This window comes from Pseudophryne corroboree, chromosome 2 (assembly GCF_028390025.1).
Source record: "Pseudophryne corroboree isolate aPseCor3 chromosome 2, aPseCor3.hap2, whole genome shotgun sequence".
Lineage (NCBI taxonomy): Eukaryota > Metazoa > Chordata > Amphibia > Anura > Myobatrachidae > Pseudophryne > Pseudophryne corroboree.
Window position 1 is genome coordinate 319,406,966 of NC_086445.1, and position 72,089 is coordinate 319,479,054.

Here is a 72,089-nt window from a genome sequence, read left to right on the forward strand (position 1 = left end):
CATCAAGACAATATGATTGCGGAGAAACACTTACGCACAAGGGGAAACGATCGCATGCGCCTCGATATCCAGCTCCCGATTATCAGCAATGAGAACCGTTGAAGAGAGTGAACTGGATATGGTCGGCCTGCCTATTTATGCCCCACACACAATGCAATTCAATGGTCCCTACAATCTTATTGTTCATTGGACACAGGAATTCGACTTCGTACTATAACAAAAGGTCATAGGTTGATTCATACAGGTGGGCTGTGACTATTTCCAACAGCTCAGGTGGGAGGGAAACTGGGTTTCCCGCCGCATGGGTAATAAAGTGCAAATAAAGTAAATGTTCATAAACTTCTTATGTCCATAACTATTCGCACGAGCGATTGATCTGCTTCAAACCAACACCGGAATATTTCTAATTAAATATTCTTCCGATGGATACTAAACACCACTGTATTACTCCTGTCTGACCCTTCGTATCAAACAAAGAGGGATTTCTCTGTTCATGAACATTCTATATTAACCAAACTTGCAGAATCTATCAAAGGGACCATGATCTACAAAATACATTATATAGTGAAAATATGTAATGATTGAGTCGCACGCTACGATCGCATAAACTCTACCGTAAATACGCATACCATGCGCCTGCGGGTGCCCGCGACTGTGAGTATGCGCACGTACGGGAGAGCGTACGCATGCGCAGCACGGACCTGTGTGAGGTGCAAATATGGTAGTGTGCATAGAGATATTTTTCTGACTTTGACACACTGTAAGGCAGGGGGCGGGGCCATGATGACGCGATTCACCGCAAATCATGTCAACAGCCCCGTTCGGCTGTGGAAGTATTTGAGTGGCAGCAGAGGTTTGTGGGTAGGTGGCGGTGGGTCAGGAGACTTGCCCACTGTTCCAGGGGGCCGGGAGCCATCCGATTTTCTGGAGCATCCCGGCCATTCCGAGAGACTAGGCAAGTATGAGAATACTTATGTAAAATTTCAGCTTCCTGACATATCGGGAGTGAGTGAGTGAGGGCTTTCGCATTTATATAAATAGATAATGTAGCCAAAATATCTACATCTTATTAAATATATGGGGGTACAATTATTAGATACTCATGTACAAGTCAAGGGGAGCACAAGTCAATACAGGGGTGCACAACATATATTTATCGCTGTGGTACCAGAAGGAGGCTTATTGCTACTTAGCACTGAATCAAGCATCTCTAATGAATATATTAATCATAATGTTAATAGGTGCTACCTTTTCCTTTGGACATTAGCTTTAGTTTAATGTATTGTACATGTTAAGTGGGGAATACTAGAAGCAGAACATTAGCACAATGTGTAAATGTGTCATGTTGGATGGAAAAGATGCTGCTAATAGTACACTGGCTTATGTCAGAGATGGGCAGTAAATAAGAAAGAACCACCTTATAGCAGATGCTAAGGGCACTGGCATGGAGGAAGAACACATCAGGTCCTTATTATGCTGTTTTGTGCTACACATAGTCACATACCAAGAACACACTATATGCACATGCTTTGCATTTTGGTTTTAAAGGTTCATAGTTGTATTGCAATACATTTTAAGCATATTTTAAATTAAACAGGTTAGCAGGGCAAAGAGTATTCACCCCATTAATTTTCATGAGTAGGCTATTCAAAATATTTAGAGAGTTTACAATGTTGTATAGTTATACTAATTTTATATATTGAACAGTGCATTTTATAGGATATCAATGATATAAGGGGGTAATTCAGATCTGATCGCTGGGCCCTGTGATCAGATAGTCGCCACCTACAGGGGGAGGGTGATTTTGCTGTGCAAGTGTGCGTTCGCATGTGTAGCAGAGCAGCACAGCAGTCTCTGCTCAGCCCAGGACTTACTCAGCCAATGTGATTGCTTCTTGCTGTTCGGGACTGGATTTGACGTCAGACACCCTCCCTTCAAACGCTTTGACTCGCATGCGTTTGTCCGGACACTAACTGAAAACACTCAGTTGCCGCCCACAAACGGCCTCTTCCTGTTCGAAGGATCCTTCGCTGACCGGTGATCCACTTTGCAGCCGTCCGTTGCGCTTGCGCATTGCGGTGCATATGCAAGCGCAGTTCGGATCTGATTGCCCACTGTGTGAAAACGCACAGCAGCGATCTGATCTGAATTACTCCCATAATCTTAATTACTTTACATTGGTATAATTTACTCAGAATATTGCTACATCTAGGGGATACTTCTGCAATGATAGTAAAAGGATACTATCCAGTGAGAATTTCATCTTGCACCTTCCTCGGGGATAACAAAAATAGCGTATAGAGTTGGTATTGTTAATGGAAGTGAGGGTAGGGACGGAGCCTGATTAAGAGCTGACGAGACCTGGGTAAAATACTAGATCAGGTAAGGGCCACTCAGTGCTCACTAGGCTATAGGACGACAGCCAAGCTTAGGCTGCCTAATGGCTGGTCCGGCTCTGGGTAACAGGATACGATAAAGAGGATAATCTGCTTCTCGGGCAGTATGATTAAATGAGTGCAAAGAGAAACTAATCTGACAATCTGGTAATTCTAGCAGTATCCTGGTGCCAGTGCTATACTAGATAATCAATGGATTTATTTTGGGTACAAAATGAAATAAATTATTTAAGATACAGTAGCTGAGTGAAATATGTCTGACTGAGTACTTACGCCCCATGAATTGTTATAGATTGAGAAAGTATCCAAGTGATTGTTCCATGTGGACACTATAACCAAGGCACTGCATCAGCGGCGTAACTAGAAATTTTGCTCTTAAGACAAAAAAGTTTCTGACGCCCCCCCATTTCCATTTGAAAAGGAAAGAATATGCGGGTGTGGGGTGGCCTCACTGCAAGGGGCATGACATTGCAGGAAAAGACTACCTTATACACCAGTTTTGCAACCTGCATGCCCAGACATTGGCCACCACAGGAAAAAAAATATTGATTAATAATTAATAATAATAATTTTATTTATATAGCGCTCTTTCTCCAATAGGACTCAAGGCGCTTAACAGATACATAGCATAATATAGTACAGAAAATAATGAAGTACAGAACAGATTTTCATAAAATACAGAAGCATGGAGATACTAAAGGGACAATTATGGGAATGCTTGAGTAAAAAGGAAAGTCTTGAGTCTACTTTTGACGGATTCTATAGTTGGGGCCTCTCACACTGTGCGGGGAAGTGAGTTCCATAGAGTCTGAGCCGCATGACTAAAAGCTCGACCCCCAGATGAATTACGGGAGATTCTAGGTACTGCTAAAAGTCCTTCATCTATAGATCGCAGTAATCGAGTGGGGCAGTATGGAGTCAGTAGCTGCTTCAGGAACCTTGGGCCCTGGTCATGTAATGCTTTGAAACTCAGTAAGCCAATCTTGAAGATGATTCGCCATCTTACAGGCAGCCAGTGAAGGGAGTAGAGGATGGGTGTTATGTGGCTAGAACGGGGCTGGTTGGTTAACAGCCTGGCAGCTGTGTTTTGCACCAGCTGTAAGCGTTGCAATTCTTTTGCTGGGAGACCAAGGTAGAGGGTATTACAGTAGTCTAATCGAGATGATACAAATGCATGGATGACCTTTGGCAGATCATCTGAGGGAATTAAGTGCTTGATTCTGGCTATGTTCCTGAGGTGAAAGAATGAGGATTTGATTGTGGCTGATATCTGATGTTTAAGTGTCAAGCCACCATCCTGGACAATGCCAAGATTCCACACACGATCAGTGGTTTGTAATTCCGAATCCCCGAGTGTAAGTCCAGTTGGTTGGATATGCTGCAGTCTTGTCCTTTGATGTTGCGGTCGTATCATAAGGACCTCTGTTTTATCCGGGTTCAGTCGCAGCCAACTAGCACTTATCCACTCCTGGAGTTCAGCTAGACAGCCATTTAGCAGGGACGTGCAGTCAGGGGAGGCAGGGGAGGCAGTGCCTCCCCTGTGATTAATTATTAAAATAATGCAAAGAAGATACTTATGACACATATCCTGTATCATAAGTATTTTCTTTATTTTATTCTAATAATTTTAACCCTTCAAATTAGTTTGGGAAGCACTGATAGCAGTGCCTCCCATAGACAATGGGAACGGGATAGAGCGGGGGCAGGGCCAAGCACTGGGCCTTAAAAGCCCATTTAAAAAAATGCTGAGTGTGGCACTTAAACAAGTGCCTCGCTGACAGGGACAGCACCCCCATGTCAGCGAGGCAGCTGTGATTGGACAGCGGATCCAGTGCTGGATCCGCTGTCCAATCACCCATACACAGTGTGACGGGCGGTAGTAGTGGCGGGTCCCGGCGGCAACTGGCATTGAGGCTGTCCCGGGCTCGTGGCAACAGCAGCGGGGAAGCGGTGGCCGTGAAGGTGGTAGCGGTGGGAAACGGCGGAGGCCGGCGCTCTACCCTCTCCTTCCTCTGCCCTCCCAGCCAGCAGCAGCGCCTTAACTCAGCTGTCCGGACAAACAGGTGAGAGAGGGGGGGCCGCCGGGCTGGATATTGCGCTGATTGAGACTGTGTTTGAGCAAAGTAAAGGTTACCTTTATGAATGTGAATATAACTTCTTCATTAGCGCGCCCATTGTCATTGTTTCTTTGGTTACTGCATGCATTTTTATTCTTCAGTAATATATATTTTTAATCTCTGCATGAGGTATTTGTTTGATGTGAGTTATGGGAACAGTCATTATTTATTTATTTATTTAATGTATTTATTTATATATTACAGTTTTTCATATACTCCTAGTCACTATAACTCTGTCAGACCTTAAACATACTGTATTAGCGGGTATCCCTATAATCCGGAATAAACTCTTGAGAACTACCTGGCCACATTTTCTTTCTTTCTTTCTTTCTTTCTTTCTTTCTTTCTTTCTTTCTTTCTTTCTTTCTTTCTTTCTTTCTTTCTTTCTATTAAATCTGCCTTAACGTGTAAAAAGGGGGATGCTGTCTGCCGTAATGTGTAAACAGGGGACGCTGTCTGCCCTAATGTGCAAAAAGGGGACGCTGTCTGCCTTAATGTGTAAAAAGGGGACGCTGTCTGCCGTAATGTGTAAAAAGGGGACGCTGTCTGCCGTAATGTGTAAAAAGGGGACGCTGTCTGCCGTAATGTGTAAAAAGGGGACGCTGTCTGCTGTAATGTCTAAAAAGGGGATGCTGTCTGCCGTAATGTGTAAAAAGGGGACGCTGTCTGCCGTAATGTGTAAAAAGGGGACGCTGTCTGCCGTAATGTGTAAAAAGGGGACGCTGTCTGCCGTAATGTGTAAAAAGGGGACGCTGTCTGCTGTAATGTCTAAAAAGGGGACGCTGTCTGCCGTAATGTGTAAAAAGGGGAATCTGTCAGCCGTAAGGTGTATAAAGGGCTCTACCTGGTGTAGTGGTGCTACTGTGCGGCGTAATTTGAATAAGGGAGAATACTGTGCACCGTTATAGGAATTGGTATTTTTTGTGGCCACACCCCTTCCCACGAAGCCATGTACGGCGCGCACTGCCCCTGTTTTGCATGGAGGGGGGGGGGGGCTCCGATGCCATTTCTTGCACACAGTGCTAAAATGTCGGGTTACAGCACTGTTGCTAGGTATCCATTTCTCTGGCCCTGAGCAGGTCCCCTTCACCAGATCCTCTCCAAGGATGAGGGGGCCCAAAGCATTTTGTCGCACCTGGGACCACCGCTCGCTAGTTCCGCCACTGTATCTGTGTGTGTGTGTGTATATATATATATATATATATATATATATATCTCTATCTCAATCAGTGCCTCTCCAGCCTATGATCTCACCGCACGTCACTGCCATTTAGGGTTGCTATTGGGTTATCAGTGCCCGGAGCAAAGGACAAGTACAGTTGTGTATCATCTGCATAGCAGTGGTAGACTCGCCCATAGCGCCTGATTATTTCACCCAGCGGGAGCATGTATACTGCAAAAAGCATGGGGGATAGTATAGAACCTTGTGGGACACCACATGGCACTGGTGGTGATGAGTATAATCCAGACGATACTCTCTGTGACCTGCCTGTGAGAAATGATTTGAACCAATTTAGGACTGTGCCATCCAGTCCACAAAAATGTATCAGACGCTCAATCAGAAGCCCATGGTCCACGGTATCAAATGCTGCAGAGAGATCCAGAAGGATTAATATTGAACAGTCGCCTCTGTCTCTTGCCGTCGGAAGATCATTTAACACACACACCAGGGCTGTTTCAGTGCTATGTCTTCTCCTGAATCCTGATTGGAATGTATCATAGATATCATGGGTTGTCAGGCAGGTTTCCAGTTGATTTGCAACCACTTTCTCAATAACCTTTCCTAGAAAAGGAAGGTTTGATACCGGTCTATAGTTGGTCATGCAGTCGGGATCTAAATTAGATTTTTTTAAGAAGAGGTCTAACAATTGCTTCCTTTAGGGGTCCAGGAAATATGCCTGTCTGCAAAGAGCATTGAACAATTTTTGCAAAGACAGGACCAATTATATCCATACAACCTATTAGAAGCTTGGTTGAGGCAGGGTCCAAATCACAGGTGGTGGGACGCAAAATCCGAGCAATTTCAGCAATGTCCTTTACATCCACTGGGCGAAAGCTGGTCCATGAAGGCAGGTGGCTTATATTGGCAGGTTTTGTAGTTTGACACTCCTTTGATGGCACTGTGGAGATTCCAGCCCAAATGGTGGATATTTTATCTGCAAAGAAGTTTGCAAACTCGTTGCATCTTGCCTGAGAGAGGGTTTCATCAGTCTGCAGGCATGATGGCTTGCAAAGCATCTCCACTGTGCGGAAAGTCGAGCTGGCCTATTGTTTGCTGCCGTGATCTCATTTGACAGAAACTGTGATTTCTTACGGGGGATTGTCGATTGATATTCTTCATTATGCTTTATTAGTTTTATTTTGTCATCCACAAGGTTAGTGATTAATGCCCGTTACATTATTTGTCATTTTTCACACACCGTAATGCCCTTGACACATTACATCACCATTACATTATTTGTCATTTTTCACACACCGTAATGCCCTTGACACATTGTACCACACACCGTAATGGCCATTATATATTATGCACACACCATAATGCCTGTGATACATTATACCACACACCGTAATGCCCCTTACACATTATGCCACACACTGTAATGCCCCTTACACATTATGCCACACACCGTACTACCCGTGACACATTATACCACACACCTTAGTGCCTCTTACACATTATGCCACACACCGTAATGCCTGTGACACATTATACTACACAACACAATGCCTCTGACACAATATGCCACACACCACAATGACCCTGACACAATATGCCACACACCGTAATGCGTGGGACACATTATGCCACATGTCACAATGCCTCTGACACATAATATCGCACACCGCAATGCCTGTCATACATCACACACCGTAATGCCTCTTATGCATTATGCCCCACACTGTAATGCCAGTTACACATTATTACCCACTGTAAGCCTTCTTATTACTTTGAAAATATATGCGCCTTGCCAGGGGTTTCATGCTCTGGGTTCCATGCCTTGGGTGTCATGCTCATTGCCAGGGGTGTAATGCTCGACCTAAAGGGAGTGTTAGCAGGTGAGTACATGGAATGGTGGGGACAAGTGAGTACCCAGTAGCAGGGACGGGGGAAAGTAAGTACCCAGTAGCAGGGGGGGATGTTAGCAGGTGAGTACAGGGGAAGGAGGGGACAGGTGAGCATCCAGTAGCTGACAGGGAGGGTGAACAGGGGTGAAAGGGGTAGGGCAGCAACTCAGAGGTAGTGGGGAAATCTGACCACTCAGGCAGGAAGTGCGTGTGTGTGTGTGTGTGTGTGTGTGTGTGTGTGTGTGTGTGTGGGGGGGGGGCCGCGAGGTGAGTACAGGGCAAGGTGAGGGCATATGAGTTGCAAAGAGGGGTGGGGACAGGTGTATACCAAACATCAGGGAGTGACTGTAGGGAAACTTCTACATACATACACATAAACACACTGCTCTACACAGAGAACTTCTACCCACACAACTCTACACTATGCAGAGGAGAGATGCCCAACAGTGCAGGTGGTATGCTCAGTGTCGCACCCATCAGTTACTCATGTCCCTGCTTGTTCTGACTACCCCGTAACGGGCTGGGCTCCATGCTGCTATGCTACACCTGCGGCACTCCCAGGGTTTGGGAGACATAATGTAGTTGACCTCCTCCTCCGTCCTCCTAGTGAAATGCTTCTGGTGGAATAGGGCTCCTGCCGGCGGTCTCCTCTTCCTACAGTACCGCGGGTGGTAGGAGGATGAAGGTGGCGTTAGAGCTGGGGTAGGACTTCTGGGTTAGGCTCCTTGCTCTGTTACACACAACTCCGCTGGTGACTGCCCAACTTCTTTAGCGTCTCACTCATCCAGCGCTGGGCACTGTGGTATCTGCATCCTCTGGTTAACGTCCGCTGTCATTGCGGTAGGGTAGGCAAGTATGATTTACATGCTGATGGCTAATCCACATGGGAATCATTGCGCACCCCCCAAGCCTCCGCAGTAGCTGCGTGGGCTGAAGTTACGCCAGTGCACTGCATAATATCTGGGAATAACTAATTACGCTGTGTAATACTATCCAATGTACATGTCTCTAGATGTGGTTAACAGTATGTGTACACCTCTTTACTACTACTAATCATTATAATCATCATCATCATCAATAAACACTTCCACCTGCCCTATACTAGATGCTTGTATTATGCCTGCAAAAGGCATTTCTTCATATCCTACTCTCCATTGCCCGCAGTGCATTGACATGGGACTTGGCTTATAGTACAATATCCTGTTCCAACCAAGTTCCACCTCTATGGATGTAAGCACAGATGCAATTGAAATGCATGTGACTCATCATCGCCTGCTCTTGTATGCCACATTTCTACAGCATGGGCAGTGGGAACTATTGTGAAGTATGCTCTGCAAATAGGCATATGTTCAACTCTGCTTCAGCCCTCTAGTGAATGAGCCCAAAATATACAGATGTGTCCTTCTCCGTTGTTGTTCAGTATGCTCCTGCGATGCCATATGACCTGCTATGCTGCGACTGCTGCAGAGCCGGATTAAGGCTATGGGGGGCCCTGGGCACTTCAAACAGCATGGCCCCTAACAAGAAGCAGGGGAATTATTTATGTGTATATATATATATATATATATATATATGGTATATCTGTTCCGGTGCCATCAGGTGGAATTTGTAGTCAAAACATCAAACAAGTTGTGGCACTTGGAAATGTAGTCAAATAATCAACAGTGTGTTTAATACATCACCTTGACAAAGGGCCTGCTGGGTCCCGAAATGTTGTATTGATTGAAGTGATGTATTATACACACTGTTGATTTTTGACTACATTTCCGAGTGCCGCTGCTTGTGTGATGTTTTGACTGCAGGGGTGGTCTTCAGGTTGAGGACTGTCTGGATCCCGGCGCACAGTATACCGGCGCCGGAATCCCAACAGCCGGCATACCGACAGATATTCTCCCTCGTGGGGGTCCACGACCCCCCTGGAGGGAGAATAAATAGCGTGGCGCGTGTAGCGCGCCACCGTGCCTGCAGCGTGGCGAACGCAGTGAGCCCGCAAGGGGCTCATTTGCGCTCGCCACGCAGTCAGTATGCCGGCGGTCGGCCTCCCGCCTCCGGTATGCTGGTCGCCGGGAGCCCGGCCGCCGGCATACCATATAATACCCATGGACGGCGGCACTTCGGTAATAAATCCACAAACTTCAGAACACTGCAACGTTTCGATGTATTAAGTACATCGTCAGGCACATGTGCCTGACGACATCGAAACGTTGCAGTATTCTGCAGTTTGTGGATTTTTTACCCAAGTGCCGCTGTCCATGGGTGTTGTATATGGGCTTATCAGTGTGAGCACCTCCAGAGGACACCGGGGCTTTACTTCTAGTTAACGGATGTGCTGCCCGAATCCAGTATATATATATATATATATTGCATACACATGCATGTACAGTATATGTTTACATCTACACACACACGCACACACACACTGTATGTATATATGCACACACATATATGTATATATGCACACACACACACACACACACACATATATATATATATATATATACAGTATATATACACACATATATAAGTACATACTGTGTGCGTGTGTGTGTGTGTGTGTGTGTGTGTGTGTGTGTGTGTGTGTGTGTGTGTGTGTGTGTGTGTGTGTGTATATAAGTCACTGGTCACTTTATAATATTAAGAGCATTTTTGCTGACACATATCTTCCCTTTCTGCCTACGTGACTGTACCTAAACCCCTCGCTGAGGGTGTCCGTACAAGGAGTAAAAGGACAAGGGAAGACGACCATTTAAAGATACCACTACAGGCATATCTTGATCATATTTCTGGTACGCATATATATTATTAGCTGCACACTGAAGGAATATTCCACACCAGAGCACTGAAGGCGCAGTGACTTATATCCCTATTGAACATATATATATATATATATATATATATATATATACACACATACAGTATATGTATAAACATGCACACAAACACACATTACACATACACACAAAGCCATCACAAAACAGAACCATACATTCCAATTTAACAAAAAAAAAAACTGAAAAAAAATCCAATACAGCCAGCTTACGTTTTTCTCTGCTGCTGGCAGGCTGAAAGTGACAGGAGAGTGAGAGCTCCTTCTTTCACTCACGCACCCTCCGCTGGCAGCTCCACACAGTCCACACTTCTTCCCTGCACTGCAGCCTGCGCGGCCAGCCAATGACTGAGTCGCAGGCTGCACCTTTAGTTTACACTCCATTGGACAGCTGAGCCGTCGCTCAGCTATCCTGCACTTCTATCCGCGGCTGTTAGGTTGCCAAAGGACAGCCGTCGGAAGCGCAGCGCCGCAGATCGGAGGTCCGATCTGTGTGCGGGCGTAGAGGGGCCCTTTTAGAATGGGGGGGGCACGGAGTACTTACCCCCATGGCCTCCCCCCCCCCTTAATCCAGCTCTGGACTGCTGGCAGCCTCGGTTCTACAATGCAGAGTAAATGGCAGCGAAGTTTTGCATTCTGCTGTGCCAGGATTTACATTCTGCATTCCCACGCAACACAGCAACAACGGAGGGGGAAGTAGATCAACATTGAAATTACTATTATAATTTCACTACAATAATGACAACAACAAAAAATGTATCTAAAAATAAAATATTAATGTGTAGTTTTAAAGTTCTTTTTTTTTAAACAATTGAATAAATTAGGTTTCAGCTATTTTCAACTATTAGTTTTGTGAATACCCTATTTTAAATCCATTCTTAATTTATAATTGGGGGTTCCCTTATGCGAAAGAGATATTGAGGTATTGTGGAAGGCATGATACTGTTATGTTGGTACAGTATGTGGCTGTGGATGGGATTAAACTTTGCTTGGCACAGGAGTCGGACCAGGGCCGTCTTTTCATATGGGCTCAATGGGCAGTTGGCCAAGGGCCCCAGGAGTATATTGCCCCTAGGCTGATAGCTGATGGTCCCCTTTCTCCCGGGGTACCAGCTTTTTGAAAATCAGCCCTGGGAAACCGGAGATACCTGAATTCAAAGCAGTGGTCCCCATCCGAGCCTGTTAATTGCTTTTTCCAGCCAGATATCTCAGGTACTGTCTGATTTAGAGTTTTTCTGAGTTTATACCCCAAAAGCTGTGACTCTCCCCTTTTTGTGGACACTGGCAGCTTGTCTCTACTATGCCCAGAACCCGAGATATCAGCCTTCCAGCAGCTGGTCCCTGCTCCAGCTCCACATGCCTGGTATGCAGTTTTAGATTTACATCTATGGATTGCTCTAACTGCTGAACCCCAAGTCCCAGTACCTCCTGGAAGGTGAGACACTCAAGTTTTTTTATCCCATTGAAAGCTAAGAAATGTATTTCCAGGAACTAGAGATATCGGCAGTCAAGCAAGCTGCCCTTCCATCATAAAATGAGGAATATTAAGCCCACTCCTCCATCCACCCCTTCTCTGAGTATTACACACCCCCTTCCACCCTGGACATTATGTACCTGGTCCCCTTCATTCAGCCCAATGCCCCCTTCCCCTTTCTACAGTTAAGTGTTTTCCCCCTTCTGCCCCATCCCCCACCATCTGTGCAGCAAAGGAGTAATTAGCATAAATTACTGCTCCAGTTCCTACATACTGAAAATAGAACAACCCCTACTGCCCACGGGACATCAAAGCTGCTGCTGATAACACCCCACACACCTGCCGCTGGAGGATGGGTAGGAGCCCCAGTGCAATGCTTTGCTCAGGGGCCCACACTGCTGTTAAGACGGGCCTGCACAGGACATGACGTGGTTGATGTACAGTATGTCTTTGATGAGCATTGGCTTGTATGGGTGCCGGACTAGCAGAGGACATATGACTACAGGAATAAGGTTGGGACACACTTCAATGTTTTGCACACGGGGCCTAATTCAGACCTGATCGTAGATGTGCTTCAGACATGCGGGGGGACGCCCGGCACAGGTCTAGTCCGCCCCGCATGTCAGGTCCGACCCCTGCCGCACAAGTACAAAAGCATAGCACAGCGGCGATGCTTTTGTATTGGAAGTGTAGCTCCCAGCCAGCGCAGCTCCTGCGCACTGGCAGGAGCTACTCATCGCTGCCCGGGTCGCAGTGGCTGCGTGTGATGTGACGCAGCTGCCGCGGCCCGCCCCTTCAACAGTCCGGGCACAGCTGCATTGCCCAGACTGCGCCCCCTAAACGGCGGCCAAATGCCGCCGGCCCGCACCCTCCTGCCCAGCGACCGCCTCTGCCTGTCAATCGGCAGAGGCGATCGCAGGGCTAAGACAGCCATTGAAAACACACAACAGCGATCAGGTCTGAATTAGCCCCCTGGAGAGATGGCAGCTACAGTGTGCAGGATATAGGACTGAGTAGTGGTCATAGATCTGCTATGCATAATATTTAATTTCCTGTAAACCCTTGTACATGAAATATTTATTTGATAGTAATCTGGTTTATTTTGCTACAGTATATAAATATTCATTCATTTGCCATAATCTGTTCTGTAGGAAGTAAGTGCTATTCCAAGTAACTTGTATAGTGAGACACTTATGAAAACACAGAAAAATCTTCAACCTCAGAATATGCGTAACAGAGAGTCTTAAAGGTTTTATTTACACATTGTTAAATACTTTTTTAACCTTGTTGCATGAAGTACCAGATTGAATTGAATCCAGTTTAATAAAACAATTAATGATTTATTTGAAAGACCACGCCCATGTACAGGCTGAGAGGCAGCATCCTGTCAGCCTGGATTAGATGACAATAACAATTTAAACATGGCGGTACACTTATTTTTATAATACTTGGTTACACCCAATTCTCTTAACACACCCATTGATCTCATACGTTCTCGAAGAATCTCTCTAAACTTTTATGTTCATATTAGGAACTAGTTATCAAGTTAGAAGCTGGTTAGCCTTATTTAGGGCTAATTCCAATTCTATTACACGCACACTGAGCCTGCTGATGTGTTGTACAAAATCTGTTAAAGGAACCTGCATCTTATTATTGAACTATTGTGTGTATAAAAGTCACATATCTGGGGGGGTGGCTTGGTAGCAGACCCAGGCAGACGTGCTAAGCTGGAGCTCCTGCCTTGGGCCCCTTTATCCCTCTCTCCTGGGAGCTTTGGGGTCCCCTTCCTACCTGCTGCGGAGTCGGCAGACACCTCCTGTGTCTGTGCTGTCTGCAGCCTACCCACCCAGGAAAAGCCAGGGCCTCAATTACCTGCTGCACCCGAAGGGACCATCGATCGCGACTGAGTCTGGTAATCGGGGACGTCCTTCCTCCTGCCCCATGAACATCGCCTGCTGTGTCTCTTGCCCGAACTGCCCACCATTCACTCCTCTTGTGCTGTCTAGTAGTTCTCCAGGTGCCCAATGGCTGGACTCCCGGTGAGGTGCAGCGGCTACCATCTTGTCTCCCACAGACTCCGTGTGGGAGAGGGAGACCACGTGGGGGTACCCGGTAGATGGCTGCTGCTGTGCCTCTGTGGACCTGGATCTCCTGACTGTTAGCGTCCCTTACCTCTCCCAGCCTCTACACTGCAGCCCTGAGGAGGGACCAGCTCCCAGCACATATCCTGGCTCTGCTGTCTGGGATACCAGACTTCATCCCTGCACGGCCGGGCGGTTTCAGAGGTGCAGTGGTCATTGGCTGGACTGTGACCTGTGCCCCCCGCCCCCTGCAGCCCACCTTTCCCTGATGCAATCTGGACGCTGGGTTGTGAGTTGGGAAGTGCACAATCCCACTTCTCTTTTTCTCCTAACCTCTCCTATTCATAATTGCTTGTCTGGCTGCCCACCAACCTGCATTACCGAAAAGCGGACAATATCAGAAAAAAAGTGGTCAGAAGTGTGGTAGAAGCACCAAAAAATCTTAGAACCATCCGGTCAAAGGGTTTCTTCAGATGTGGCATGTGTCAAATGTGCAGAAACTGCAAGAGCAAAACTTCAACTATTACACAGTATACTTCCACAGCGAATAAGAAAAATTTTGAGATTAAGGACTTCATTACCTGCGACAGCAAAAATGTTGTCTATTTAGTCCAATGTACTTGCAATAAACAATACGTGGGAAGGACCACGCGGAAATTAAAAGATTGGATGAGCGAACATCTTAGAAATATCAAAAAAGGAGTAGAAACCCACGGAATATCATCACATTTTAAAAATGAACACATGTGCAAACCTTCGGAGATCGCTTTATTTTGTGGGATACAACTAGCCCCAAATAATTGGAGATGCACAGACATTGAGGAGCGATTGGCAAGAACGGAGATGAGGACCATCTTTAATTTAGGAACCTTACAACCTAGAGGTATGAACTTCGATTTCGAAATTAAGTGGTTCTTGTAAAACCAAAAAAGGTATAATGTAGACACCCCTTATACCAATAATATGTTTCGGTTCTCCCTCCATCACTTAATTATATACGATACTCTCCCTTTTTCATCCACACACATTGTATATCCATTAATTGAATAATAAGTAGATATTATTGTTTTGATGTAAATGGGTTTACCATTTGATTGATTAATCATGTTCATATAGGTACCTCTAATATTCATGCATATTGCTAAATAAGAATGGAGTTTATTTTTAGCTATGCTATTATCAATTTTTATGTCCATGTTTATGTTCATTGGTAAGTCCAACAAAGACATTTTTAATTGTTTAGAATGGGTACTTTTTATGTAAGCAAAAAATCGTGCCCACCTTCCTACTCCTAAATAATCCAATACTTAAAAGCACGTTTCAATGTTATTTATTTTTATTACTGTGATATTTTCATGCATTATGCCCTATGTGCGCTCCACTGTGTCAGTGGAACGCACAACCAGTGCTTTTACATGTAATTCTGACGGATTGGATGCACGTCACTTCCGGGTGACGTCACTTCCGGTTACCGTGCGTTCCACGAGCCAAGTGGAACACAACCACACGCCATCCATCTAAAGGCCCCACGTCACTATCTGGCGACGCGGCCTCCAAAGGCGGTGTGGTCCGCGAACATCCGGTTGAACACACTCCGGATGTCTTTCTATTCCCCAGCACATTCCATTCCCCACTCATTTCCGGGAACATTCTCTTCGGCGGAAGTGCGTTCCACGAATGAACCAGTGGAACGCACGCCGCCTAGGGTTCCCGGCCATACACTTCCGGCGGAAGCTGTGCGTTCCAAAACCGGCAGGTGGAACGCACAGCGCATTTTAGGTTGATTTTAACTTGATTTTAACTAGTTTTAGGAATTAAAACTGTCCCATAAATATATAAAGGACGCTTTGTATATGAATCTTATATGCTTAAGATATTTTTACTTTTATTTCATTTGTGAGTTCATGTATTATGTAATGACCCCTCCCACGTCATTAAGACTTCCTGTTTAGGGGTTTAAATAGAGGTACAGTTGCCCTCTGTGCACACCTTGACAAAGACCTCCTGGTCGAAACTCGTTGGTGTGAGGGCTGTATACCACCTAAGGACCTTCCAGACTACCATGTTTTGAGGTGAGATAATCCGGATCTATCTCATCCTTTAGACTGTGTTAACATCTGCTGGATTATTGTCCATTAGGATTGTGCCCAATTGATATTTATTGTAATAAATTCTTTTACTCGCTTCCCACTCGTGATATATGTTTCATTTCACCGAGATTGGAAGTTTCTGACGGTCGAAGTCCACTTCCTGGGCAGGGAGTGGAAAAAGAAACCGCTACGGGCTTTACATCTCCTTTGAAGACTGTAAGTGGGGTACGCTTGCCCATTTATACTCTGACATTTAAGTTGATCTATTTGAACGTCTTAACCATGGTTAAAAGATACCATTACGTGATTATTGAATATATTCTGAGTGTGAGTACGGTACGCTGATTTAATTTTCAGCTAGCAGTGGGGTGAAAAAATCAAAGCTACTGTGATTTATTGATTGGGTCGTTCTTCTCCCTGTCTTTTACATTTTGGGATCATTTTGGGAGGATTTGAAAGGAGACCGAATCCCAATCCATCCAGCTAGGAGAAGTTTGGACCCATAAAGAAACCTTTATGAGTGGAAACTCTTCCTTTGTAGACGTGAGTACGGTACGAACCATCGTGACTAATCACAGAATCTAGAAATACTGATCGTCCCTGAATCTAGGACATACTACACGATATTGTTCTTCTATTCTTTTTTTGAGGGACTTTGGACTATCCCAGTGGGAATTTCACTATCCTATGGACTAGGTGTATATATACAAAAAAGATTGGAAGACGATCTCCTCTCTTTTTTTTGTTTGGAACTGACAGACTTCTGAACGGTCAATACATTCAAGTGGACTTCATTAAGCTGAGCGCGGTTGAGGTAGTTCTCATTTTTTTCTATTGTTCATGTTGTAAGGTGTTGGGTGACACCAGGGTTCTACACAACTGCAGCCGCCCAGAGCGCAGTGGTTGACTATTTTTGTATTTTTGTGTAAACCTGCATTACCAGCCCGTAGCCTCCCTGCTTCCCTATATCTATCCGTACCCCAGTCAGTTTTATATATTTATATATATTCTGCCCTCCTGCTGTGATTGGTGCACAAATACCCAGGGACCTACTACATTCACATTTCTGTACATTACTGCAGCCTGTGATTCTCTCTACCTGGGCCGTAGTCCCTCCCTTACACCATGCTGATGCCGCCTAGTGCCTGATTGTGATTATCCTGCTCTCCAGGGCCCGTCTGCCTATGTATGATGCCCTGCTAGCCATGATTCGCCCTGGGGGAATGTGATGACATTGGTCCTGCCTGCATGCTTCTCTAATCACGTACCTCATACAGGTGTTCTCTTGGTGGTACCCATTTGCCTCATAGTGTGGGGTGATAAAAAGAAAGGTCCACCAGGGGTGAGGATTTCTGCACACAATGAAACCCCCGCACATCTCATTGGAACCCCCTCCTCGGCTGATATGCTGCAGTTTCTCCTCCCTCAGGGCTCTGCCCCCGTTGTTGCTTATGATACTTCTACACCCTCTACCCCACAATATTCACCTGGCTCGGATTCACCCTCTTGAGTTGGAGATCTAGAGATTGCCTCAAATATGGCACCAGAGATGGCGGGTGTTTCTCAGATCCTGCACCTACTCCACTCCATGCCGACGAAGCAAGATTTTGAATGCCTTAAAAGCAGCCTCAGAGAAAAGATTAGCTCGGAGATTGCCGCTGTTCGTACCAAGGTGTCCACCATTGGATCTCGGCTCACTTCTCTGGAAGGCTTCTCCTCTGACTCAGCTGTGGCCCACAGTGCTCTCAGAATTACAGTCATTCAGCAGGCGACTGACATTCACCAACTGCAAGAGCGCCTTGATGACTTGGACAATCGTGGAAGATGTAACAATCTAAGGATCAGGGGGATCTTGGAAGACATCCCACCCCAGTGACTTATCGATTTCCTGACACGAACCTTCAATGAGCACCTGGACCAAGATCCTTCTTCCACGATTGAGTTTAACAGGGCATACCGGGCCTTAAGGCCTAGTGGGGCTCCCTCTGACCAGCCAAGAGACATTATTTTCTGCTTGAATTTTTTCTCACAGAAAGAGGATATTCTTCGTAAGGTCCACAGTCTGGACGTCATAGAGATCGACGATCAACGCATTAAGATCTTTTACGACCTATCCTTGTCGATCCTTCAAAAATGCAGAGCTCTTCAACCGCTCACCTCGGAACTTTGTAAGGCGGGAACTAAATATAGATTGGGTTTTCCATTCAGTCTGCAAGTCTCGCATAATGGGAAGTTCCTCACATTTAAGAATTCAGTTGACCTGCCCCCTTTTTGCCAAGCACTTGGTATTTAGGGTGTCTCCCTTCCGGATTGGCAGGAAGTCCTGGTCCGCTCTGTCCCACCGGAACTTTCTCATCCCGGCAATAATTGGCATCTTGTCCAGCGTAATCCGACCGAAACCACCCAGAGAACAACTAATCCCTTCCACACCGGTCACTAAGTGAAGTCCTCCTGATCAGATTATGGCATTTTAACTTTTCTCATGTGACGTTTGTGACTCTTGTCTTACCTTAAATGGTTGGTCTTTATCTGGCCTGCTTGGTCTCTAAGGGTCTAATTCACATTACTTGACCTTCTGTCCCCCGACTGTTACGTACTTGAGAAGTTACCTCATTTTATTATAATTCTATAAATTTTGTTAATAGGGCTGGTGTCGTCACCAACTCCCAGTTACGCCCTCACCGCCTCAGTTTTTCTCGATCTCCGACATGTTCCGCACGTCCGAGCTCCCGAGAGGCGGTTGTGTGCTGTACTTGGTTTCTTTTTTACAGGTTGTTCAGCATTGTGTATATGACGCTTCGCCTTTTGTCTTCTTTTTCTACACTGTGTTTTTCTGCTATTTGTTTTCTTTTCTTTCTTCTCCTCTCCCCTCCCACCCTGTGCGGTCCCTAGCTCTATTGGAGTTGATGTCCTCCTCGACGACTGTCCTTTTGTTCTCTACATCTTAGATGATGGCAGTTGATCCCAAGGCAATGGTCATTACATTTGTTTCCCTCAATGCAAAGGGCCTGCATGTCCCTGAGAAATGCTCTAGAGTACTCAAAGATCTTTTTGCTTTCAGGGCTGATGTGGCATTTCTTCAGGAGACACACTTCAAGGCCAGAGGTGCCCCTACTCTTAAGGACCGCAACTGCTGGTTTTCTTTTTATAATAACAAAAGCAAAAGTAAATCCCTGGGAGTTGCAATCCTGCTGTCCAAACGCTTACCATTTTCTGACATGACATCCATAGTCCTGGAGGAGGGCAGAATCCTTCTAGTTAAATGCAAACTGTTTGATCAGTTGTACACATTTATTAACCTGTATGTTCCCAATCAATCCCAACCTCAATTTCTGTTGAAAGTTTTGAACCGGCTTGCCCTCGTTTGAGGGTATTCCGATTTTGGGTGGGGATCTAAATTGGTCTCTCCAGCCAGAGGTGGACATCTCCGGCACACCGGTCAGGTCATTACTAGGTTTGCATCGCAAAGTCCTTTGCGCGCTCCATGAACACCAGTTGGTCGACACGTGGCGACTTCAGCATTCGGGTGATAGAGACTATACGTTCTATTCCTGGCCAAATGATATCTATTCCAGACTAGATTACTTTTTGTTGCCCCATCGGTTTTTGCATTTCATTCGGGATATCGAAATAGGGCTGATCACCTGGTCAAACCACGCTCCCGTCTCCCTGACTTTGGAGACAACCTGCCCTCATTTCAAACACTGTACTTGGCGACTGAAGGAGCAACTTTTAATGGACTCATGGGGGTATATTTACTAACATTCGTAATTCTCTCGATTTGGTGGGAGAATAATCACGAATGACATCGAAAGTGTAAAACTGCAACTTTTTGAATTTATTACGACTAATTTACTAAGCTGTCGTATTCTGCATTTTCTTTTGTTCCGATGTCGATGTCATTCGTGTTTTTTTTTGTTTTTTTACGGCAGTGATTATCAAAACACTGCCGACTTTTTCTAAATGAATCTCGGCCGGATCTGTGTGAACCGTGCTGGGGTTCTTTTTTTTTTTTTTTTTTCTTTAAATAAGCACTGTAAAACTGTAAAAAAAATGGCGTGGGGTCCCCCCTCCTAAGCAAAACCAGCCTCGGGCTCTTTGAGCCGATCCTGGTTGCAGAAATATGGGGGGGAAAATGACAGGGGTTCCCCCATATTTAAGCAAACAGTATCGGGCTCTGCGCCTGGTCCTGGTTCCAAAAATACGGGGGACAAAAAGCGTAGGGGTCCCCCGTATTTTTAAAACCAGCACCGGGCTCCACTAGCTGGACAGATAATGCCACAGCCGGGGGTCACTTTTATACAGTGCCCTGCGGCCGTGGCATCAAATATCCAACTAGTCACCCCTGGCCGGGGTACCCTTGGGGAGTGGGGACCCCTTCAATCAAGGGGCCCCCCCCCCAGCCACCCAAGGGCCAGGGGTGAAGCCCGAGGCTGTCCCCCCCATCCAATAGGCTGCGGATGGGGGGCTGATAGCCTTTTTGTAAAAGTGTAAGATATTGTTTTTAGTAGCAGTACTACAAGGCCCAGCAAGCCTCCCCCGCATGCTGGTACTTGGAGAACCACAAGTACCAGCATGCGGCGGAAAAACGGGCCCGCTGGTACCTGTAGTACTACTACTAAAAAAATACCCAAAAAAAGACAATACACACACACCTTGAAAGTAAAGTTTTATTACATCCATCCACACAAACATACATACATACTTACCTTATGTTCACACGCAGGTCGGTCCTCTTGTCCAGTAGAATCCATGGGGTACCTGTTGAATAAATTATACTCACCAGATCCAGGGTACCAGGCTCCTCGGATAATCCTTTTGTAATCCACGTACTTGATTAAAAAAATAAAACGGAGACCCGAGCGACGCACTGAAAGGGGACCCATGTTTTCACATGGGTCCCCTTTCCCCGAATGCCAGAAACCCACTCTGACTTCTGTCTAAGTGGGTTTCTTCAGCCAATCAGGGAGCGCCACGTTGTGGCACCCTCCTTATCGGCTGTGTGCTCCTGTACTGACTGACAGGCGGCACACGGCAGTGTTACAATGTAGCGCCTATGCGCTCCATTGTAACCAATGGTGGGAACTTTCTGCTCAGCGGTGAGGTCACTTTCGGTCAACCGCTGAGCAGAAAGTTCCCACCATTGGTTACAATGGAGCGCATAGGCGCTACATTGTAACACTGCCGTGTGCCGCCTGTCAGTCAGTACAGGAGGAGCACACAGCCAATCAGGAGGGTGCCACAACGTGGCGCTCCCTGATTGGCTGAAGAAACCCACTTAGACATCAGTCAGAGTGGGTTTCTGGCATTCGGGGAAAGGGGACCCATGTGAAAACATGGGTCCCCTTTCAGTGCGTGGCTCGGGTCTCCGTTTTATTTTTTTAATCAAGTACGTGGATTACAAAAGGATTATCCGAGGAGCCTGGTACCCTGGATCTGGTGAGTATAATTTATTCAACAGGTACCCCATGGATTCTACTGGACAAGAGGACCGACCTGCGTGTGAACATAAGGTGAGTATGTATGTATGTTTGTGTGGATGGATGTAATAAAACTTTACTTTCAAGGTGTGTGTGTATTGTCTTTTTTTGGGTATTTTTTTAGTAGTAGTACTACAGGTACCAGCGGGCCCGTTTTTCCGCCGCATGCTGGTACTTGTGGTTCTCCAAGTACCAGCATGCGGGGAGGCTTGCTGGGCCTTGTAGTACTGCTACTAAAAACAATATCTTACACTTTTACAAAAAGGCTATCAGCCCCCATCCGCAGCCTATTGGATGGGGGGGACAGCCTCGGGCTTCACCCCTGGCCCTTGGGTGGCTGGGGGGGGGACCCCTTGATTGAAGGGGTCCCCACTCCCCCAGGGTACCCCGGCCAGGGGTGACTAGTTGGATATTTGATGCCACGGCCGCAGGGCACTGTATAAAAGTGACCCCCGGCTGTGGCATTATCTGTCCAGCTAGTGGAGCCCGGTGCTGGTTTTAAAAATACGGGGGACCCCTACGCTTTTTGTCCCCCGTATTTTTGGAACCAGGACCAGGCGCAGAGCCCGATGCTGGTTGCTTAAATATGGGGGAACCCCTGTCATTTTCTTTCCCATATTTCTGCAACCAGGATCGGCTCAAAGAGCCCGAGGCTGGTTATGCTTAGGAGGGGGGACCCCACGCCATTTTTATTCAAAAAATTAACACTTTCCCACCCCTTCCCACTGATATACATGCACGGATCTCATGGATCCGTGCATGCCTATCCAATCACGGCTCAAAAAAGCAGGTCTGTTTTTTTTTAGCACTTTTTTACGAGTTGTATTTTTTCACGGCAGTGTTTTGTTTTTTTTTGCTTTGCACTTCTTAGTAAATGACCGAGATTCATACTTAAACAGCCGCGTTTTGACCGATGGAGTATTCATTCGTATTTTTTTTGTTGGACTTCAAAAAAAATACGAATGCCCTCATCACTGCCGAGATTTGAGTTTAGTAAATGACCGAGATGACACTTTGAAGAAAAAACGGCATCTCGGTCAAAATCGGGACCTTAGTAAATATACCCCTTGGTTTGCTTCTCAATTAACTGAGGCCATCAAAGATTATTTTGAGATCAACGAGGGTCCGGACGTCTCTGGAGTCACGGTGTGGGAGGCGCACAAATGCGTCTTGTGCGGGAAACTCATCCAAATAGGTTCCTTGTGGAAAAAGGAAAAACTGGAGAAAAAAATTGCCCTGCTTCAGCGATTGAGAGATCTGGAGACCGCACATAAAACCAGGCCGTCCTCCCAACTCTTCATTGAGTTGAGCGAGATGAGATCAGCCCTTAACGCCTTGCTTTTTGAGGATGTCAGAAGGGACTATCAAATATGCCGAAACCATTTTTTCAATGGGGTAACAAACTGGGGAAACTATTGGCAAGGGCACTGCATTCACAAAGAGCTACCCTATATATTCAAACAATAGAGGACACAAAAGGCACTCGCCATACCCTTACCAAAGATATAGCCAACACATTTCACTCCTACTACACCAGATTGTATAACCTCCATGACCCTCAGTCCCCGGAGGCCTTACTGGCTACTAAAAACCTGGTAGATAAATATCTTTGCAATTCGGGCATTCCACGACTGTCTGATGATGATAGTGCCTGGTTGGATTCCCTGTTTTCCCTACCGGAATTAGAACAGGCCCTTAAAGACATGCCTTCTGGTAAGAGTCCGGGTCCAGGCGGCTTCACCGTCTCATACTATAAGATGTTTAACGACTCTCTCTTACCCAAAATGCTGTTGGCCTTCACTGAAATTTCTGGTGATTGTGGGTTTTCCCCCCATGCTTTGGAGGCCTTTATTACGGTCATACCTAAGGAGGAAAAGTACCCGATGCAATGTGCTAGCTACTACCCTATCTCACTCCTTAATATGGACATCAAACTGTTTGCCAAACTTATGGCAAACAGGTTGAAGTTGTTGCTCCCCAATATCATTGATTCGGACTAGGTGGGGTTCATCCCTAGAAAAGAGGCACAAGACAATAACACTAAAATTATTGACCTGATACACCTAGCCTCCTCAGGTCGTGACCACACAGTGGGCTATCTACTGATGCAGAGAATGATAGAATTAGCTGGGTCTTCATGGAGGGGGTTTTGAGACATTTAGGAGTGGGTGCGATTAGCCTTAAGTGCATTTTGGTGCTTTATAGCTCCCCCACGGCAAGGATCAAAATTAATAGGGCCCTATCTGCCCCAGTTTTGATCAGAAACGGTACCAGACAGGGTTGTCCTCTCTCACCCCTCATTTTTATTCTATGCATGGAGGCTTTGGCTGGCTCTATTAGATGCAATCCTGATATCTCAGGCCTTGTCGTGGATGGTAGGGAATACAAACTAGCATTATTTGCAGACGATCTGTTGGTTGTCCTTTCGATCCATTGATCTCGATCCCCAACCTAATGCACGAATTTAATAATTTTGGCTCCCTGTCCAATTTCCAAATTAACTTTCTAAGTCAGTGGCTGTAAATGTGTTGGCTCCTTCTCAATCCCTGATGGGTTTTAAACAGTCCTTTCCATTCATTTGGAACCCCAATAGCTTTAAATATCTGGGAGTCACTGTACATACCCATCCTACATGCCTTTTTGACGAGAACCTCAAGCCCCTACTCGCCACACTTCGATCAAAGTTTAGGGACTAGGGCAACAGAAGACTCTCCTGGTTGGGGAGACTCAGTGTAATTAAGATGAATTTACTCCCTAGGGTCCTATATCTCCTCCAGACGCTACCAGTACACATCCCTGAGTCTTGGTTAAGAGAACTGCACAATGCGGTCCGAGACTTTGTGTTGGGGGCAAGAGACCACGTTTTCAGCATGCTATACTTTTTTGCTGTAAACTCATGGGAGGCCTTCAGTTGCCCTATTTTTCTTTATACCATGACGCTATTATTTTCGACAGGATCATGGAATGATCCCGCACAACTGACATTAAACAATGGGTACTTATAGAAAATGCCACCGTAGCCTCACCAATACACCATTGTCCTTGGCTTTCAAGATTCCTTGTTGTTCTCCATCCCACTTTTAGCCCTACCTTAACACGCTGGAGCAGATTGCGGGACTTTTCATATGTGTCTTCAACAGTATCTACCTTGACCCCACTATTTCATAATCCAGATTTTCCCCTGAGGGTCACCAGTCAGAGGCTTGAGGCATAGTCATTAAAGGGGATCTCACGTGTCGGCCAGCTGGTAGAAAATATGGGAAATTCACCCCTTCCCTACTTTACAGGTGAAATGGCATTTTCCATCCTCGGAAATTTGGAGGTTCCTTCAGTTGAAGCACTTTGTAGCGGGGAGCAAGAGTTGCCCTGACACCACTAGACCCGCAACTATATTTGAGAGTATATGTCTCGATTCATCCCGTCCAGCGCACTTTTTGTCCAAATGCTACAAACTCCTGATTGAACATAAGTTCCCGACCCTTCCTAAATACACTAGTGAGTGGGGTAGGGAACTGAAGGTTGAGCTGATGGAGGAGGACTGGACTCACTGTTTTCAGTCCACCTTTGCCAGCTCGAGTAGTTACTCTGTACTTAAGGCGCACTTCAAAGTTTTGACGCGTTGGTACAGATGCCCCCTGACGTATGCCAAAATGTTCCCTGGTGTACCGGACCTGTGCTGGCGCTGTAACACTGAAGCAGGATCCCTGCTACATATCTGGTGGGATTGTCAATCGCTTCGCCCCTTTTGGAAGGATGTGATCTCTATTTCTAAATTGATTGTGGGACCTGAGGTTTCCTCTGATCCTGCTTCCTGGCTCCTGAATCTAGTTACCGGCCCTTTGATGGCATATAAAAAATCCCTTTTGAAATTCCTCAATATTGCTGCTAAGGCAGTGATCCCTGTTCGTTGGCGTAACACCGCCCCTCCCACAGTGAAAGAGTAGTTTACTAGGATAGACATGTACATCTCAATGGATGAATTACGGGTAACGCCTGAACACCAACGGGTTTACAGCTACTTGGTTTCCCTTGCTGGACTTCAAGTCTACACAGACGTACTTACTGCATTCGGAATGTGTACAAGTCTCACACACTGAGTTTTCCTTTGGTAATTTATCGATTTTCCAATGTTATGAGGAGACTCTTCTTCCTGTTGGTTTCACTAGATAAATTGATCTTCCGCACAACGCCTCTCCCCCTTCCTACCTCCCGCTTGTCCTCCTTTCCTGCTCTTTTCTGCTCTATTCTTCTGTTCTCTCTTTGTTTTTTCTTTTGGTTTAATAATTTTTTGGGGATTTACTAATGATCAGGCAGGATTTGTGCTGTGTTTACTAGGATGATTGATTTATGGAGACCACTGTCTTGATGAGTACTGGGTACCAGAGTATGCTTGATATATCCTTACTTGATATTTGCTGTTGTTTCTTAAGAGTACTGAGTTCTCCTGACATGCCTGCTCATGTTTGTATGTCTCTGATGTTTTTTGTTAGAATATAATAAACATTTATTGTAAAAAAAAAATCACATATCTAACTCTATGGAATATGCTCATTTTTAATATAAGGTATATTATATGATAGGCAGTAGCGGATCTTGCTACGGGCACACAGGATTTTTGCCTGGGGCGCCTCCTTCCGGAGGACGTCGGCGCCATCCGGAGGGCTCCGCCTCGTGGCAAGATCCGCTACTGTTTGTCAGGGTCCCCCGGTGCTGTGCGGCGCTGTGAAGGAAACTAGGTGGGTTACGCTACCCGTCTAGTTTCCCTTCGTGGAGAGGACCTTTGCTGTGTGTTGCGCGATGCACAGCATTGTGGGACTGGCACATAAATGCTAGGAGTCATAATTGACCTCTAGTGTCTATGCTGTTGTATGGGAGAGACGTCATGACGTCTCTCCCATAGAGCCGAGGAGAGGCGCCGGCAGAGGTCAGCAGCGCTCGGGAATCAGGAGCGGGGATAGTAAGTATAAATTTTTATTTTTTTTATAAGCTGCGCTAATGGGGACACAACTCTCCATGGGGCACAAATGGGGGCACAACTCTACAGGGAGCATGACTGACCATGCCCCTGTATGAAGCCACGCCCCTATTTTCGTGCAGGGCGCCACAAGGGCTAGAACCAGCCCTGATGATAGGTATACTTGTATATCTACAAAATATGCAAGTATATAGAAGTAGTAAAATAAATTATATTCCTTATGCAGTTTGAGATTTAACAACATTGCCCCTAATTCCGAGTTGATCGCAGCAGCAAATTTGTTAACAGTTGGCCAAAACCACGGGGGTCATTCTGACCCGATCGCACACTGCAAATTATCGCAGTGGCGCGATCGGGTCAGAACTGCGCATGCGCCGGCGCCGCAGTGTGCCAGCGCATGCCCGTCAGCTGACGGCCGTCGCTGCGCTACGATTGCCTCTGCCTGATTGCAAGGCAGAGGCGGTCGCTGGGCGGGGGGACAGAATCTCGGCGTTTGGCCGCCGTTTCGTGGGAGCAGTCTGGCCAACGCAGGTGTTGCCGAACCTTGCGGGAGGGGGGGGGGCCGCAGTGGCTGCGTGACATCACACGCGCCGCTGCGGGCCGGGGAGTGACGAGTAGCTCCCGGCCTGCACGCTAAAGCTGCGCTGGACGGGAGCTACTCCTAAAGTGCAAAAGATCGCCGTGCGATGCTTTTGCACTACTGCGAGGGAGCCGGTACTGACGTGCGGGGCGGGATAGCCCTGTGCTGGGCGTCCCCCCGCATGTCTATGGACATGATCGTAGCCCTGCAAAATTTTGCAAGGCTGCGATCAACTCTGAATGACACCCTATGTGCACTGCAGCAGGGGCAGATATAACATTTGCAGAGAGAGTTAGATTTGGGTGGGGTGTGTACAAACTGAAATCTAAATTGCAGTGTAAAAATAAAGCAGCCAGTATTTACCCTGCACAGAAACATTATAACCCACCCAAATCTAACTCTCTCTGCACATGTTATATCTGCCCCCTCCCCTGCAGTGCACATGGTTTTGCTCAAATGCTAACAAATATGCTGCTGCAATCAACTCTGAAATACCCCCATTGCACTCACATTTCAAATAATCGAACAGGCATATCTACCACCACACACAGGTGGGGTACTCCTTGGGTATTGGGGGATGATGCAGTCTCCCTCCTTGACCAGATGGCAGGTAAATGAACAGGTCCCGGAAACTAGATGTCACTGCAGAAGATGAAGACTTTAATGTACTGAATATTTTTTTATAAGATGCTATTGTAATTCTGTACAGTACTGTAAATGGCGCTGTCCTCTGACGTTCTTCTGTCAGGCAGAGTTGGTATGTGTGGGGGCACCATTAGTTTTGGTGTGTTTTTATTACTACAATGCACTTCTTTATCTTCTGTTACCTGTCTGTCGAATTTAAGTAGATCTTGAGTTTGGTTCGGTATGGTTTACTGCCGCACAGGATGCCGAATGTCAGTATACCGACATCGGCATCCCGAGCGGTAGAATGCTGTCAGGGGGCGAGCGCAGTGAAGCCCCTTCTGGGCTCGCCGTACTGACCATGCTACGGGCTTGATGGCGAGCTATGCTCGCCACTGGTTCTATTCACCCTCTATAGGTGTCATGGACACCCATAGAGGGGAAATCACCTACCTCGCCGGTATACCAGTGGCGTTATGATGCCCCTATCGGAATTCCGGCATCGATATTGTGACAGCTGGGATCCCGAAAAGTGATTTGTCAACCACATACCCTTGAGACTGCTAAAAGGCGGTGGTGCTAATCTGTTCTGTGCTTGTCTACCATACTGTATTTGGGAATTTGGACAATGCTGCCACAACTATAGCTTGCTTTAGAAAGCTATAGTGCTTTTGTTTCTCGTGGTTCTCAGCAGTAATGTCACCTTCCATTGGTTTAATTCTTCATTCTTATGGCTGGATTCCTTGTCATTTTCTCTAAAAGGCAGAACAATGGGTATGATGATGTGGGATATGTATGTTGGGTGTTGAATTGATTGAAAATTGGTTTTCAAACTTGCAGATAACAGTTGTGCCCCCCCCCCCCACACACTGTTTTAATAACGTATATCTGCACACTTATAAATCACAATATATACATTTAAATTTACCCCAAAATACATATTTAAAAAAAAAAAAATCCTATGCACAAATGGGGCAACACCATATTACTGTATGGTCCTTGCACCATATTAAGTCCACACAGTAATGTCCCTGACACCATATTATGCCCCCACATTAATACCCTTGTCACCATAATATGCCCACACAATGGAGGAGCGTGTACTCCTGTGAGAGGAGCGTGTACTCCTGTGACCAGCGTGTACCTGTGATGAGCGGGCTGAACAGGCTGTGGGCGGAAGCGGCTGTGCAGGCTGTGGGCGGAAGCGGCTGTGTGGGCAGTGAAGAAGCAGAAAATGCACACGAGGGTGCGCGTGTGCACAAGGGAGCTGGGAGCCAGGGAGCAACCTGGGCACCAGGGGGGAGCCGAAAAAAGCGGTTCCATCAGCGGGGGAGACAGGGGCTAAGAGATGGTGGGCAGCGGCGGTGAGCAGCAGAGTAAGATGCCGGGAAAGTGAAAGCAGTGGGGGCTGACTGAGGATGAGGCTGTAGCAGAGCTGCTGGAAAGAGCCAACCCTCGGGAAGCAAGTAGCAGTGAGTAGGTGCTGCTGCAGGTGGTCGTGACTCCCCCGGACATGCAACTATTATATTTATTATTGTATTGACTGTTTTCCATTGATACATTTTTTTATACATTGCATTACCAATTACTTTACTGTGTTGAAAATTGATTCCCTCCACAGCTAGGCTATAGTATCGTATTGTGTAGCATAGTCTGTACTGTTTGTATTGTATTGTATTGCAGTCTGTATCATTTGTATTGTACTGTATTGATTTTCTAAATGTACAGGGAGTTAGAGTTTTTTAAACAAAATGGGGGTGGCCATGATTGAGAATCTCACTCAGTGCATGTTGTGCATGATATATGCGCACCTGGAGCAACCGGCCCAGTATGAATACATCTGCGCGAGGTGTATACGAACGGTTGCCCTGGAAGCCCAGGTAACTGATCTAGAGCAAACCATTACGCGACTGAGGGAGATTCACAATCTCGAGCAGAGCTTAGATAGAACGGTGGAGGAGTGGCCACCGGTAGATGAGGACGAGGATAATCAGGTAGCTAGCTGGGTCATGGTTAGATGGAAGAAGAAGAAGGAGAGACAGGACATCTCCGATCTGCCAAACCCCAATAAATTCACCCGATCAGATGAAGATTCTGGGGATGGCAGTGAGGAAATGATGGCACTGGAGCATACCGTTCCCTCTAGCAACCGGAGGAGTGGTCCCTCCAGGACAAAGGGAGCAAAAGAAAACGAGGTACCTAGCCAGATTTTGGTGGTAGGGGATTCTATTATCAGGAGAACAGAAAGGGCAATCTGCTACTGGGACCGTGTTCGCCGTACAGTCTGTTGTCTCCCAGGTGCTCGGGTACGGCACACTGCGGACCGGGTAGAAAGATTGTTGGGAGGGGCCGGGAACGACCTGGCGGTCTTTGTGCACTTTGGCACCAGCGACAAAGTTAGTGTAGGTGGGATGTCTTTAAGAAAGATTATAGGTACCGAGGACAAAAATTAAAGGCAAGGACATCTAAGGTAATATTCTCTGAAATATTACCTGTGCCACGCACTAGTCCAGGGAGGCAGAGGGAGATTAGGGAGGTAAATGTATAGTTCAGGGACTGGTGCAGTAAAGATGGGTTTGTGTTCTTAGAACACTGGGTGGACTTCTCAGTCAGGCGCCATCTTTTTTGTTGTGATGGATTGCACCTGAATGAGGAGGGGGCAGCGGTGCTGGGGGGAAGGATGGTTAGAAGGTTGGAAGAGATTTTAAATTAGGTGCCTGAGGGGATGGATTAGAAAGAATTAGTGGGACAACTAGAGAGCGAAGAAAAATGGGATGTATAAAGTATAATGAGGGGGGAAGGAGAAAAATAGTCAGCAAAGGTAATTTAAGGGAAACTCAGGTTCCTAAGGGAACGTTAGCCACAACAAAACTTACGGCTCAGGGAATTACCAAACTTAAGTGTATGATTACAAATGTAAGAAGCCTAACAAGTAAAATGGGGGAATTAGAAACAATTGCACTTAATGACCAATATGATATAAGAGACATTACAAAGACATGGTGGGATGATTCTCATGACTGGGCGGCAAACATGGAGGGGTACACCCTCTTCAGGAGAGATAGTACTAATAAGGGGGGGGGGGGGTATTTGTCTATATGTTAAACCTCTCTTAAAACCGTATTTAAAAGAGGTACTTTACAAGGGGACTGGCGATAACGTGAAGTCATTGTGGGTTGAGATTTTGAATGGGGGTAAAGATACAATAAAACTTTTAATAGGGAAATGCTATAAACCGCCAGATATTAGTGTGTCTGATGAATTACTACTCTTGCAGCAAGTCGAAAAAGCTACAGGTATGGGGGACGTCATTATTGTTGAGGACTTTAATTACCCAGACATAAACTGGAACAACGAAACAGTAAATACAACTAGGGGTAATAGGTTCTTAAACATGCTAAAGATCACTATTTGTCCCAGGCAATCGAGGAAACAACTAGGCATAGGGTTATACTGGACCTAGTACTAACTAATAATGAGGAAATAATATCAAATACTAGAGTAGGGGAGACCCCAGGAAATAGCGGTCACAATATGATCACATTCGATATCAGCTTCCAATAACAACAATATAAGGGTCAACTAAGACTTTTAACTTTAAGAAAGCTAATTTCATATTGCTGAACAAGCAATGAGGGACATCAATTGGGAAATTGTATTTCATGGTAAGAATACTGCTGAAATGTGGGATGTTTTTACAACTATGCTCAATAAGTACACTCGTTTGTATAATCTCAAAGTCAATAAAAACAGGAGTAATAAATACAAACCGATGTGGCTTAATAAGAGAGTCAAGGAACAAATGGATAAAAAAAGTGCGCTTTCAAAGCATTTAAGTCTGACGGAACGGTGGAATCATTCCAGTTCTACAAGGAATATAACAAAAAATGCAAAAAAGAAATCAGAGCAGCTAAAATAGAAAACAAAAAACAAATTGCAAAGGAGAGGATAACAAACCCCAAAAAGTTCTTTAAGTATATAAACGGTAAAAGGTTAAAAAGGGAGAATATTGGGCCTTTAAGGGGCGAGTTGGATGTCTTGATTAATGATGATAGGGAAATAAGAATAAATTATTTTCATCAGTATTCACGAATGAGGACAGGTTGACAAGAGTAGAGCATTACATTAGCTACGATAACGACCCGATGCTAGGTACTTGGTTAAACGAGGAAGTAGTCCGGGTGAGACTAAGTAAAATTAAGATAAATAAATCTCCTGGGCCATATAGACTCCACTCCAGGGTTCTTATGGAACTTAATGTAGAGATATCGAGACCCCTATATTTGATTTTCAGAGAGTCAATTAGATCAGGAACGATACCAGAGGACTGGTGTATAGCAGAGGTAGTCCCAATATTTAAAAAGGGTACTAAAACTCACTCCAGTAACTATAGACCGGTAAGTTTGACATCTATAGTGGGGAAATTACTAGAAGGTATATTAAGGGACAGCATACTTAAGTACTTGGTACCTCCAAGGTTATTACCAGGAATCAGCATAGTTTTGTGAAGTACAGGTCCTGTCAAACTAACTAAATAAGCTTCTACGAGAAAGTGACCGATAATATTGATCAGGGTCAAGCAGTGGATGTGATCTTTTTGTACTTCGCTAAGGCCTTTGACAAAGTTCCACATAAGAGACTAATTCTCAAATTCAGGGAGCTTGGGGTAGGTGACACTATTTGTACTTAGGTGAATAATTGGCTGTTCAATAGGGAACAGTCAATAGGGAACAGCGAGTGGGGATTAATGGGATGTACCCTGAATGGGCTTCAGTGCGCAGTGGAATACCGCAGGGTTTAGTACTCGGACCATTGTTGTTTAACATATTCTTTAATGACCTAGGAGAGGGACTGGAAAGCACAGTGTCAATTTTCGCAGATAATACTCAGCTATGTAGAGTAGTTAATTCATACAAGGATGTTGAGTCTCTACAGAATGACTTATCTAGACATGAGGTCTAGGCGGATAAATGGAGAATGAGGTTCAATACAGACAAATGTAAAGTTATGCACTTTGGGACTAAGAACATTCAGGCAGCCTATAAACTAAATGGGGAAAATGTAGGGATAACAGTAGTTGAAAAAGATTTGGGAGTGCTCATCGACAATGTATTTAGTAGCAATATGCAATGTCAAAATGCAGCAACAAAAGCAAGTAAGGTGTTAGCATGCATAAAACGGGGAATGGAGACAAGGGATGAGAGTGTAATCCTGCCACTGTATAAATCATTGGTGCGGCCACATCTGGAATATAGTGGACAGTTCTGGGCACCTCACTATAAAAAAGATATCTTGGAATTCGAAGAGGTTCAGAGGTGAGCCACTAAACTGGTTAAGGGATTAAAGGCACTGGATTATGAGGAAAGACTTAAAAGGTTAGATTTGTTTACACTGGAAAAGAGGCAACTGAGAGGAGACATTATTAATATTTTTAAATACATTATGGGACAATACAAGGATTTATCAAAAATGTATTTATCAAAAAAACACTACATAGGACACAAGGACATCCCCTGAGGCTAGAAGAAAAAAAATTCCATACACAACGTAGAAAAGGGTTCTTCACAGTAAGAACAGTAAGTATTTGAAATTCTCTGCCAGAGAAGGTAGTAATGGTGGACTCAATCAATAAGTTTAAAAATAGATTAGATAAATTCCTAGTTGAAAAAAATATCCAATAGAGGCTGAACTCGATGGACAATTGTCTTTATTCAACCTCAACAACTATGTAACTATGTAACTCAGGGCCGTAACTAGGTGTGTGCTAAAGGTGCCTTGCCCACAGCCCAAATACGCTGAGGGCGCACCATCTAGCAGCACACCCGCACGGCCAGTAGCTTATTTACCTCCCGCCCGCAGAGCTCTTTAACAGAACGCATTTTTAAATCCATTCCCCGGCAGACTGTCAGCACGTTGCTTTAAGTGTGACAGCTGCCGGGTGCCTGCTCTGCCTCTTGAACGAGCAGCTCTCTGGTCTGGCTCTATCGGCAGTTGTCTTTGCCTGTGTGCACTCACTGGATTGTGAAGTTGCGCTGTGTGTGAAAGTTCCTGGTTCCTGCATGTGACATCTCACGTCACATGCAGAGAGCAGGAGAGGAGCCTAGTTGAAATCATGAAGTGCACGGCCGTCCACTCCAGACAATATGCAACATCACAAAGTAAGTTACAAGGGAGGGGGAGCTGTGGGGGGATAGGGCAGGGGTTGCAGTTGACAGCCATTTATCAGCATTCACCGGACACTATTCACGTGCAGGGGACGAGGAGAAGGAGGGAGGGAGTCTGTGCTGGTGAAGAATGCAGTGTGTAGTGTACATAGTGCACATACGAATTAATTATGTTTTATTTTGTGGGCAGAGAGTTGTAGCATCTGTTATACTGTGCATGTGTATGTTAGCTACTCTGTGCTGTGTTGTGGATAGCTGTAAGACAGCTACGGTATACAAATATCCACCTGTCCTGACATGTAGGATACAGCTTTTACTCACCTAACCACTAAGAGGTTATTCACATCTTCCCCAGACTAGAAGAACAACCTCCATAACTCCTTGCAGCACACTGCCCCGTAACTATATGTGTGCAAAGTGTGCTTTCCACACAGCGCACTTGTACTGGGGGGTGTGCATTGTGTGACCGGCAGGCAGGAGCTACATGTCGTGGACACCGACGAGTGGGAATATTCCCTATTGGTCGGCATGCGGACAGTCGGGATAGTGAGGCTGCGGGATGTAGGGGGAAGTAATGTGACCGGTGGTCTCCTGACCACCGGTCACATAACTACATTCTGTACTGGGAGCGCAATGTGCACCGTGTCCCCAATTGGCCACCCTGGAGATGACAGCAGGCGGCGCTGTACTGTATGTGAGCTGAGATCCGCGCGTCCTGCTGGGGGAAAGGCTCACAGGTGGTGGTGTGTGTGTGTCCCGTGAAGTGCCGTTTAAAAATCGACGATGGTCGGGTCTTGCTGCCGAGTGCAATCGTAGATCGCCAGGGCAAAGGCGCACAAATGGAGGTTTGAGTGTCCAGCAGTGCCAGGTATGAAAGCTGCAGTGGCTGGGTCCTACTTCTGTGTGAGAACGGCGGTGGCCGGGGGAGAGGCGCAGGTGTGTTGCACCAACTAAGTCTATCTACCACTGTTACAGTACCTACGTAGCACATGTACAGTACTTGCAGCATCTGGATAAAAAGGTCACTCAGCTGCTGCAATGTGTAAAGAGGGACTATGCCTGCTGTAATGTGTAAAAAGAGGGACTCTGCCTGCCGTAATGTGTAAAGAGAGGGACTCTGCCTGCCATATTGTGTAAAAAGAGGGACTCCTCCTGCCATATTGTGTAAAAAGAGGGACTCTGCCTGCCATATTGTGTAAAAAGAGGGACTCTGCTGCTGTAATGTGTAAAAAGAGAGACTCCGCCTGCCATAATGTGTAAAAAGGGAGCTCTGCCTGCCATAATGTGTAAAAGGGGACTCTGCCTGCCGTAATGTGTGACAGGGGCTCTACCTGGTGTAATGTGTGTAAGTGGCGCTACTGTGCGGCGTCATTTGAATAATGGAGACTATTGTACAGTGTAATATGAATTGGTATTATTTTGTGGCCACACTCCTTCCCCATAAAGCCACTCACGTATATTTTTGTCGCGCGAATACGATGCGCACTGGCCCTACTTTCAATTATTATTATTATTATTATTTTTTTTGGGGGGGGGCGCCGATGCTGTTTCTTGCACACAGCGCTAAAATGTCTAGTTACGGCACTGATGTAACTATGTAACAATAATTATGCAGTACCTTCTCATTGTCAGGGGGTTCTGCTTGTCAAGGGGATTTGCTTGTTGTCAGGGGGTTATGATCACTGCAAGGGTTTTTTTTCATTGTCAGGGTGTCCCCCCAACCTCGCCCACCGCTGCCTCCTAATCGTGCCTGCCTGCTTCCTTTCAATAGTTAGAACTATTGAAAACATCCCTTCCAAAATGGTAGCCGTCTCAAAGGAAACAGTTATTAAAGATATTAGAGCCTCCTCTTTATTAACTGTCTCCTTTGTAGCGGTGGACATTTTGAGAGGGATTTTCATTAGGATGCTGCGGGCGGACTACGGGGACCAACAACGGCAGTCGGACGGTGGCATGAGCGGCCCAGGTCCTCTCCTCTCTGTTAGAGAGGCCGGGCTCGGGACAGCTGTGCTTGCATCATTCCCCTGATGGTGGGCCTGCTGGTTATAATTTTTATCCATTAATAAAAGTTGTTGACTGATAAAATTCTACCCTATGATACCTTATAACAGCCTCCGATACATGGATTATGGCCACTATAAGCCTTCTACACTGCTCTTATTTGAAACTTTTTTGGGGATCAGGGTGATTTCCTTACTTCCATGCACTTTACATAGTGCATTGCAGAATTAAAGCACAATACTAGTGCAATGTCAGCGACTTGACATATCTAATTGAATTTGGCGAGCTGTTCCAATTTTATTAGCAACATTTTAAGGTGACATGTAGTGATGAGCGCCTGAAATTTTTCGGGTTTTGTGTTTTGGTTTTGGGTTCGGTTCCGCGGCCGTGTTTTGGGTTCGACCGCGTTTTGGCAAAACCTCACCGAATTTTTTTTGTCGGATTCGGGTTTGTTTTGGATTCGGGTGTTTTTTTCAAAAAACCCTAAAAAACAGCTTAAATCATAGAATTTGGGGGTCATTTTGATCCCATATTATTATTAACCTCAAAAACCATAATTTCCACTCATTTTCAGTCTATTCTGAATACCTCACACCTCACAATATTATTTTTAGTCCTAAAATTTGCACCGAGGTCGCTGGATGACTAAGCTAAGCGACCCTAGTGGCCGACACAAACACCTGGCCCATCTAGGAGTGGCACTGCAGTGTCACGCAGGATGTCCCTTCCAAAAAACCCTCCCCAAACAGCACATGACGCAAAGAAAAAAAGAGGCGCAATGAGGTAGCTGTGTGAGTAAGATTAGCGACCCTAGTGGCCGACACAAACACCGGGCCCATTTAGGAGTGGCACTGCAGTGTCACGCAGGATGTCCCTTCCAAAAAACCCTCCCCAAACAGCACATGACGCAAAGAAAAAAAGAGGCGCAATGAGGTAGCTGACTGTGTGAGTAAGATAAGCGACCCTAGTGGCCGACACAAACACCGGGCCCATTTAGGAGTGGCACTGCAGTGTCACGCAGGATGGCCCTTCCAAAAAACACTCCCCAAACAGCACATGACGCAAAGAAAAAAAGAGGCGCAATGAGGTAGCTGTGTGAGTAAGATTAGCGACCGTAGTGGCCGACACAAACACCGGGCCCATCTAGGAGTGGCACTGCAGTGTCACGTAAGATGTCCCTTCCAAAAAACCCTCCCCAAACAGCACATGACGCAAAGAAAAAAAAGAGGCGCAATGAGGTAGCTGTGTGAGTAAGATTAGCGACCGTAGTGGCCGACACAAACACCGGGCCCATTTAGGAGTGGCACTGCAGTGTCACGCAGGATGTCCCTTCCAAAAAACCCTCCCCAAACAGCACATGACGCAAAGAAAAAAAGAGGCGCAATGAGGTAGCTGTGTGAGTAAGATTAGCGACCCTAGTGGCCGACACAAACACCGGGCCCATCTAGGAGTGGCACTGCAGTGTCACGCAGGATGTCCCTTCCAAAAAACCCTCCCCAAACAGCACATGACGCAAAGAAAAAAAGAGGCGCAATGAGGTAGCTGTGTGAGTAAGATTAGCGACCGTAGTGGCCGACACAAACACCGGGCCCATTTAGGAGTGGCACTGCAGTGTCACGCAGGATGTCCCTTCCAAAAAACCCTCCCCAAACAGCACATGACGCAAAGAAAAAAAGAGGCGCAATGAGGTAGCTGTGTGAGTAAGATTAGCGACCCTAGTGGCCGACACAAACACCGGGCCCATCTAGGAGTGGCACTGCAGTGTCACGTAGGATGTCCCTTCCAAAAAACCCTCCCCAAACAGCACATGACGCAAAGAAAAAAAGAGGCGCAATGAGGTAGCTGTGTGAGTAAGATTAGCGACCGTAGTGGCCGACACAAACACCGGGCCCATTTAGGAGTGGCACTGCAGTGTCACGCAGGATGTCCCTTCCAAAAAACCCTCAACAAACAGCACATGACGCAAAGAAAAAAAGAGGCGCAATGAGGTAGCTGTGTGAGTAAGATTAGCGACCCTAGTGGCCGACACAAACACCGGGCCCATCTAGGAGTGGCACTGCAGTGTCACGTAGGATGTCCCTTCCAAAAAACCCTCCCCAAACAGCACATGACGCAAAGAAAAAAAGAGGCGCAATGAGGTAGCTGTGTGAGTAAGATTAGCGACCGTAGTGGCCGACACAAACACCGGGCCCATTTAGGAGTGGCACTGCAGTGTCACGCAGGATGTCCCTTCCAAAAAACCCTCCCCAAACAGCACATGACGCAAAGAAAAATAAAAGAAAAAAAGAGGTGCAAGATGGAATTGTCCTTGGGCCCTCCCACCCACCCTTATGTTGTATAAACAAAACAGGACATGCACACTTTAACCAACCCATCATTTCAGTGACAGGGTCTGCCACACGACTGTGACTGATATGACGGGTTGGTTTGGACCCCCCCAAAAAAAGAAGCAATTAATCTCTCCTTGCACAAACTGGCTCTACAGAGGCAAGATGTCCACCTCATCATCATCCTCCGATATATCACCGTGTACATCCCCCTCCTCACAGATTATCAATTCGTCCCCACTGGAATCCACCATCTCAGCTCCTTGTGTACTTTGTGGAGGCAATTGCTGCTGGTCAATGTCTCCGCGGAGGAATTGATTATAATTCATTTTAATGAACATCATCTTCTCCACATTTTCTGGATGTAACCTCGTACGCCGATTGCTGACAAGGTGAGCGGCGGCACTAAACACTCTTTCGGAGTACACACTTGTGGGAGGGCAACTTAGGTAGAATAAAGCCAGTTTGTGCAAGGGCCTCCAAATTGCCTCTTTTTCCTGCCAGTATAAGTACGGACTGTGTGACGTGCCTACTTGGATGCGGTCACTCATATAATCCTCCACCATTCTTTCAATGTTGAGAGAATCATATGCAGTGACAGTAGACGACATGTCCGTAATCGTTGTCAGGTCCTTCAGTCCGGACCAGATGTCAGCATCAGCAGTCGCTCCAGACTGCCCTGCATCACCGCCAGCGGGTGGGCTCGGAATTCTGAGCCTTTTCCTCGCACCCCCAGTTGCGGGAGAATGTGAAGGAGGAGATGTTGACAGGTCGCGTTCCGCTTGACTTGACAATTTTCTCACCAGCAGGTCTTTCAACCCCAGCAGACTTGTGTCTGCCGGAAAGAGAGATCCAAGGTAGGCTTTAAATCTAGGATCGAGCATGGTGGCCAAAATGTAGTGCTCTGATTTCAACAGATTGACCACCCGTGAATCCTTGTTAAGCGAATTAAGGGCTCCATCCACAAGTCCCACATGCCTAGCGGAATCGCTCCGTGTTAGCTCCTCCTTCAATGTCTCCAGCTTCTTCTGCAAAAGCCTGATGAGGGGAATGACCTGACTCAGGCTGGCAGTGTCTGAACTGACTTCACGTGTGGCAAGTTCAAAGGGCAGCAGAACCTTGCACAACGTTGAAATCATTCTCCACTGCGCTTGAGACAGGTGCATTCCACCTCCTATATCGTGCTCAATTGTATAGGCTTGAATGGCCTTTTGCTGCTCCTCCAACCTCTGAAGCATATAGAGGGTTGAATTCCACCTCGTTACCACTTCTTGCTTCAGATGATGGCAGGGCAGGTTCAGTAGTTTTTGGTGGTGCTCCAGTCTTCTGTACGTGGTGCCTGTACGCCGAAAGTGTCCCGCAATTCTTCTGGCCACCGACAGCATCTCTTGCACGCCCCTGTCGTTTTTTAAATAATTCTGCACCACCAAATTCAAGGTATGTGCAAAACATGGGACGTGCTGGAATTTGCCCATATTTAATGCACACACAATATTGCTGGCGTTGTCCGATGCCACAAATCCACAGGAGAGTCCAATTGGGTTAAGCCATTCCGCGATGATCTTCCTCAGTTGCCGTAAGAGGTTTTCAGCTGTGTGCGTATTCTGGAAACCGGTGATACAAAGCGTAGCCTGTCTAGGAAAGAGTTGGCGTTTGCGAGATGCTGCTACTGGTGCCGCCGCTGCTGTTCTTGCGGCGGGAGTCCATACATCTACCCAGTGGGCTGTCACAGTCATATAGTCCTGACCCTGCCCTGCTCCACTTGTCCACATGTCCGTGGTTAAGTGGACATTGGGTACAACTGCATTTTTTAGGACACTGGTGAGTCTTTTTCTGACGTCCGTGTACATTCTCGGTATCGCCTGCCTAGAGAAGTGGAACCTAGATGGTATTTGGTAACGGGGGCACACTACCTCAAGAAATTGTCTAGTTCCCTGTGAACTAACGGCGGATACCGGACGCACGTCTAACACCAACATAGTTGTCAAGGCCTCAGTTATCCGCTTTGCAACAGGATGACTGCTGTGATATTTCATCTTCCTCGCAAAGGACTGTTGGACAGTCAATTGCTTACTGGAAGTAGTACAAGTGGGCTTACGACTTCCCCTCTGGGATGACCATCGACTCCCAGCAGCAACAACAGCAGCGCCAGCAGCAGTAGGCGTTACACGCAAGGATGCATCGGAGGAATCCCAGGCAGGAGAGGACTCGTCAGAATTGCCAGTGACATGGCCTGCAGGACTATTGGCATTCCTGGGGAAGGAGGAAATTGACACTGAGGGAGTTGGTGGGGTGGTTTGCGTGAGCTTGGTTACAAGAGGAAGGGATTTACTGGTCAGTGGACTGCTTCCGCTGTCGCCCAAAGTTTTTGAACTTGTCACTAACTTATTATGAATGCGCTGCAGGTGACGTATAAGGGAGGATGTTCCGAGGTGGTTAACGTCCTTACCCCTACTTATTACAGCTTGACAAAGGCAACACACGGCTTGACAAATGTTGTCCGCATTTCTGTTGAAATACTTCCACACCGAAGAGCTGATTTTTTTGGTATTTTCACCAGGCATGTCAACGGCCATATTCCTCCCACGGACAACAGGTGTCTCCCCGGGTGCCTGACTTAAACAAACCACCTCACCATCAGAATCCTCCTGGTCAATTTCCTCCCCAGCGCCAGCAACACCCATATCCTCCTCATCCTGGTGTACTTCAACACTGACATCTTCAATCTGACTATCAGGAATTGGACTGCGGGTGCTCCTTCCAGCACTTGCAGGGGGCGTGCAAATGGTGGAAGGCGCATGCTCTTCACGTCCAGTGTTGGGAAGGTCAGGCATCGCAACCGACACAATTGGACTCTCCTTGTGGATTTGGGATTTCGAAGAACGCACAGTTCTTTGCGGTGCTACTGCTTTTGCCAGCTTGAGTCTTTTCATTTTTCTAGCGAGAGGCTGAGTGCCTCCATCCTCATGTGAAGCTGAACCACTAGCCATGAACATAGGCCAGGGCCTCAGCCGTTCCTTGCCACTCCGTGTGGTAAATGGCATATTGGCAAGTTTACGCTTCTCCTCCGACAATTTTATTTTAGGTTTTGGAGTCCTTTTTTTACTGATATTTGGTGTTTTGGATTTGACATGCTCTGTACTATGACATTGGGCATCGGCCTTGGCAGACGACGTTGCTGGCATTTCATCGTCTCGGCCATGACTAGTGGCAGCAGCTTCAGCACGAGGTGGAAGTGGATCTTGATCTTTCCCTAATTTTGGAACCTCAACATTTTTGTTCTCCATATTTTAATAGGCACAACTAAAAGGCACCTCAGGTAAACAATGGAGATGGATGGATACTAGTATACAATTATGGACGGACTGCCGAGTGCCGACACAGAGGTAGCTACAGCCGTGGACTACCGTACTGTACTGTGTCTGCTGCTAATATAGACTGGTTGATAAAGAGATGTAGTAGTATGTATGTATAAAGAAGAAAGAAAAAAAAACCACGGGTAGGTGGTATACAATTATGGACGGACTGCCGAGTGCCGACACAGAGGTAGCTACAGCCGTGAACTACCGTACTGTACTGTGTCTGCTGCTAATATAGACTGGTTGATAAAGAGATGTAGTAGTATGTATGTATAAAGAAGAAAGAAAAAAAACCACGGGTAGGTGGTATACAATTATGGACGGACTGCCGAGTGCCGACACAGAGGTAGCTACAGCCGTGGACTACCGTACTGTACTGTGTCTGCTGCTAATATAGACTGGTTGATAAAGAGATGTAGTAGTATGTATGTATAAAGAAGAAAGAAAGAAAAACCACGGGTAGGTGGTATACAATTATGGACGGACTGCCGAGTGCCGACACAGAGGTAGCTACAGCCGTGAACTACCGTACTGTACTGTGTCTGCTGCTAATATAGACTGGTTGATAAAGAGATGTAGTAGTATGTATGTATAAAGAAGAAAGAAAAAAAAACCACGGGTAGGTGGTATACAATTATGGACGGACTGCCGAGTGCCGACACAGAGGTAGCTACAGCCGTGGACTACCGTACTGTACTGTGTCTGCTGCTAATATAGACTGGTTGATAAAGAGATGTAGTAGTATGTATGTATAAAGAAGAAAGAAAAAAAACCACGGGTAGGTGGTATACAATTATGGACGGACTGCCGAGTGCCGACACAGAGGTAGCTACAGCCGTGGACTACCGTACTGTACTGTGTCTGCTGCTAATATAGACTGGTTGATAAAGAGATGTAGTAGTATGTATGTATAAAGAAGAAAAAAAAAACCACGGGTAGGTGGTATACAATTATGGACGGACTGCCGAGTGCCGACACAGAGGTAGCTACAGCCGTGAACTACCGTACTGTACTGTGTCTGCTGCTAATATAGACTGGTTGATAAAGAGATGTAGTAGTATGTATGTATAAAGAAGAAAGAAAAAAAAAACACGGGTAGGTGGTATACAATTATGGACGGACTGCCGAGTGCCGACACAGAGGTAGCTACAGCCGTGAACTACCGTACTGTACTGTGTCTGCTGCTAATATAGACTGGTTGATAAAGAGATGTAGTAGTATGTATGTATAAAGAAGAAAGAAAAAAAAACCACGGGTAGGTGGTATACAATTATGGACGGACTGCCGAGTGCCGACACAGAGGTAGCTACAGCCGTGGACTACCGTACTGTACTGTGTCTGCTGCTAATATAGACTGGTTGATAAAGAGATGTAGTAGTATGTATGTATAAAGAAGAAAGAAAAAAAAACCTCGGGTAGGTGGTATACAATTATGGACGGACTGCCGAGTGCCGACACAGAGGTAGCTACAGCCGTGAACTACCGTACTGTACTGTGTCTGCTGCTAATATAGACTGGTTGATAAAGAGATGTAGTAGTATGTATGTATAAAGAAGAAAGAAAAAAAACCACGGTTAGGTGGTATACAATTATGGACGGACTGCCGAGTGCCGACACAGAGGTAGCTACAGCCGTGGACTACCGTACTGTACTGTGTCTGCTGCTAATATAGACTGGTTGATAAAGAGATGTAGTAGTATGTATGTATAAAGAAGAAAGAAAAAAAAACCACGGGTAGGTGGTATACAATTATGGACGGACTGCCGAGTGCCGACACAGAGGTAGCTACAGCCGTGAACTACTGTACTGTACTGTGTCTGCTGCTAATATAGACTGGTCGATAAAGAGATGTAGTAGTATGTATGTATAAAGAAGAAAGAAAAAAAAACCACGGGTAGGTGGTATACAATTATGGACGGACTGCCGAGTGCCGACACAGAGGTAGCTACAGCCGTGGACTACCGTACTGTACTGTGTGCCTGCTGCTAATATAGACTGGTTGATAAAGAGATGTAGTAGTATGTATGTATAAAGAAGAAAGAAAAAAAAACCACGGGTAGGTGGTATACAATTATGGATGGACTGCCGAGTGCCGACACAGAGGTAGCTACAGCCGTGAACTACCGTACTGTGTCTTCTGCGACTGGATGATAAATAATGATATAAAAAATATATATATATATCACTACTGCAGCCGGACAGGTATATATTATATAATGACGGACCTGCTGGACACTGTCTGTCAGCAGAATGAGTTTTTTATAGAATAAAAAAAAAAACACCACACAAGTGAAGTCACACGACGAGTGTTTAACTTTTTCAGGCAATCACAATATAGTATACTACTAACTATACTGGTGGTCAGTGTGGTCAGGTCACTGGTCAGTCACACTGGCAGCGGCACTCCTGCAGCAAAAGTGTGCACTGTTTAATTTTAATATAATATGTACTCCTGGCTCCTGCTATAACCTATAACTGGCACTGCAGTGCTCCCCAGTCTCCCCCACAATTATAAGCTGTGTGAGCTGAGCACAGTCAGATATATATACATAGATGATGCAGCACACTGGGCTGAGCAGTGCACACAGATATGGTATGTGACTGAGTCACTGTGTATCGTTTTTTTCAGGCAGAGAACGGATATATTAAATAAAACTGCACTGTCTGGTGGTCACTGTGGTCAGTCACTAGTAAACTCTGCACTCTCTACACTTCTACAGTATTCCTAAGCTCCAGTAAATCAGGTCAATCTCTCTCTCTCTCTCTTCTAATCTAAATGGAGAGGACGCCAGCCACGTCCTCTCCCTATCAATCTCAATGCACGTGTGAAAATGGCGGCGACGCGCGGCTCCTTATATAGAATCCGAGTCTCGCGAGAATCCGACAGCGTCATGATGACGTTCGGGCGCGCTCGGGTTAACCAAGCAAGGCGGGAGGATCCGAGTCTGCTCGGACCCGTGAAAAAAACCATGAAGTTCGGGCGGGTTCGGATTCAGAGAAACCGAACCCGCTCATCTCTAGTCTGGTGGTCACTGTGGTCAGTCACTAGTAAACTCTGCACTCTCTACACTTCTACAGTACTCCTAAGCTCCAGTAAATCAGGTCAATCTCTCTCTCTCTCTCTCTCTCTTCTAATCTAAATGGAGAGGACGCCAGCCACGTCCTCTCCCTATCAATCTCAATGCACGTGTGAAAATGGCGGCGACGCGCGGCTCCTTATATAGAATCCGAGTCTCGCGAGAATCCGACAGCGTCATGATGACGTTCGGGCGCGCTCGGGTTAACCGAGCAAGGCGGGAGGATCCGAGTCTGCTCGGACCCGTGAAAAAAACCATGAAGTTCGGGCGGGTTCGGATTCAGAGAAACCGAACCCGCTCATCTCTAGTGACATGTACAGATTAATATCTTGCAACTTCACAGGTGAGTATGGCATTTTATTCTGGGTACTGGTAACTTTTTTTCAGAGAAAAACAGTGGAAAGCTGCATCTACTTTTGTGTAATTGTGAGGCTATAACTTTTCTGTCATGCCCATTTTTCTGTCACTTGCATTATGCACTAAATAAGTAATGACAGTGACGGACAATTGGACTGTCTTTATTACCCTTTTCATTATTGTACATTTGAATGTTTGTATGATATTGTTATCAACGGTCATATAATTTTACTTCGAAGGTGTAGAACAACAGTTTTTGCAACTTAAATAATGTTTAGTGTTACAGGAAGTGAAAACTCATTCAGGTATTTTCTTTTATTATAGGGACCCATTTGAAGTAGTCAGAAATCCTATAATATCCCTTTGAAAATAGTCTAGTTAGTGAGATAATCACTAGAAAGGGTGAAGTACAGTGACTTAGGTTTAATAAGTTCTCAGGATATGAGTTCCTCAGTTTTCTCAAGCTCTTTAAGAAACCCCACAGAAATGTAGTGATCAGGAATGTAAGGAAGCAATTTAAATGGATTCAAAAACTGTTCAGAGGTTTTAAATTAGTGACCTTGTTTCTGCTAAATACCTTTGGGGTTTGAAACATTTTTGGCATTCCAAAAAATAATTATTATTAAAAACTGTTTTATGGTCTACAAGATTATAGTATATTGTCTCAATCGCTCACCTGCTGTCTTTTATATATCAAAGATCTGAATAGTTTAATGTAGTGCTGGGAATTTGATGGAACTGAGTAACTTAACTGGTTATGTGTATAAAAGTAATCATCTGGATGTCCTTATGGATAATTTGTAGCATGTGCCTTATCTATCGGCCTCAATATTTTGGCAATTTTGCAGGATAAAACAAGACATTTGTAAATCGTTAGAAAGATGATTGATCGGTAATACCTTATACTGTAGTAAAGCTTTTCTTAGAGAACATGCACACTTTCCTAAGTGCTATTTTTCTGGAGAAACAGGTTCAGGAAAGCCGGGTCTGTGGGTGGAGTATTAAATATTATACAGGTTGAGTATCCCTTATCCAAAATGCTGGGGACCAGAGGTATTTTGGATATCGGATGTTTCCGTATTTTGGAATAATTGCCTACCATAATGAGATATCATGGTGATGGGACCCAAGTCTAAGCGGGATCCGGACTGAAAGTCGACAGTAACTAGGTCGACAATGTCTAGGTCGACCACTATTGGTCGACAGTAACTAGGTCGACAGGGTGTCTGGGTCGACAGGGTCTTTAGGTCAACATGTTCTAGGTCAACAGGTCAAAAGGTCGACATGAGTTTTTCACAATTTTTTTCTTTTTTTTAACCTTTTGATACTTAACGATCCACGTGGACTACGATTGGAACGGTAATCTGTGCCGAACGAAGCGGTAGCGGAGCGAAGGCACCATTCCCGAAGCATGGCGAGCGAAGCGAGCCATGAGAGGGGACGCGGTGCACTAATTGGGGTTCCCAATCACTTTACGACGAAAACGACACCAAAATAACATTATAAACTCATGTCGACCTTTTGACCTGTCGACCTAGAACATGTCGACCTAAAGACCCTGTCGACCTAGACACCCTGTCGACCTAGTTACTGTCGACCAATAGTGGTCGACCTAGACATTGTCGACCAAGTTACTGTCGACTTTCAATACCACACCCGTCTAAGCACATAATGCATTTATGTTTCATATACACCTTATACACACAGCCTGAAGGTAATTTTAGCCAATATTTTTAATAACTTTGTGCATTAAACAAAGTGTGTCTACATTCACACAATTCATTTGTGTTTCATATACACCTTATACACACAGCCTGAAGGTCATTTAATACAATATTTTTAATAACTTTGTGTCTTAAACAAAGTTAGTGTACATTGAGCCATCAGAAAACAAAGGTTTCACTATCTCACTCTCACTCAAAAAAGTCTGTATTTCGGAATATTCCGTATTTCGGATATTTGGATATGGGATACTCAACCTGTATATTTTTTTATTCTATATAAAACAATCACAGCAGACCAGCACCACTTCAGTTACCACATGTAACGATCAGTGCCTTCCTAGGTAACCCTCGGCAAGGTTCCAATATATACATATAGCTTCCAATATATATATATATATATATATATATATATATAGCTTCCAGATAAATAAAGTACACTGCAAGCAGGTAATTCAAAATCTGAAGTTTTACGTCACTTCGTCACCATTTTGCTTATGACAAAGTGAAGTAAAACTTCGAAACATTGAATTACCTGCTTGCAGTGTACTTATCCAGGTGCCACCTTTTTGCTTTATATAATATATATTAGTGTATTGTGAGGAGATCAGGACAGGGGTACCCTCTACTGGGGTAGATGGGCACCTCCAAACACACAGCAGCCAGGAAAACAGCACACCAATCCAGAGTTTTTGTGCAATCTAGTCGTGGCTAGTTTTATTTGTGCAGTACATAAAAATAAATCCTAGCCCATCTGGGCACTAACTAAACATAAAAGATTCCCTCTGAGTGGTAGGACCCAATGCCACTACCACAAACACAGGCATATGCACAGTACTTACAGTCATTAAATTACAGTGTCTTATAACAGGCCTGCTGCATGTTTCTCAAGGTACAATAGTGAGACCCTGAAGCAAGTTCCGATATAGCTTTTATCAGCCTGTTACATGTGCAGGCACTAATTAGCCTGCTCTCAGCCTGAAAGCCTTAACACCCGAAATGGGCCTTGGTGATGGAGCCCTACCTTCTCTGTCAAATCCACACCCCAGGAATCCTTATCCCGCTTTTACCAAAAGCACAAAAAAATCTCAGTAGCGCAACCACAACAGTTAAAATACATATGCCAGAAACCTGAGACAAACATATCTCCAGTTTATCAGTTACCAGTGCGTCTATCACAATATATATCTCTCGTATTTACTTACTTTCTTGAATGTCCGGGAGACATACAAATCTCGTGTGGCTCTCCACGACAGCTGGAAAATTGGGTACCTCCCATTTCTCTAGCAAAGTGAGTAGTCTTGGAGGACATTGATGTGATTTGCCCTGATGCACATCATCATGGTCTTGTTGCCATTCATAATGTCAGTAAGGGCTGCACTGTGTAGCAGGAGGTGTGTCCATGATGCTGCAATAATGCCATGATGCTGCCAAGTGGCTCAATAGCCACACCACGCCCCCTGCATCACAATCCTGGCTGTCCCCTCACTATATATAGTTCATCACAAAGCACCATATTTTTTTCTTTAATTATTGTACTATGCACACTGCAACAAACTTTTCCCCATCTGCATACAACATCTAATATATGTCAATGCAGAGGGCACAGTATCACAACAGCTACAAACACTGACAAACTATAGTTGACTACTGTTTCTAATGTTGATACCAGGGGCGTCAGAGCGTTTTTCAGTTGGGGGGGGGGCAAGATAAAATCTCAAATTGGCGCCCCTAATTTATGGCCACCTTAGAGAGGTCACTTGTACCTGTATGAAACTCTATGGAGCAGCAGTGAGTGAGTGACCCCTTACACACAATATGCCTGGTAAAGGGCCTAACTCAGATCTGATCGTAGATGTGATAAATGTAGCACATCTATGATCAGTTTCTCAGACATGCGGGGGGACGTCCAGCACAGGGCTAGTCCACCCCGCATGTCTGGCTCCCCCCCCCCCCTGCACGGGTGTGAAAGCATCGCATAGCAGTGATGATTTTGCACCTGGCTAGTATCTCCCTTCCAACGCAGCCGCCGCGGCCCGCCCCCACAACGGACCGGACACACCTGCGTTGTCTGGACCGCACCCAGCCAACAGGGTTCTTACGCCGTTGGCACGCCCTCTCCCACTCCACAACCACCTTTGCCTGTCAATCAGGCAGAGGCGATCGCAGCCCAGAGATGCTGTCAGGATCTCACTGGGCTACCGGGGTGTGATTACACTCCACAAAGGGATTCAGACTGTGATCACTGCCGCTACAGCAATCCAGCCTGAATTACCCCCAAAGCCCCTTATATACATTATGTCTGGTAGAGCCTCTTACACACATTATGCCTGACAGAGCCCATTATATACACTGTAGAGCGTCCCCATTGCCAGATATACATATATGCCCCCGTGCCAGATATACGTATATGCCCCCCCCATGCCAGATATACGTGTATGCCCCCCGTGCCAGATATACGTGTATGCCCCCCCGTGCCAGCTATACGTATATGCCCCCAGTGCCAGATATACATATCTCCCCAGAGCCAGATATACATATGTACCCAGAGCCAGATATACACTTGTTCCAGTGCCAGATATACATATATGACCCCAGAGCCAGTTATATATATGCCCCCAGTGCCAGTTATACATATATGCCCCCAGAGCCAGTTATACATATATGCCCCCAGTGCCAGATATACATATCTCCCCAGAGCCAGATATACATATGTACCCAGAGCCAGATATACACTTGTTCCAGTGCCAGATATACATATATGACCCCAGAGCCAGTTATATATATGCCCCCAGTGCCAGTTATACATATATGCCCCCCAGAGCCAGTTATACATATATGCCCCCAGTGCCAGATATACATATATGCCCCCAGAGCCAGTTATACACATGTTCCCAGTGCCAGATACATATATGACCCCAGAGCCAGTTATATATATGTCCCCAGTGCAAGATATACATATATGCCCCCAGTGCCAGTTATACATATATGCCCCCAGTGCCTGTTATACATATATGCCCCCAGAGCCAGTTATACATATATGCCCCCAGAGCCAGATATACATATATGCCCCCAGAGCCAGAGCCAGTTATACACATGTTCCCAGTGCCAGATACATATTTGCCCCCAGAGCCAGTTATACATATTTCCCCAGTGCCAGATATACATATATGCCCCAGAGCTAGATATACATCCAGTATATGCCGCCAGAGCCAGTTAGACATACATGCACCAGAGCCAGATATACATATATTCCCCCAGAGCCAGATATACATATATGCCCCCAGAGCCAGATAGATAGATAGATACATGCCCCCAGAGCCAGATATACATATGTACCCAGAGCCAGATATACATCTACAGTATTCCCCCAAAGCCAGATATACATATGTCCCAAGTGCCAGATTTACATATATGCCCCCAAAGCCAGATATACATGTCCCCACAGTGCCAGGAACACATACCCCCTACAGGACGCCAGGTGGGCGGGCGGGCAAGCAGGAGCGGGCGGCCCCCGCATTTTTGAAACATGTGCCTCCGCTGCGACGTCCGGTGCTGCCCCAGCACAGCTTGCGCATATGTAATGAGCGGCTTGACGTCATGACGCTCCGCCGCTCATTACATATGAGTGATCAGAGCGCTACACGGGAGGAGCAGCAGCACTGACTGTCAATGACAGTGACTGTCAGTGAATCACGGTCCGCGGCGCCTATCTCAGCCGCGTACTGTGGTCATGTATAGGGATCGGCGGCGGCAGGCGCCTCTCTCATATTTGGGGGGAGCGAGCTGCCCCCTCGCCCCCCCCATTCCGACGCCTCTGGTTGATACAGTATGTGTACTATTCTGTGGTGTGCACAATGTTGTTATTAGACCATGTAAAACAAGTGTTGGAGCACACCAGCTGGATAGACCGTACTATCTTGCCCATTTTTTGATGATTTTACTGATTTTTCTACATGCTAGGGGACTACAGTCCAAATAGAGCACTTTTTATGTATGGGGTTTCGAGATTTGAAAGTGGTATTTGACTCTCACCACTTGTTCCTTCATACAGACAGGCCCCTCTGAAGCACTGCAGCAGGGTTCGTCGTAGCGTCATTATGTCAGAGGAGATTGGGAATTTGCTAAAGGCACTTCCAAAAGGTCAATCGGAAGGCAAAGATGAGGGCGATATTTCAAGAAACAGTGATTCTGATAATGATGCAAGAAAGAGCGCAGCAGAGTGTTCAGAAAAATTGGTGGAGATTGACAATGATGGTCCTGATGACCCTTCACCTGTGTGTGGTCACAGAAAAGGTAAGTAATAAGAAAACAATTCTATTGATCATGTGTCTTTATTCTTGGTCACAATAAAAGCTTTTGTCCTATAACAAACACCCCCCCCCCCCCCCATTCACTTCCCTCCAGGTGTCACCTTGTCCAGATGACATCCACGTGATCGAGGTGCTAGAGATGGTTCAGCTGCTAGGCTTCATGGTGCTGATGCAGCTGCTACGGTGCATTCTGCAATATGTCAATAATGACCAGGATATAGCAGGAGACAATGCCGGTGATGCTCATGATGAAGCACAGGATGCAGGACTATAACTTTCTGAGATGACTGTACTTGATGTTTAAATAAAAAAAAACCCACAATGTTATTTGATCACTAAAGGGTCTCTTCCATGCAAAAGACACCCATCTCTTACACAAAAAAGACAAGTAGCCAGCCCAGTACATGGCACATTATTGTCCCGGTGATGGTATTGGGGGGTTCACAAAGTCTGGCAGTTGTATTGTTAAATTCTTCACTGTTTGGGAGGAGTGTGGTTGGGGGTGTGTGCTCCTTTTGCACAGGGTGCTAGTAGACCTAGAGCCGGCCCGGTCAGTATGTTACACAAGTATATGAAATGTTATTCCAGAAACCTGAAAAGGTTAAACAAGTAAGAATATATAGACATTTTCAAGTATAGTCTTTTCCACAACTTCAGGAACAAGACTACAAATTGTAGCATAGGGGTCTATTTACTAAGCCTTGGATGGAGATAAATCCGATGGAGATAAAGTTCCAACCAGTTGGCTCCTAACTGCCATGTCACAGGCTGGGCTTGAAAAATTACAGTTAGTAGCTGAATGGCTGGGACTTTATTTCCGTCGGATTTGTCACCATCCAAGGCTTAGTAAATAAACCCCTTAGTCTTTTTTGTGAGCACATGATCAGAGTTCTTCTCACTAACAATATTTACCATCAAAACCACTTTCCACAAGCTCACAGATAAATGATGTTTAAGTTCAATGTGCTTGGATCATGCATGAAACTCGGTGCTGTAGGACAGACCAATTGCACTTCTAAGGTCACATTCAATGCTTAAGGTATCATCCTGGCTTACAATACTTTGGGCCTGATTCAGGTTAGATTGCAAATTTAGCTGAGCAGCAGGATTTGCAATCAATGAGATTGCATGCTGGGGGCTGCCCATCGCAGGGCAAGGCTGCCCAGCATGCTGACCCCCCCACCCCCCTTATCAAGTAGAAATTGCGATCACATCACAATTTCTGCTTGTTAGCAAAAATTAGGGATGCCTCCTGCCTGCGCAGCTTAGCTGCGCCGGCAGGAGGCCCGCCGCCATCTTTCCAACTGTGATTTCACGCAGCCGCCATGATCATGCCCACTCCACGCCCCCATTCGCACCACACCGGCCCCATTTTTTAGACATGCCCCTGCAACTAGGATGCGGAGCGTTGCTGCCCCATGAACGCCTCTGCCTGATTGACAGGCAATGGCGATAACAGTTTCTGGGGCCCCCACAGAAAATGTGGGTACATGCGCAGGACGGGCGCTGCGAAGGCACCCGCAAACTTTTTAGCAATATTTGCGGTTGGATCGCGATTAGCGATCGAACCTGAATCAGCCCTTTAGTTCACATAAAGTCTCTAAAAATGTAATGCTTCCTTGGCTGACTTTGTTAATACCATATATTCTGCTTCGGTAGTAGATTGGGCTATAGGGGGTTGTTTACTGCTTGACCAGCTTACCGCTGCACCTGCAAGTAGAAATAGATATTCTGTATGGGAATGATGATCATCTTTATCTGTTTCCCAGTCAGCATCGCATCTGATCCTTGGGGCCTGGTACAGGTATCCCCTTTGAGCCCTCCTGTCTCCGGCCCTGACTGAGAGATGTCATCTTCTTGTTTATTACTGATTTCCACTCACACCAGTTATTGCTTGACTTTGCCTCTTGGATATTTTGTGGTTCACAGAATGAGATATTTGCAGACTCCTTATCATATTTCTTTGGTGGTTTTCCACTATTTGCTTTTGCAGAAGTTATTTTCTGTGGTTGGATGTCCACATCGGTAGTTTCAGTTTCAGACACACCTCCAGCAGCTGGAGTATCCAATATCACATACAGTTCTCATTTCCAATTCCAGATTTGTTTTAAATGGTGCTGTTTCATCTAATTTAACATCTCTCCATTTAATATGCTTTCTTTACTTTGGATTCCAGAGCCGCCTGTATCCTTTACTTTCCTGCCAATATCCATGCATGATTTCTTAGTAGTCTGAAATCTTATTTATCACTTCATTTATTTCTTTGTTCATGTGTTGTTCTTATGAAGTCATCGATGAGCATTATGGAGTATCTGTATTCACCAATTGCAGGAGTGCTTCAGCTCTGTTTGATGATTTTGAGAAGGGGCAAGACTTCACTTGACTAATACAGTTTTCACAGATTGCCCTTTCTTTATCAGTCACGGATATATCTGTAGCCATCCATCAAGGAGATTCTGGACATTGTCATATCCAAGATGACCTAACCTTCTTGCCATAGACTATGAGTCATAAGCCATCATTGCATGTCCCGTGTCAAGGACATACAGCTGTCAGTATGACTTACCTGTTGCTATTACAGTTCCTCCTATTGCTATTACATTATTGAACCTGTTGCTATTACAGGAGAAAAGGTGGTGAATAGTAGACCGCAGCAGAAAGAAATGTTGGAGTATACCAGCCAGATAGACTTAAGCAGGAGCTTTGGTTTATTTTTAGTGCACAGATATTGTACAGCTGTACTCACAGATACACAAATGGATATTGGAGATGTTGCGGAGCATTTGGTGGACCAGCCGGTCATGTACTGTATGTAGGCACTTGGCAAAAGGGTTCACAGGGTCCTCCACAGAGCTAAGTAGTATGCAGCCATGAACCTGCAGCTCTCAAACACATGTCTGTACAGGGGCGCTTTAACAGAGGAGGGAGTGGCCAGTATCGGTGGTCATTTTGTAATGGTAAGGTATGGGAAAATGCTTCAAGTAAAGCATTATGGAGGGAAGCGCAGTAGCATTCCCCATATTCCTACATCTAATTTCCAGGGCATTCCAAGGTTTTCGAAATTTGTTCCTCACATTTTTGTTTATCTCTTGAAATGCCCCTATTTTCAGTATTAACTGCACAATGAAATTTCTTTTTGTTTTAGGGTCAATTATCATCTATTTTGTTCTCTCTGTGGGGGACACGATATATCAAACCATAGAGAGATAAAGTGGAGAGCGATAAAGTATTAGGCAATCAACTCCTAACTCTCCTTTTACAAGTTGTGTTTGATAAATGACAGTTAGAAGCTGATTGGTTGGTTTACCACCTGATATTTAGAGGAGTATTTAAAATGCAAAAACTATGGTAAAACTCACGCGCACCATGGTTAGCTGAAGCATTGTCCCTGGAAACTATTTTCGAAAGATGGCAACTCTGTAATTAATGATCACAACTGTCATATTGAACCCTATAGTACTTTTTTTTTTAATTATGTACCAGGAAATTTAATCCATGAATACAATTTCATTAAAAAGTTTGTCTTTATATTACTTTGACTCATTAACACTCAAGCAACCCTTCATACAGACACGTTTCTATAATGGGTGCAGTGCCAATTTTAATACTTACCTTTCCAGAGTCCAGTGTCGGACACTATTGTTGCAGCAAAAATTGCTACCAAAATGACCGCGTGTATGCGCAGTAGACTCCGGCACTATGCCGGAGACTATTGTGCCATGCAGAGGAGGGGGCCCACCCGGACTGTGCACACAGGCCCCCTCCTCTGTTAAAGCTCCCCTGTACAGACATGTGAACTGACTGAGATAAACATTTTATGTGTTAAATGTTGATAACTTAAATGAGTTTGATGCCTACAGACAAAAAAAGAGTACATAATCTATTAGTTATATTTATTGAACAAATAAAGACTTCCTCAATATTTCACCATTACATAACACAGTTTCATATAAATAAAACTAAACGCCTGTTTTTTTTTTCAAACAAGCATTATATCATGAACAATGTGTTCTGATTTAAAAAAAAAAAAACAGACACAAATGAGCGACTTGGAGGTACTCCATCAGACTTTGAACTCTGGAGAAGTGCGGCGTTGCGATACAGGTGTTTCCTGTTTGGCCCTAAGCACTTCATAACACATGGTCGCGTTGCTTTTCCCATCTTGATAGAAATGTGGCCTAAACTTGAATACTTTCAACTAGTGTAATGAAAACCAGGGATTAACTATGCTATAAAAATAGAAGATGGACCTACAGTATTTACTCCATTGAATACCTGAATAGTGTTCATGTCTTACTAAAATAAAAGAAAACAAGATACGTATCTTAGCATGCTGGTAAAAAATATATATATAATGTGCTGTTAATGCTTGTAACATTATTGATAGCAAATATGTATATTAAGGATTGAGAGAGAAATAGAAATATATAGGGAGAGATTTATCAAATCTTGGAGAGAGATAAAGTACCAACCAATCATCTCTTAACTGGAATTTTTCAAAAAAAGCCTGTAACATGGCAGTTAGAAGGTGATTGGTTGGTACGTTATCCCTCTCCGAGTTTTGATACACTCCCCCCCTCCGAATGCCCGCAGCCTATCCCTAACCCTCCCCAGCATACTTACGTTTGTGTGTACCGGACGTTGGGATTCCGGCGTCAGCATTCAGGCAGGTGTCGGGATATTCCAATGTTGGTCTCCTGACTGCTGGCATCTCGTACCTCGGGATGCTAACTACATACCGTATAAAATATGTACTGCATGGAAGGAGGAAGGCACTATGACTAAAGTGAATATTACATGGTATAAAGCAGTATTTCATTTGCTATTTGTGCTTTATTAATAATTGTTCAAAAAGAAAATCTTTTTAATCTGTTAATTTCTGCCCCACCTGCAGTGCAACATAGTTTTGCCCATTAGTGTGCTTTTTTGTAGAGATGAGCGCCTGAAATTTTTCGGGTTTTGTGTTTTGGTTTTGGGTTCGGTTCCGCGGCCGTGTTTTGGGTTCGAACGCGTTTTGGCAAAACCTCACCGAATTATTTTTGTCGGATTCGGGTGTGTTTTGGATTCGGGTGTTTTTTTCCAAAAACACTAAAAAACAGCTTAAATCATAGAATTTGGGGGTCATTTTGATCCCAAAGTATTATTAACCTCAAAAACCATAATTTACACTCATTTTCAGTCTATTCTGAATACCTCACACCTCACAATATTATTTTTAGTCCTAAAATTTGCACCGAGGTCGCTGTGTGAGTAAGATAAGCGACCCTAGTGGCCGACACAAACACCGGGCCCATCTAGGAGTGGCACTGCAGTGTCACGCAGGATGTCCCTTCCAAAAAACCCTCCCCAAACAGCACATGACGCAAAGAAAAAAAGAGGCGCAATGAGGTAGCTGTGTGAGTAAGATTAGCGACCCTAGTGGCCGACACAAACACCGGGCCCATCTAGGAGTGGCACTGCAGTGTCACGCAGGATGGCCCTTCCAAAAAACCCTCCCCAAACAGCACATGACGCAAAGAAAAAAAGAGGCGCAATGAGGTAGCTGTGTGAGTAAGATTAGCGACCCTAGTGGCCGACACAAACACCGGGCCCATCTAGGAGTGGCACTGCAGTGTCACGCAGGATGGCCCTTCCAAAAAACCCTCCCCAAACAGCACATGACGCAAAGAAAAAAAGAGGCGCAATGAGGTAGCTGACTGTGTGAGTAAGATTAGCGACCCTAGTGGCCGACACAAACACCGGGCCCATCTAGGAGTGGCACTGCAGTGTCACGCAGGATGTCCCTTCCAAAAAACCCTCCCCAAACAGCACATGACGCAAAGAAAAAAAGAGGCGCAATGAGGTAGCTGTGTGAGTAAGATTAGCGACCCTAGTGGCCGACACAAACACCGGGCCCATCTAGGAGTGGCACTGCAGTGTCACGCAGGATGTCCCTTCCAAAAAACCCTCCCCAAACAGCACATGACGCAAAGAAAAAAAGAGGCGCAATGAGGTAGCTGTGTGAGTAAGATTAGCGACCCTAGTGGCCGACACAAACACCGGGCACATCTAGGAGTGGCACTGCAGTGTCACGCAGGATGTCCCTTCCAAAAAACCCTCCCCAAACAGCACATGACGCAAAGAAAAAAAGAGGCGCAATGAGGTAGCTGTGTGAGTAAGATTAGCGACCCTAGTGGCCGACACAAACACCGGGCCCATCTAGGAGTGGCACTGCAGTGTCACGCAGGATGTCCCTTCCAAAAAACCCTCCCCAAACAGCACATGACGCAAAGAAAAAAAGAGGCGCAATGAGGTAGCTGACTGTGTGAGTAAGATTAGCGACCCTAGTGGCCGACACAAACACCGGGTCCATCTAGGAGTGGCACTGCAGTGTCACGCAGGATGTCCCTTCCAAAAAACCCTCCCCAATCAGCACATGATGCAAAGAAAAAGAAAAGAAAAAAGAGGTGCAAGATGGAATTGTCCTTGGGCCCTCCCACCCACCCTTATGTTGTATAAACAAAACAGGACATGCACACTTTAACCAACCCATCATTTCAGTGACAGGGTCTGCCACACGACTGTGACTGATATGACGGGTTGGTTTGGACCCCCCCCAAAAAAGAAGCAATTAATCTCTCCTTGCACAAACTGGCTCTACAGAGGCAAGATGTCCACCTCATCTTCACCCTCCGATATATCACCGTGTACATCCCCCTCCTCACAGATTATCAATTCGTCCCCACTGGAATCCACCATCTCAGCTCCCTGTGTACTTTGTGGAGGCAATTGCTGCTGGTCAATGTCTCCGCGGAGGAATTGATTATAATTCATTTTAATGAACATCATCTTCTCCACATTTTCTGGATGTAACCTCGTACGCCGATTGCTGACAAGGTGAGCGGCGGCACTAAACACTCTTTCGGAGTACACACTTGTGGGAGGGCAACTTAGGTAGAATAAAGCCAGTTTGTGCAAGGGCCTCCAAATTGCCTCTTTTTCCTGCCAGTATAAGTACGGACTGTGTGACGTGCCTACTTGGATGCGGTCACTCATATAATCCTCCACCATTCTATCAATGTTGAGAGAATCATATGCAGTGACAGTAGACGACATGTCCGTAATCGTTGTCAGGTCCTTCAGTCCGGACCAGATGTCAGCATCAGCAGTCGCTCCAGACTGCCCTGCATCACCGCCAGCGGGTGGGCTCGGAATTCTGAGCCTTTTCCTCGCACCCCCAGTTGCGGGAGAATGTGAAGGAGGAGATGTTGACAGGTCGCGTTCCGCTTGACTTGACAATTTTGTCACCAGCAGGTCTTTCAACCCCAGCAGACCTGTGTCTGCCGGAAAGAGAGATCCAAGGTAGGCTTTAAATCTAGGATCGAGCACGGTGGCCAAAATGTAGTGCTCTGATTTCAACAGATTGACCACCCGTGAATCCTTGTTAAGCGAATTAAGGGCTGCATCCACAAGTCCCACATGCCTAGCGGAATCGCTCCCTTTTAGCTCCTTCTTCAATGCCTCCAGCTTCTTCTGCAAAAGCCTGATGAGGGGAATGACCTGACTCAGGCTGGCAGTGTCTGAACTGACTTCACGTGTGGCAAGTTCAAAGGGCATCAGAACCTTGCACAACGTTGAAATCATTCTCCACTGCACTTGAGACAGGTGCATTCCATCTCCTATATCGTGCTCAATTGTATAGGCTTGAATGGCCTTTTGCTGCTCCTCCAACCTCTGAAGCATATAGAGGGTTGAATTCCACCTCGTTACCACTTCTTGCTTCAGATGATGGCAGGGCAGGTTCAGTAGTTTTTGGTGGTGCTCCAGTCTTCTGTACGTGGTGCCTGTACGCCGAAAGTGTCCCGCAATTTTTCTGGCCACCGACAGCATCTCTTGCACGCCCCTGTCGTTTTTTAAAAAATTCTGCACCACCAAATTCAAGGTATGTGCAAAACATGGGACGTGCTGGAATTTGCCCATATTTAATGCACACACAATATTGCTGGCGTTGTCCGATGCCACAAATCCACAGGAGAGTCCAATTGGGGTAAGCCATTCCGCGATGATCTTCCTCAGTTGCCGTAAGAGGTTTTCAGCTGTGTGCGTATTCTGGAAAGCGGTGATACAAAGCGTAGCCTGCCTAGGAAAGAGTTGGCGTTTGCGAGATGCTGCTACTGGTGCCGCCGCTGCTGTTCTTGCGGCGGGAGTCCATACATCTACCCAGTGGGCTGTCACAGTCATATAGTCCTGACCCTGCCCTGCTCCACTTGTCCACATGTCCGTGGTTAAGTGGACATTGGGTACAACTGCATTTTTTAGGAGACTGGTGAGTCTTTTTCTGACGTCCGTGTACATTCTCGGTATCGCCTGCCTAGAGAAGTGGAACCTAGATGGTATTTGGTAACGGGGGCACACTGCCTCAATAAATTGTCTAGTTCCCTGTGAACTAACGGCGGATACCGGACGCACGTCTAACACCAACATAGTTGTCAAGGACTCAGTTATCCGCTTTGCAGTAGGATGACTGCTGTGATATTTCATCTTCCTCGCAAAGGACTGTTGAACAGTCAATTGCTTACTGGAAGTAGTACAAGTGGGCTTACGACTTCCCCTCTGGGATGACCATCGACTCCCAGCGGCAACAACAGCAGCGCCAGCAGCAGTAGGCGTTACACGCAAGGATGCATCGGAGGAATCCCAGGCAGGAGAGGACTCGTCAGACTTGCCAGTGACATGGCCTGCAGGACTATTGGCATTCCTGGGGAAGGAGGAAATTGACACTGAGGGAGTTGGTGGGGTGGTTTGCGTGAGCTTGGTTACAAGAGGAAGGGATTTACTGGTCAGTGGACTGCTTCCGCTGTCACCCAAAGTTTTTGAACTTGTCACTGACTTATTATGAATGCGCTGCAGGTGACGTATAAGGGAGGATGTTCCGAGGTGGTTAACGTCCTTACCCCTACTTATTACAGCTTGACAAAGGGAACACACGGCTTGACACCTGTTGTCCGCATTTCTGGTGAAATACCTCCACACCGAAGAGCTGATTTTTTTGGTATTTTCACCTGGCATGTCAACGGCCATATTCCTCCCACGGACAACAGGTGTCTCCCCGGGTGCCTGACTTAAACAAACCACCTCACCATCAGAATCCTCCTGGTCAATTTCCTCCCCAGCGCCAGCAACACCCATATCCTCCTCATCCTGGTGTACTTCAACACTGACATCTTCAATCTGACTATCAGGAACTGGACTGCGGGTGCTCCTTCCAGCACTTGCAGGGGGCGTGCAAATGGTGGAAGGCGCATGCTCTTCACGTCCAGTGTTGGGAAGGTCAGGCATCGCAACCGACACAATTGGACTCTCCTTGTGGATTTGGGATTTCAAAGAACGCACAGTTCTTTGCGGTGCTTTTGCCAGCTTGAGTCTTTTCAGTTTTCTAGCGAGAGGCTGAGTGCTTCCATCCTCATGTGAAGCTGAACCACTAGCCATGAACATAGGCCAGGGCCTCAGCCGTTCCTTGCCACTCCGTGTGGTAAATGGCATATTGGCAAGTTTACGCTTCTCCTCCGACAATTTTATTTTAGGTTTTGGAGTCCTTTTTTTTCTGATATTTGGTGTTTTGGTTTTGACATGCTCTGTACTATGCCATTGGGCATCGGCCTTGGCAGACGACGTTGCTGGCATTTCATCGTCTCGGCCATGACTAGTGGCAGCAGCTTCAGCACGAGGTGGAAGTGGATCTTGATCTTTCCCTAATTTTGGAACCTCAACATTTTGTTCTCCATATTTTAATAGGCACAACTAAAAGGCACCTCAGGTAAACAATGGAGATGGATGGATTGGATACTAGTATACAATTATGGACGGGCTGCCGAGTGCCGACACAGAGGTAGCCACAGCCGTGAACTACCGCACTGTACTGTGTCTGCTGCTAATATATAGACTGGTTGATAAAGAGATAGTATACTCGTAACTAGTATGTATGTATAAAGAAAGAAAAAAAAACCACGGTTAGGTGGTATATACAATTATGGACGGGCTGCCGAGTGCCGACACAGAGGTAGCCACAGCCGTGAACTACCGCACTGTACTGTGTCTGCTGCTAATATATAGACTGGTTGATAAAGAGATAGTATACTCGTAACTAGTATGTATGTATAAAGAAAGAAAAAAAAACCACGGTTAGGTGGTATATACAATTATGGACGGGCTGCCGAGTGCCGACACAGAGGTAGCCACAGCCGTGAACTACCGCACTGTACTGTGTCTGCTGCTAATATATAGACTGGTTGATAAAGAGATAGTATACTCGTAACTAGTATGTATGTATAAAGAAAGAAAAAAAAACCACGGTTAGGTGGTATATACAATTATGGACGGGCTGCCGAGTGCCGACACAGAGGTAGCCACAGCCGTGAACTACCGCACTGTACTGTGTCTGCTGCTAATATATAGACTGGTTGATAAAGAGATAGTATACTCGTAACTAGTATGTATGTATAAAGAAAGAAAAAAAAACCACGGTTAGGTGGTATATACAATTATGGACGGGCTGCCGAGTGCCGACACAGAGGTAGCCACAGCCGTGAACTACCGCACTGTACTGTGTCTGCTGCTAATATATAGACTGGTTGATAAAGAGATAGTATACTCGTAACTAGTATGTATGTATAAAGAAAGAAAAAAAAACCACGGTTAGGTGGTATATACAATTATGGACGGGCTGCCGAGTGCCGACACAGAGGTAGCCACAGCCGTGAACTACCGCACTGTACTGTGTCTGCTGCTAATATATAGACTGGTTGATAAAGAGATAGTATACTCGTAACTAGTATGTATGTATAAAGAAAGAAAAAAAAAACCACGGTTAGGTCACTGGTATATACAATTATGGACGGGCTGCCGAGTGCCGACACAGAGGTAGCCACAGCCGTGAACTACCGCACTGTACTGTGTCTGCTGCTAATATATAGACTGGTTGATAAAGAGATAGTATACTCGTAACTAGTATGTATGTATAAAGAAAGAAAAAAAAACCACGGTTAGGTGGTATATACAATTATGGACGGGCTGCCGAGTGCCGACACAGAGGTAGCCACAGCCGTGAACTACCGCACTGTACTGTGTCTGCTGCTAATATATAGACTGGTTGATAAAGAGATAGTATACTCGTAACTAGTATGTATGTATAAAGAAAGAAAAAAAAACCACGGTTAGGTCACTGGTATATACAATTATGGACGGGCTGCCGAGTGCCGACACAGAGGTAGCCACAGCCGTGAACTACCGCACTGTACTGTGTCTGCTGCTAATATAGACTGGTTGATAAAGAGATAGTATACTACTAATATTATATACTGGTGGTCAGGTCACTGGTCACTAGTCACACTGGCAGTGGCACTCCTGCAGCAAAAGTGTGCACTGTTTAATTTTAATATAATATTATGTACTCCTGGCTCCTGCTATAACCTATAACTGGCACTGCAGTAGTGCTCCCCAGTCTCCCCCACAATTATAAGCTGTGTGAGCTGAGCAGTCAGACAGATATATAATATATATAGATGATGCAGCACACTGGCCTGAGCCTGAGCAGTGCACACAGATATGGTATGTATGTGACTGAGTCACTGTGTGCTGTGTATCGCTTTTTTCAGGCAGAGAACGGATTATAAATAAAAGTGGTGGTCACTGGTCACTATCAGCAAAACTCTGCACTGTACACTACTGAGTACTCCTAATGCTCCCCAAAATTAGTAAATCAAGTGTCTAAACGGAGAGGATGCCAGCCACGTCCTCTCCCTATCAATCTCAATGCACGTGTGAAAATGGCGGCGACGCGCGGCTCCTTATATAGAATCCGAGTCTCGCGATAGAATCCGAGCCTCGCGAGAATCCGACAGCGTCATGATGACGTTCGGGCGCGCTCGGGTTAACCGAGCAAGGCGGGAAGATCCGAGTCGCTCGGACCCGTGAAAAAAAACATGAAGTTCTGGCGGGTTCGGATTCAGAGAAACCGAACCCGCTCATCTCTACTTTTTTGGTTTGCTAACAAACCCGAGTAACCCCCTATATTATATACCCTTTTTTTTCTTACATGGTATCCAATTATTTGGAAAAAGAAAAGGACTTCTATTTAAAGGCTGCCGTGAAACAGTGCGTGGCCTAGTGGGAGGGGTGTGATTTAGCAGAAGGGCGTGGTCTCATTGCTCAATCACCTGTTTTTGCCATTCCAGGGGTTCGGGTTATACGCCAGGGGTGTTATGGCTGCAGTGCTGGCTCCTACAAGGTGACAGGAGTCAGGTGCTGCACGTAATGTTAAAGTGCAGCACCCGGCCCCTGTCACTGAGCAGGAAACGGCATTTTGTTGTCACCCCTTGGTGGGTGAAAACCGGGAGTGGCTCGCACCCCCCTTATTACGCCACTGGACAAAACACATGTGTCTTGTGTAGAGACATAGGCAGATCCGGGCGGGGGGGGGGGGCACTCAGGCCCGTGCCTCCCCTGTCGTTTGTTTCTGACTTTTTTTCAAAAGGAGAACAGCAGCAGCACTACTGCTATTTCTGTTAGTCAGATTTGATAAATGAGCCGGCAGGCATTAGGACCCACCGCGGCTCTAACAGCAAGTCCGTGTGGTAACCAATGGGGAGGCTGGAGCTGCAGCTCCAGCCTCCCTCTGCTCACACCGCAACCTACCTCCCCCACTGCCAGCCGGCCAGAGTCCAGCCCAGACGCGGGGTTCAAATGCCAGCATGGAATAAAACTGTTACTTATGACGGAGCAGAAGGCTTCATTAGCCCTCACTGCACCGCAAACTTTCCCATCACTTCCTCCTCCACTTCCTTTACCACCATGCTAGGTGCAGTCACACTCAGCCCCAGCTTTGAGAAGGCGGCCCGTGTGATTGTGACAGGGCTGTCCTGCAGATGTCTTATGCTGCTTAAAGGAGATCCAGCTTGCTGCTTCTGCTGATCAAAGATGGGCAGTTCATGTCTTGCAGTCTGAGTCTCCGTGCCTTGCCCAAAACAAGGTATGCTGCACCTGCCACCACCAACTAAAAACTATAATAATTATGTTGTGCTGGGGTGCATTCCAGGCTCCCATAACTAATGGAACAGGTGACCAACATTTCAAGGCCCAATCAGTCTTTTCATCAGGGTGAAACATTGGCAATAAACCAGGATGCGCTCCTACAATCAATCATTACCTGATGGTGTATTCTGTGAGGCCACGTGCCCTGTGATACCACACCCCTTATCTGGGAGTATGCGTGCCTTAGGTGCATGTAAATATAACTATTATCGTTCCCCTATCATGGTGCCCCCCCCTTTTCATTTTCTTCTGGATCCGCCCCGTGTAGAGATGAGCGGGTTTGGTTCTCAGAGAACCGAACCCTACCGGACTTTGCCTTCTGAGTCCGGATCCAAGCCAGGCTCGGATTTTCCCTCTTGACTCGGAAACCCGAATGCGGCAAAACGTCATCATCCTGCTGTCGGATTCTCGCGGGATTTGAATTCCATATAAGGAGCCGCGTGTCCCCGCCATTTTCACTCCAGTCTCGGAGAGTGTATAGCAAGGATGTGACCTCAGTGTTCAGTGTCTGTGTGGTGGGGCAGGAAAGTGGGGTGGCAAGTGTTGTGCTGCTCAGTCCAGTCCAGTGTAGTCACTCAGTGTATTGTGCTGCATCAGTCCAGCCAGTCACAGGGTTGGTGTTCCCTGCTGCCATATATCCAGTGTAGCTGTAAAGTGGTGCTGTGTTGTGCAGACCAGTCCAGTGTAGTCAGTGTATTGTGCTGTATCAGTCCAGCCAGTCACAGTGTTGGTGTTCTCTGCTGCCATATATCCAGTGTAGCTCTATAAAGTGGTGCTGTGTTGTGCAGGGGTGGTCTTCTGTATGCCGGCGGTCGGGCTCCCGGCGCACAGTATACCGGCGCCGGGAGCCCGACAGCCGGCATACCGACACTTATTTTCCCTCGTGGGGGTCCACGACCCCCATAGAGGGAGAATAAAATAGTGTGGCGCGCGTAGCGCGCCACCGTGCCCGTAGCGTGGCGAGCGCAGCGAGCCCGCAAGGGGCTCATTTGCGCTCGCCACGCTGTCGGTAAGCCGGCGGTCGGGCTCCCGGCGCCGGGATGCTGGTCGCCGGGAGCCCGACCGCCGGCCAGCTGTAGTGAACCCGTTGTGCAGACCAGTGGTAGTGTCCTGTGTCATCAGCAGAGGCGGATTGGTCATAGGGTTCACAGGGAAGATTCCCGGTGGGCCGACGCACCCGTGGGGCCTGTTTTGTTTGAGGACATGTGGTCCTTTTTATAGACATAATGAATAAGATGCTAAATAATTTGAATATATGAAAATTACTTTGCCACTTAGCCTGTGATTGCAGATGAACTAGTGTATGCTTTGTCTGCCTGCTTGGCTGACATATAAGATTGAGTGAATAGTGATTGGGATACGGTTGGTGTAATAAGCAAGAAAATATATCTTTCTAAAGAATGATATAGTTTCCTAAATTCTGAAGGTGTATCATATAATGTGCTCATAATATTTAATTTTACTTCTTTTTAACTTCCCCCTTGAAGGTGGACATCCCCACTATCTGGAAAGTTTTTTTTGGGGAGGCTGCTGCTGCCATGGCCCATGGCTAGACCTTACACCTCTGGTGTTGCCCATGTGGGGCCACTAGTACAAATTTTTCCAGGGCCGCTTTTTGTTCCCAATCCGCCCCTGGTCATCAGTAATTCCAGTGACCATATACGCTGCTGCTATATGGCCATTGCTGCAGTATAACAATTATAACAACCTGTTGGGCTGCATCAGACCAGTGGTAGTGTCCTGTGTCATCAGTAATTCCAGTGACGATATACGCTGCTGCTATATGTCCACTGCTGCAGTATAATAATTATAACAACAACCTGTTGGGCTGCATCAGACCAGTGGTAGTGTCCTGTCTCATCAGTCATTCCAGTGACGATATACGCTGCTGCTATATGTCCACTGCTGCCGTATAATAATAATAATAACAACAACCACAAGTCCCTTACAGTATTGTTGTGTTGTGCTGCATCAGACCAGTGGTTGTGTCTTGGCCATCAGCCATCAGTCATTCCTGTGCCACATATTGTGTTATATAACTCCAAAAAAATAATGGAGAACAAAAAATTGGAGGATAAAATAGGGAAAGATCAAGAACCAATTCCTCCTAGTGATGAAGCTGCTGCCACTACCCATGACATAGACGATGAAATGCCATCAACGTCGTCTGCCAAGGCCAATGCCCAATGTGATAGTAGAGGGCATGTAAAATCCAAAAAGCCAAAGTTCAGTAAAAAGAACCAAAAAAGAAATTTAAATGGTCTGAGGAGAAACGTAAACTCGTAAACTTTCCAATATGCCATTTACGACACGGAGTGGCAAGGAGCGGCTGAGGTCCTGGCCTATGTTCATGACTAGTGGTTCAGCTTCACATGACGATGGAAGCCCTCATAACTGAGGTCTTGACACTTATGTTGGTGTTAGACGTGCGCCCGGTATCCACCATTAGTGCAGTGGGATTTAGACAAATGATGGAGGTATTGTGTACCTGGTACCAAATCCCATCTAGATTCCTCTTAACTAGGCAGGCGACAGCGAGATTTTGCCATTTAATTCCAGTGATTTGGACATATAATTACAGTGATTTTGCCAATTAATTTCAGTGATTTATAATTATTAATTACAGTGATCTTGACAATTAATTCCAGTGATTTGGACGTATAATTCCAGTGATTTGGATGTATAATTCCAGTGGGAATTGTTTGTGTCGCTTGGCTTAGTCATACAGCTACCTCATTGCACCTCTTCGACATCTTTGCATGAGGTGCTGTTTGGTGCCTAGTTTTTGAAAAGTGCCATCCTGTGTGACACTGCCGTATGAGTCCAGGGGTACTGCTGTATTAGTCCAGGGGTACTGCCGTATAAGTCCACCAACTGCAGAATTATTTTAAAAGTGACTGGAACGTGCTGGACATGCTGTCAGTGGACCGAACAATTGCGGCCCACTCTCGACATTCAGCCACTGCGTGACACTACTAGATGGGCCAGGTGGTTGTGTCACTTAGCTTAGTCATACAGCAACCTAGGTGCACCTTTTTTCTTCTTTGCATCATGTGCTGTTAGGGGCCTTTTTCTTATATCTGCCCTCCTGTCTGTCACTGCAGTGCCACTCCTAGATGGGCCAATTGTTTGTGTCGCTTGGCTCAGTCATACAACTACCTCATTGCGATTCTTTTTCTTCTTTGCATTATGTGCTGTTTGGGGACAAGTTTTGAATAGTGCCATCCTGTCTGTAACTGCAGTGCCACTCCTAGATGGGCCAAGTGTTTGTGCTGCACACTTGTGTCGCTTAGCTTAGTCATCCAGCAACCTCGGTGCAACCTTTTGGCCTAAAAACAATATTGTGAGGTGTGAGGTGTTCAGAATAGACTGGAAATGAGTGGAAATGATTGTTATTGAGATTAATAATACCATAGGAGCAAAAGTATCCCCAAATTCTGTGATTTTAGCTGTTTTTATGTTTTTTTTCAAAATTCATCCAGATCCAAAACCAAAACACGAAAGGGTGGTTTTGGCAAAACCAAGCCAAAACACAAAACACGAAAAGTGCCCGCCGCACATCTCTAGTTACAACATATGGGTCATACTTGCCTACCTTTCTTTTTTCCTTTCCAGGAATAGCGACAGGGGGCGGGTTAGACTTGTGCATCATTCCGCCCTTCACAGGAAGATTGCTGCAATTGGTTTATATTTGTATAGGGCGGGACCAAAATGGTGCATTTTTATATAAATGAGGCACTAGGCCCTGCCCCCTCCTCAAGGACTCCAGGATTCCCTATATTAATCACATTCTGCCCACTTCACTAGAACGTAGGTAGGATGCGGGAGGGTTGACCACTCTTCCGGGGCTGTGGGGAACTGCCCAAATAATTGTGTGTCTCCCATAAGTTTTCTTTCCCCCCGTCCTCTCTCTCTCACCTCCTTCTCCATTTCTTTCTTTCTTTTTCTTTCTTTCTTTCTTTCTTTCTTTCTTTCTTTCTTTCTTTCTTTCTTTCTTTCTTTCTTTCTTTCTTTCTTTCTTTCTCTCCCCGTCTCCTCTCTCTCTACCCTTTTCTTTCTCTTTCTTTCTTTCTTTCTCTCTTTCTTTCTTTCTTTCTTTCTTTCTTTCTTTCTTTCTTTCTTTCTTTCTTTCTTTCTTTCTTTCTTTCTCCCCCACGTCCTTTCTCTCAACCCCTTCTCTCCATTTGTTTTTTTTATTCTTTCTCTTTCTCTTTCTTTTTCTCTCTCAAATTTTCTTGCTCTCTTTCTCTGTCCCCTCTTCCCCTCTCTCTCACTGCCTTGTTCTCCCCCCCCCACCCCATCTCCCTCTTTCAACCCTGTCTGACTCCTCATCTCACTCAACCCTCTCTCTCACCCTCCCTCTTTCTCTCTTTCTTTCTTTCTCTTGAACCTTCTTTCTCCCCATCTTTCCCTCTTTCTTTTGTGCTCTCTTTCCCTCCCCTCTCTCTCTTACACCCTGCTACCCCACTCTCTCAACGCTCTCTCTCCCCCTCTCTGTCTCACCTTTCTTTCTTTCTCTTTCTTTCTTTCTTTCTTTCTTTCTTTCTTTCTTTCTTTCTTTCTTTCTTTCTTTCTTTCTTTCTTTTCTCTCTCTCTCTCTCTCTCTCTCTCTCTCTCTCTCTCTCTCTCTCTCTCTCTTTCTTTCTCCCCCTCTTGGCTATCTCTTTCCTCTCTCACCCTCTCTACCCTGTTATCTGTCTCACCTCTCTTTTTCTCTCTTCCCTTTTTTTTTTCCCCTCTCTTTCTCTCTCACCCCCACTGTGTCTCACCTCAGCCTCTCTTTCTTTCTCTTCCCCACCTGCCCCCTCTTTTTTTCTTTCTTTCTTTCTTTCTTTCTCTTTCTCTTTCTTTCTTTCTTTCTTTCTTTCTTTCTCTTTCTTTCTTTTTCTTTCTGCTGTTTTCTCTCCTCCCCCCACCCCCTCTCACTCCCTTCTTTGTATCACCTCTCTCTCCCCTGCCCAGCCTCCCTCTTTCTTTCTTTCTTTCTTTCTTTCTCTTTCTTTCTTTCTTTCTTTCTTTCTTTCTTTCTTTCTCTCCCTCCCCGTCTCTTCTCTCTCGCCCCCTTTCTTTCTTTCTCTCTCACTCCCTTCTCTCTATCTTTTTTAATTCTCTTTCTCTTTTTCAATCTTTCGTTCTCTTTCTTTCTCTCTCATATTTTCTTGCTCTCTTTTTCTGTCCCCTCTCCCCCATTTCTCTCTCTGCCCTGTTCTCTCTTCCCCACCCCCTCTCCCTCTTTCAACCTTCCCACACCCCTCTCACTCTTGCAACCCTGAAGAGGTGGGCCCGCTCCTTTTCACAGAGCAGTAGACTCTGGCATTGTGCCAGAGTATACTGCGCATGCGCAAGTCTCTGTAAACATGGCGCCCGCCATGTTCCAAAGACTAAAACCTTACTGCACATTTTTTTTTACCGTGACTGCAGCTCTGATGTGGGACTCCAGAAAGGTGAGTAAAAAAACACGGGTGCAGTGTGTGCCCTCCGTAACCCAGGGGCCAGTGTGCACCACACGCGTTGCACCCATTACAGAAATGCCAGTGGGTGGGAACACAAATCTTGTAGTAGGAGGGAGATTAGCAGATGTTACTCGGAGTAAGTCAGGTAATTAGTCCAGGCATAGGAAGTCAGTAGGCAAGAAGAGATTAGTTGATTGAAGAAGTATGATGTGGTTTTGCTGTTCATGTTATATGGGGAAATATATCACAATCATCTTGTAATCATCTCCACCTGTCACCAGCGGCTTACTGACATTTGATCCTCTTCTGGCCTCCCAATATAGAGCTGTCCCGGCGATGTAGTTAGTTCAGGATATCTGACCTGGAGGATGAAATACGTACTATGCAATGTCCATCGGCATATGCTTGTAAAAGCCTCAAGTCATGAAAGGCATCCTTCAGATCCCTCTCCTTTGAATTTCATAGAAAGCAGCGGGCTTCAATTATTATTATTATTAACATTATTATTAATATTATCCTTTATTTATATGGCGCTACAAGGGTAAATTCTAAAAAATGAATTCTACATTCAATAGCCAAGGCCACCTAATGATGGTGTTTGCTTTTTGGGCACAAGCTCTATTTGTTGCATGCGGCCACATCGCAGTCCCTTATACACCTATGGTTCTGCTGTGCTGCAGGAGTGCAGCAGGTATCTTCAATATCTTCTGAAGATCGTGTTACTACATATGGATCATACTTGCCTACCTTTCCTTTTTCCTTTCCAGGAGTAGCGACAGGGGGCGGGTTAGACTTGTGCATCATTCCGCCCCTCACAGGAAAATTGCTGCGATTGGTTTTTATTTGTATAGGGCGGGACCAAAATGGTGCATTTTCATATAAATGCGGCACTAAGCCCTGCCCTTTCCTCAAGGGCCCCAGGATTACCTATATTATTAATCACATTATGCCCACTTCACTAGAATGTAGGCAGGATGCGGGAGGGTTGGCCACTCTTCCGGGGCTGCCGGGTACTACCCAAATAATTGTGTCTCCCACAAGGTTTCTTTCTTTCTTTTTCTTTCTTTCTTTCTTTCTTTCTTTCTTTCTTTCTTTCTTTCTTTCTTTCTTTCTTTCCCCCACGTCCCCTCTCAACATTGGCCTAATGTTTTTCATTATGGTGAGTGCCCACAAGTTCTTCAGAACCATAGAAAAAATACAGAATGCTTCTGAGAAGTTGCGGGCACTTACCAAGATGAAACACTTTAAGCTAATAGCCCATTTGGACACTGGACCATCACATTTACTCATCTGGACCAGCATATTGGACCTGCCAGTGGATAGACACATCTGGAGTGGGATGTAATGAAGTCTGAGTCTGGTCACATCTTCGGGCATTGGTGGTAGAAGTCCTCTATGTCTAGGAGTCCTATTCAGCCACCTAGATTCACCTTTACACCAGCCCCTACAACTGAGGCAGCCTCACACCAACACCAGCCCTCAGTTGTGACAGTCACACTTTAATTAAAGTTAGAGAGTGGGCCTGATTCTGAGTTGCAAGCAACAACTGTGCAACACCAAGTTGCACTACAGGGGGGAGGGCTGGTACAACATGTTCACATACTTAGATTTGGGTGTGGTGTGTTCAAAATAATATCTAAAAATTGCAGTGTAAAATAAAGCTGTCCAATATTTGTGGGATACATGCAAAAGCAGCCCGTATTTACCATGCACAGAAAAAAACACAACCCACCCAAATCTAAATCTCTCTGCACGTTATATCAGCCCCACCTGCAGTGCAACAAGGTTATGCCCAGTTGTGTGCTTTTTGGCTTTGCTTGAATCTCTGAATCAGGCCCAGTGTACAGTATGTGGGTGGGCAGTAAGAGTGTGTGTGAAGAGTGTGTGTGTGTGTGTGCGTGCGTGCGTGTGTGTGTGTGAGCCTCATAGCTAATTGTGCTTAGTAAACAAGTAATCAAGCTTATTAATGGCATAAGACACCATAGAGATTATAGATTTTTATAGGATTAATATAAGGAATGGTAATATTGTGTCCATACACACTACAACATAGTTACCCAATAACACCTACATGTGTGGCCAGCATGCCCATTCTTTTGCAGGACAAGTCTAGTAACAGAACTTACACTAAACTACCACACATGTGTAAATTTTACTATTTGTTCTTATATAAGGACATTACTATATAGATTTAGTGTTCTGCAATGCCATATAAAATATCCAACACTCAGACAAGATATGACGAATAACGCTGGATACACACGAGGACGACCGTCTTCCTATCTGACGATTGTAAGTGCTCAATGTGTCATGTCTGATGTCACAACTAGTAGGTAGGCATTTACATGTGCCCGCCCACTTGTGATGTCAGTCACCGACAGCCTCTGCAGCAAGTGTATGGGTGGTCAGCTGACCGCCTACACACATAGCACGATGCGCTGATATATTTGCAGATATATCGGCCATCGGCTGTGCTGCAGAGTCGACGCAATACAGTATGTCTGTGAATGACGCCGTTCACAAACACATCGCTGGT

At 45.8% G+C, this 72,089-nt stretch overlaps 1 long non-coding RNA gene across 1 annotated transcript; it reads left to right on the forward strand.

Moving 5' to 3' along the window:
• The first annotated feature begins 33,783 nt into the window (after positions 1-33,783).
• Positions 33,784-51,342, forward strand: LOC135050767 (uncharacterized). Its single transcript, XR_010241800.1, has 3 exons — positions 33,784-33,871; positions 50,774-51,015; positions 51,127-51,342. It is a non-coding gene; the product is annotated as an uncharacterized LOC135050767 (long non-coding RNA).
• Positions 51,343-72,089: the final 20,747 nt, after the last annotated feature.